At 40.8% G+C, this 72,089-nt stretch overlaps 1 protein-coding gene across 2 annotated transcripts; it reads left to right on the forward strand.

Annotated features, from left to right (window-relative positions):
- Positions 1–8,228: 8,228 nt before the first annotated feature.
- On the forward strand, positions 8,229–47,181 carry RBM27 (RNA binding motif protein 27). Of its 2 annotated transcripts, none has more exons than XM_084636916.1 (21): positions 8,229–8,423; positions 12,090–12,208; positions 14,311–14,435; positions 17,002–17,093; positions 17,588–17,781; positions 18,586–18,846; positions 19,496–19,747; positions 22,406–22,540; positions 24,999–25,148; positions 26,890–27,037; positions 27,375–27,525; positions 28,873–29,148; positions 29,285–29,425; positions 30,599–30,721; positions 32,605–32,679; positions 32,801–32,965; positions 34,073–34,177; positions 34,289–34,480; positions 40,954–41,040; positions 42,602–42,712; positions 43,925–47,181. In XM_084636916.1, exons 1-21 carry the CDS (start codon positions 8,365–8,367, stop codon positions 44,009–44,011), a joined length of 3,048 nt encoding a protein of 1,015 aa, XP_084493042.1. In that variant the 5' UTR covers positions 8,229–8,364; the 3' UTR covers positions 44,012–47,181. The 2 variants fall into 2 exon arrangements, with proteins under 2 accessions (XP_084493042.1, XP_084493043.1); XM_084636917.1 differs by having other exon boundaries at positions 28,873–29,127.
- The last annotated feature ends 24,908 nt before the right edge of the window (positions 47,182–72,089 follow it).

Consider the following 72,089-nt stretch of genomic DNA (forward strand, 5'->3'; position numbering starts at 1 on the left):
CAGTCGGGAATCAATTTGGAGTGGGCAAATCTACTGTGGGGGTTCTTGTGATGCAAGTAGCCAATGCAAGCAAAGATCTGCTGATATCAAGGGTAGTGACCCTGGGAAATGTGCAGGTCATAATGGATAGCTTTGCTGCAATGGGATTCTCTAACTGTGGTGGAGCCATAGACGGAACCCATATCCCTATCTTGGCACCGGAGCACCAAGCCGCCGAGTACATAAACCGCAAGGGGTACTTTTCAATAGTGCTGCAAGCACTGGTGGATCACAAGGGACGTTTCACCAACATCAACGTGGGATGGCCGGGAAAGGTACATGACGCTCGCATCTTCAGGAACTCTGGTCTATTTCAAAAGCTGCAGGAAGGGACTTTATTCCCAGATCAGAGAATAACCGCTGAGGATATTGAAATGCCTATAGTTATCCTTGGGGACCCAGCCTACCCCTTAATGCCATGGCTCGTGAACCCATACAGAGGCAGCCTGGACAATAGTCAGGAGCTGTTCAACTACAGGCTGAGCACGTGCAGAATGGTGGTAGAATGTGCATTTGGACATTTAAAAGCGCGCTGGCACAATTTACTGACTCGGTTAGACCTCGGCGAAACCAATATTCCCACTGTTATTACTGCTTGCTGTGCGCTCCACAATATCTGTGAGAGTAAGGGGGAGACGTTTATGGCGGGGTGGGAGGTTGAGGCGAATCGCCTGGCCGCTGGTTATGTGCAGCTAGACACAAGGGCGGTTAGAAGAGCACAGGAGGGCGCGGTGCGCATCAGAGAAGCTTTGAAAAACAGTTTCATGACTGGCCAGGCTACGGTGTGAAAGTTCTGTTTGGTTCTCCTTGATGAAACCCCCTGCCCCTTGGTTCACTCTACTTCCCTGTAAGCTAACCACCCTCCACTCCTCTCTTCGATCACCACTTGCAGAGGCAATAAAGTCATTGTTGCTTCACATTCATGCATTTTGTATTAATTCATCACACAAATAGGGGATAAGTGCCAACGTAGCCTGGGAGGGGTGGTGGAGGAGAGAAGCACTGGGAGGGGTGGTGAAGGAGGGAAGGACAAGGCCACACAGCACTTTGAAAGTTTAAAACTTTAAAACTTATTGAATGCCAGCCTTCCGTTGCTTGGGCAATCCTCTGGGGTGGAGTGGCTGGGTGGCCGGAGGACCCCCACCGCATTCTTGGGTATCTGGGTGAGGAAGCTATGGAACTTGGGGAGGAGGGCGGTTGGTTACACAGGGGCTGTAGCGGCGGTCTGTGCTCCAGATGCCTTTCCTGCACCTCAACCATACGCTGGAGCATATTGGTTTGATCCTCCAGCAGCCTCAGCATTGAATCCTGCCTCCTCTCATCACGCTGCCGTCACCTTTCAGCTTCAGCCCTCTCTTCAGCCCGCCACTTACTCTCTTCAGCCCGCCACCTCTCCTCCCAGTCATTTTGTGCTTTCCTGCACTCTGACATTGTCTGCCTCCACACATTCGTCTGTGCTCTGTCAGTGTGGGAGGACAGCATGAGCTCAGAGAACATTTCATCGTGAGTGCGTTTTTTTCGCCTTCTAATCTTCGCTAGCTTCTGGGAAGGAGAAGATCCTGTGATCCTTGAAACACATGCAGCTAGTGGAGGAAAAAAAAGGGACAGTGGTATTTAAAAAGACACATTTTATAGAACAATGGCTACACTCTTTCATGGTAAACCTTGCTGTTAACATTACATACATAGCAAGTGTGCTTTCGTTCCAAGGTCACATTTTGCCTCCCCCTACCAAGTGGGTAGCCCCTCACCCATTCCCCCTCCCCGTGGCTAACAGTGGGGAACATTTCTGTTCAGCCACAGGCAAACAGCCCAGCAGGAACGGGCACCTCTGAATGTCCCCTTAAGAAAAGCACCCTATTTCAACCAGGTGACCATGAATGATATCACTCTCCTGAGGATAACACAGAGAGATAAAGAACGGATGTTGTTTGAATGCCAGCAAACATACACTGCAATGCTTTGTTCTACAATGATTCCCAAGTATGTGCTACTGGCCTGGAGTGGTAAAGTGTCCTACCATGGTGGATGGAATAAGGCTGCCCTCCCCAGAAACCTTTTGCAAAGGCTTTGGGAGTACATCCAGGAGAGCCGCAAATGCCAGGGCAAATTAATCATTAAACATGCTTACTTTTAAACCATATTTTAAACCATATTTTAAAAGGTACACTCACTAGAGGTCCCTTCTCCGCCTGGCGGGTCCGGGAGGCAGCCTTGGGTGGGTTCGGGGAGTACCGGTTCCAGGTCCAGGGTGAGAAACAGTTCCTGGCTGTCAGGAAAAATGGTTTCTCCGCTTGCTTGCTGTGAGCTACAACTTCATCATCATCATCTTCCTCATCCCCAAAACCTGCTTCTGTGTTGCCTCCATCTCCATTGAAGGAGTCAAACAACTCGGCTGGGGTAGTGGTGGCTGAACCCCCTAAAATGGCAAGCAGCTCATCATAGAAGCAGCATGTTTGGGGCTCTGACCCGGAGCGGCCGTTTGCCTCTCTGGTTTTCTGGTAGGCTTGCCTCAGCTCCGTAAGTTTCACGCGGCATTGCTTTGGGTCCCTGTTATGGCCTCTGTCCTTCATGCCCTGGGAGATTTTGACCAATATTTTGGCATTTCGAAAACTGGAACGTAGTTCTGATAGCATGGATTCCTCTCCCCATACAGCGATCAGATCCCTTACCTCCCGTTCGGTCAATGCTGGAGCTCTTTTGCGATTCTGGGACTCCATCATGGTCACCTTTGCTTATGAGCTCTGCATGGTCACCTGCAGCTTGCCATGCTGGCCAAACAGGAAATTGAAATTCAAAAGTTCGCGGGCTTTTCCTGTCTACCTGGCCAGTGCATCTGAGTTCAGAGTGCTGTCCAGAGCGGTCACAATGGAGCACTGTGGCATAGCTCCCGGAGGCCAATACTGTCTAATTGCGTCCACAGTACCCCAAATTTGACCCGGCAAGGCCTATTTCAGCGCTAATCCCCTTGTCGGGGGTGGAGTAAGGAAATTTATTTTAAGAGCCCTTTAAGTCAAAAAAAAGGGCTTCATCGTGTTGACGGGTGCAGGGTTAAATCGATTTAACGCTGCTAAATTCGACCTCAACTCCTAGTGTAGACCAAGGATAAGAATCAAGTTTGCTAACTCAAAGACATAAATCATAAGACTGTAAGACGGTGGTTCTCAAACTTTTGTACTGGTGACCCCTTTCACAAAGTAAGCCTCTGAATGCGACCCGCTCTTATAAATTAAAAACACTTTTTTATATATTTAACACCATTATAAATGCTGGAGGCAAAGCGGGGTTTGGAGTGGAGGCTGACACCTTGCGACTCCTCATGTAATAACCTCACGAACCCCTGAGGGGTCCTGACCCCCAGTTTGAGAACCCCTGCTGTAAGATAAGATAAATTCATACACCATTGATTAGTTTTGCTTAGTGAAACTCTCTCAAGTCTGAAAGATCCAAACCTGAAGGGAATTGCATGACGAGATATACAATTGTTGCTGAAGTTAATACATCCAGTGTCGGTTTATATGCCTGGTTTCCCCAAGATAATGGGGGAAATGGATATTATATGTGTCCATTTGGGGTTTACTGTCTTTTTGAGACTGACAAAGTCACCAGAAAAATTATTGGCTGCAAGTTTAGTCACAGACTAGCAGCATAAAATTAAAGTATTAAAATCTTAAAAATTTAAAAAACCAAGAAGTCAGCTTGACAAGAAAAATAAGATACTGTAGTATAACTTTGGAAGAAAAGGACAGCACAAATAAGCCTCACATTCTATAGCCAGCCTCTGAATAAGAAATAATACAACTTAGCACTTATGTTACACTTGAAATGTTCAAAGTTCTGCTCAAACAAAATCTAAAAGGACAAAAAAGTTGTTTGTAGACAGACTTGAACATTTAAAATGCAACATAAGGACTAAATTTTATTTTTTAGTATTTCTGATTCAAAGGCAGTTTCTGCTTCTCTTTTCTTCCACAGTTATACGTATTTTTTCTTTCTTGTTTGTTTAGCTAGAAGTCCTTTACTATAGCCAATAGTTTGAGGAAACACAATATCTTTGTGGTACTACTTTATATTTTGTAAGGTGAAGTAGAAAACAGCTTTTATTTTCAATGACTTCGCCAGCACGCCCTTTACAAAGTCAGGGCTCATTGGCGGTTGGCTGTTGTTTTGGGGATGATGCAAAATGTGAGGCTTTATCACGTGGCTTCTATTTCCAGGTTGCAATTATTAATTCTATGAACCAATTCTCTGTTTGTATAAATGGGTGCAGCTGCATCACCTTCAGCAGCAAAAAAAATTTAACTCTGTATTTGATAAGAATCTGCCTGTGTTTTTTGCTTTATTAATATTATTTATTATTTTAATTATCGTAGCATCTAGGAGTCCCAGTCCTGGATCAGGACCCCATTGTGCTAGGCATTATACAAACACAAAACAGACAGTCCTTGCGCTGAAGAATCTAGTATTTCTCTCCCCTTCTGGCTCCTACAAATAGTTAATACTGTAATTCTGTGTGAGTTGTATTGATAGGCTCCAATAATTAATTGTTATTACTTGTATCCATTAATGAGAGTTGGAATCTGATTCTCCACTGTCTGGTAGGGTGTCAACATTTAAATCTGTGCAAAAATGATATTTTAATTTAGTAACAGTTTACTTCCCATTTACATAGGTGTAACAGACTATACAAGGTGCAAGGCAGAGGAGACTCTGGACTTTGGTATTTTTAAAGCTACTGTGCCAGTAGCTTTATTATATTAAGCTTTACAATTTTCAATTCTTCTAACCGCTGTTCTTATTTTAAAAGTGATCTCCAAAGGACTTTAAAACAACTGGGCTTGTTCTTTTTATGTTTCTTTATGATGTATAATTTTCATTTTTCCTGCTAGTATTTTTTTAATCTTAGAAATATCAGGAATATAACATCTGATCTTCCCTGGTTTTGTTGGAGAACTAGTAAGAAGCATAAGGGATGTACACTGAAAGCTCCTAACGTCTTAATTGAAGGTATGAGGTTATTGCATCTCTAACAAACGCTTCTTTTATTCAAACTGTTAATTAGTCACTAAAGTTGAAAAAGTGTTTTGTCTGACTAATTCCTTGCCTAACTCCTCAACCTTCTCTTGTTTAGTGCTAGTGAAATCATCATTTTACCAGGTGTCCAGTCATCACAGAGACTTCCAGACTAAAGAGGATCTGAATTTCTAATGTAAAAGAACTGTCAGACCTTCTTTATTAATCATAAGTGCAGGGAGCACAAACCGAATATTTTCTTCCTCTAAATGTCATTTTTGATAGGGTTTAAGTACTCAGAGGACAAATAGAACATGGGGTGACATTAAGAATTGGTCATTTGATGAACTGAAATGCATCACACCCTGGATATGTGTCTCCAACAGCTTAGTTGCATCTTAAAATGTTTTAATACCTTTTAAAACATAGTTTTGAAGCTGCATCAAACAACTGACATTTTAGTCTCTCCTTCACCAAACAGAGAGAGAATTTTAAATCTTCCCTGACATTAAATTGTTCATTTAAAAAGCTAAATTTATAGAAAAATATGGCAAGAGCAGTTCTGTATTCACTTATTTACTGTTTCAAGAGTATACACTGAAAACCTAGTAGAGCTTAGCTGTGACATTTGAAAAATATTTCTATCTTGCTGAGCATGAATACCCAGCGAAAACAAGCCTAACGATCTTTTCGACAAAGATGCAACATGCATATTCATGTAGTCTTACTATTTACCATTTTCCCTGTTTCTCTTTCTCAGAATCTCCCTTAGTCCAGGGTATTTCAGTGATGTTAAGGTGTAGTAGTGTCCCTATTCATCTCCTCGCATTTATATTTCAGACATTGTCAGCTAGTATGCCCACAGACAAACAAGTGAATGAAAACACTGTAGACTAATGAAAATGATAGAAGATGTAACTATTCCATTGCCACCCTGGATTTCACAGTCACTATTTGTATTGTAGACTTCATAGCTGTCAGCAAGGATTAAAACTCAGGACCTTTCTTCCTACAATTAAGGTCATTACCACCAGAGTAACTATTTCTATTGCTTGTTCGATCCAGGACTTCACTGAGTGATGTTCAGATGCCTATTTGATAACATTGGTTGTGCTCTAACCCATAATAGGACAAACCATGAGAAGGTGATCCTCATCTGCCCCAGCATTTCATCTAATCAATCGAAAGGGTAGGGTGAAGCTGCTCATGGACTTTTGTGGCCAGCAGGTAAGAAACAATCCCATCCTGAAATATGTTAGTGTGACATTAGACCTAAACCTCACATATCAACAGCCCCTGAAAAATATACATGACAAAATAAAGATGTGGTTAAATCTCATCCAGAAACTGGCAAGAATCACCTGGGGAGCTAATGTGAAAACTCTATGGACCTCTTTACACACCCTTGTCCACTCTACCACAGAATACTGTTCACCCATCGGGACGGGTGAACCGTCCCATACATCACTTTTCAATTCTCAATTTAACACTATCATGCGGATCATTATGGGTACAGTAAAATCAATTCCAAAATTGTGGCTTCCTGTACTGGTGCAAATCTGTCCACCTTAAGTTCGTCACAAAATGAGAATCCTGTGAGAGTTCCATTGTATTAAAGGGAACAAATATCTTCCAATACACGAAGACCTAAATAATAAACAGATTATGATTTAAATCCAGAAAACCTTTTTGGCTTGCAGTGCAAGTATTCAAAGACGCAGGGTTCTCCCCCAAAGATCAATGGCGAACAATGTGGAAGGATGTGAATATCCCAAAGAAACATCTCATCGAGGATCAACCAAAGAACTCAGTAGCTTTTCACTCCCATAAAAATATGGTCTACTCTGAACCACCTCTGCAAATCACATGGCCGTTGCATCTACCTTCTCCATTATTGGGGACTGAGACACAATTGTATTTGTGACTGTGGAAACTGACTTCGGATTATAGCACCCCTCATCAATCAATATCCCAAACAGTCATATCCCTGTAATATTTCTTCCATCCACTCCACGTCATCTGAAGCAATCAACTGGATTGCCAATTTAGACTTAGACATCTAATACTGCTGAAAGAGATCAGCACTAGAGCTGCAAGAAAATCTGCAGTATATATATTTTATTATGGTTTGTAATCATGTTTTGGGGCACCCACTACAGGGCAATATAATCACAAATATTTGAGAGGGCCTCTACGTAGTCACACTTCTAAGACAAACATATTTATTTGGACTGTGCAATTCAGTAAGACAAATGTGATTCATAAAGATCAGCCAGGTCATACAAAGTCCTCTTAAATATAGCATCAGAGTATGATTCTTTGTTTTATGCCTTAATTAATTGAAGATAACACAGTCATTCATAAAAGGATGGACTTGTGGGGATTCCTTCCAGAGAAAACTGAAGTGAAGTATTTTAAACTATAAGTGGCTTCGTGACCTAGTTGCAAGTGTACTTGCTGGTTTTATAAGTTTAACTTCCCCCTGGAGGCCACTAGCTGAGGAATCAATCCCAGCCCCCTGCAGGCCCTACCCTGAACACCATGTGTATGACTGGTGACAGTAGCGGCCTGTTAAAAATAAGATCGTGAAAGCCATTTTGTGCAGAGGATTCGCAGTAGAGCAGTGTGCACAGGATTGCAGTGCACCAGTGTGAAGATGCATTGTAAGGTGCTCAGTCCCAAGGGCTCTGGCAGTGACAATAGGGAGCTCTCACTCCAATGGGGGGCGGGGGGGCTGGGAGGAATGTGGAATGCTTTTCCCATAAGGTGCTCCCCAGTGTGGGGTTGGCTGGAAGGTGGGACGCCCACCCCATAGGCAAGGGGTTGAGGAATGGGGAGGTTTGTCCCTCAATGAGCCGGGGTGCTCGGCTAGGAAGGGGGGGCTCACCCCAGGGGGCAGGGCTGGGTGGGGGCACTATGGCTGTGGTTCACCCATTTAGAACGGGGGAGAGTGGGAAATAGAAGTGCCTGCCCCTTTAAGAGCGCCCCCCCCTACCGTGTTGCACCAAGAGTTCACGTGCTAGCTCGACCTAACCTGCTGCCTGCCTAGTGACCCCCGGGCCGAGAAGCTTTGCGCGGCTACGATTGGCTGGCTTCGCGCATGCCCGGCCATGTGATTGGTGGCCGTGAGCGAGGTCCCGCCCCCGCCGGCAACCAGCAGGTTACGTTGTGTGCGAGTGGTTAGTTCCTGTACTAGGCCCGGGCGGGGGCTGCTGGCGAGTAACTGCCCTGGGGGAGGCGGGGTCCGAACCGGCGCTGGGGGCCTGGGGCCATGGTGTAGCGGAGGCGCCGGGCGGAGCAGCGGGGGGCACCATGATCATTGAGAACGTGGACGCCCTCAAGACCTGGCTGGCCAAGTTACTGGAGCCGATGTGAGTGAGGAGAGGGGGCGGCGGCGGCCCGGGAGGGCAGGGAGCGGTGGGCGCTGGCGGCGGGCGCTGGCAAGGCTGTGGGCGCGTGCGTGGGCCGGAGGCCGCAGGGTGCAGGCGGGTTGTGTGGAGATGGGAGGGTGGGGGCTGCCTTGTTGCTGGCCCTGGAGACAATAGGGGAGGGGGGGTGCCGTGGGGGGGAGGGTGCTCATGGGGGGCGGGAAACTCGGAGGGGGTGTGTGTGTGAAATGTGTGGCCCGCTGTCTCTAAAACTGATAATCTACCACTGGCCCCCAATCGGGGTCGCAAATAAACTTCTGGGCTCGGCCGGCGAGTTCCCTGGCACCCCAAGCCTCTGCGAGCTCAGGTCCTTATTCCCGCTGTCCGAAAGGTGCCCTGGGCTGTGCCCCTGGCATGCGGGCTGTGGGGGAGGCCAAGGGGGCAGAGGCGTGAATGTCCACGTACTGGGTTAGTGGCAGGGCCTGGTAGCTAAGAAGTTCATGCGGGTTTCAGAGTAGCAGCCGTGTTAGTCTGTATTCGCAAAAAGAAAAGGAGTACTTGTGGCACCTTAGAGACTAACCAATTTATTTGAGCATAAGCTTTCGTGAGCTACAGCTCACTTCATCGGATGCAAGTTCATGCGGTAGCTTCTGTATCGTAACACTCCTATGCTGGCTCATACTTTTCCGTAAGCAGAGCTTCTCCTAGAGACTGTCCTTTGTCAGTGGTCTGAGCGCAGGACTGGGACCAGGGACCTTCTGTGTTCTAATCATAGCTTTGCTACTGATGCCCTCTTTGGCCTTGGGGAAGTTAAATAAATCTCCCTGGCCCTCTTGTAAAATGGGGATAATTGTTTTCCTACTTCACAGGAGTGTGAAAGATTAATTATTTAACGCTTGCACAGGGCTTTGCGGACAGAATATGTGGTACTTGCACCATATTTTGACGGCTTGGGAGTTTTTGGTTTCAGTATGCATTTAATCTTCAACTGTGCAACATGAGTTCAATTCCTCCTCCCCTGCCTCGCAAACACACAATGTAAAATAGTTCATAAAATAAATCTTCAGTCACATTGAAAAGGTGGCAAAAGTTTACACTCAAAATCCACTCTTGAGGATCTTCAGGAAACTTCCCAGGCAAACTTCTGAAGGATTTTGATAGTGTGCCATTTTTCTGTAATTACAAAGAGATGTAGTTCTAAAAGAGTCCCTGATGTACTGGGTAAATATTTGTAAAATATGTATAAATGCACACTCCCTTCATAAAATGTTTCCCAATAACAGGGCTTTCCTGTAATGAAAGCTGTGGGACAGGCTTGTTGGGGGATGGAACTATCTGAATTTTCAGTTTTTATACAGAGGAAAATAGAGGCCTATTCCACAGTTGTGGAATTTATAAGCTATTCGTAATCTACTTTTTATCACTGAATATATTCTGTATTTGTGTTTGTCCATTTGAAAATTTGGGTAGGCCCTATGACGACTCTAGCTACAATCTGTTAAATAGCACAGTTTTGTAAAATAATTGTCTGTATACGGATACGTTATAAAAACTGTTGCAGACTCGTTTCGTTACATATTTACACGAGTTGTTACAGACTTTACTAACTCGTATGTAGTTATTAAAAGACGTAAACATTGATATTACGCTCCCCTTTGCCATAATGATATTAGGGGTCTGTCCTAAACCTATAACAGCAAGGAAATAGAGACTGGCTGAAACTTTTCCCCATTTCCTATTACCAATGGATGTTTGAAAATTTAAAGTATAATGTTTGTGATTACAGTGTGGTTCTTTTCCTCTGAATATTTTCACTTTTCACTTGCATTAATTTTGATAAAATAACTTAAATTGAGAATTACAGTATCATGTCTTTATAAACAAAAAAAGCCTTCAGATGTTTATCTAGCATATTACTGTCTACCATCTTTATTAGATCATCTGTCTTATTATTGATTCTGATCGTCCTTCTAACCTGAGCACTTTCAGACTTCTGGTAGCAAAGCTATACTCTGAATGAATTTCAGTTGGAGACCAGGGTTCTTGGCAAACAGTGTTAGAATTTCTTTGTGGTGCTGGTTGTACATTTGAGATCAATGAGGAGTGACTGTGAGGCACAGATCCTTTCCGGGGTATAATAAACACTTTATGCAAATTTCTGTTATGTAATAAGCAAGTACTAGAATATCACAGTGGGTCATCCTGAGAGAAATTGGGATGCTAAAGAGAGAGGGATAAAATTTAAAACAAAAAAACATGTTTGGAAGAGATGGAAGCTCTCCCTTTTTTTTTTTTTTTTTTTTGCTACTCCTGAAGCTTTTTTTTTTTTTTTTTTTCATTAAATTGTACATGGGGACTGGCATGGAACATATCAACCCCATTTTTACAAGCCTTATAACCTTCCACTTTTTTTTTGGATTAACCCTTTTCATTACTGTATTTCTATACGTCCTTTTGAAACATAAAATGTTTTTTCCTGCAACCGTCAAACACTGGAAATAAGTGAGCGAATTAATAGGGTGTAGAGGTGATTGAATATTTAATTGTGAAGTTTTGCATTTTTCAACAAATAATTTGTTACAAGCAAAAGAACATTTGAGACCTCTAAACTGTTTGCTATTTCTAGTGTGCTTTATATTGACAATTCCAAAAGCAAGCAAATGTTGACAGTCAAAGGTCATTTAAAAAAAAAAAAGATTTCTAAAATAGTGAACTTAGAATATATACAAATACATACCCCTGGCATTTTGGGGTCCTCTGCATCTATTCACCTAGCTGTTACGTTTGTTGTGTTGTATAATGCTTCGCTATTGGTAAGTAGGTTCTCATTTTTGAACGTTTTCTGATGGCTGAACAGTGTAAGATAAAGCAACCTTCAGTTTAACCAGTGGTACCAGAACATTGTAGTACAAAGGGAGGATGTGTTTCTAGTGGTCTTCACATAGCCAAATAAGGGCTGTTGGGCTGAGAGTGTAATATAATTAGTTTGTGATAATAAAGGCACTTTTAGATAGTGAAATCTCTACCTTGAGAGTACTGTGGAAGAAAAGAAAGAAGGTTTGCATGTTGGCTTCATTCTTTTCACTTGTGCTCCTTTGTGATGAAACTGTGTACGTAATACACATTTTTCAGATCTCTTCCTGGTGAGATGTGCTTGGTTAGTCTATTCTGGTTGTTAAGACATCATACAACATTTCCACTGTGGAACAGTCTTCCACGTCATTTTTCTGTAAGTTTCTCTCATTAATGGTGGGGCATAGTTGTTTTGGGTGTGCTGTGGTAAGGGGGAGTTGGCCGGAAAGGATAGCACCTGCTTGATTGACCTAAGAATTGTATTGTGGTGGTTTTCACAAGCAAAGCCAAAGAATAAGCACAAGACATGGAAGCTTTTTCTGACATTGTTAGTGGAGCACAAAATAAAATCGAAACATCTCACTGGTGTGCAACAATGGCAGAAGCTGCTCTGTGGCACTGGAGCTAGGTGCAACTGTGGTGTTACTGGATTGCACGACATTATCCTAAAGGTCCAACAACGTGCATTGCCAGAAGACTGTCTTGATGATGCCTCTATAACTACCATGATTGTCCAGAATGTAATTTCTACTGATTTTCAACATTGTTTAACAAAATCAATTTGTATGTTGCAAACTTTTTTCCTCTTCTCTTCAGATGTGATGCAGATCCTTCAGCCTTAGCTAACTACGTCGTGGCATTAGTCAAGAAAGACAAACCAGAGAAAGAGCTGAAGGCTTTCTGTGCCGATCAGCTAGACGTCTTTCTGCAGAAAGGTACTTTTTCTGCTTTCTTTGTAATTACGTACTTTAATATTCAACATAATTTATAAAATTTAAATGCAATTATTAAATTGTGATTAGTGGTTTACAGTTGGAAGGTGGTTGTTCTGCAGCATAATAGTTAAAGTTTAGAAAGGATTGTATAAAGTTTTGTCATGTTGGGGCCTACTCTTCTCTTCCTATGTATAAATATGTTGCATTCATAATGAGATTTAGCAGGGAAATGAAGGATCAAAGGTTCCAAGATCTGTTTTTTAAACAATTTCAATTGAGTTAAAGCCTGTTAAGCAAAAATTAACACTTAATTTCCTTAAACAGTAGTGGCCAGGTTTGCAAAACAAAATTGGGCCATAAATTTCACAACAGGAGCTATCAAGTGTAGAGTACTTCTGAAAATCTGGCCCTTATTTAGATGTCAAAATGGAAGCTCAGTTCCGATTGAAAATCTGGCCCCAAATATGGGTGCTGAGAACTTGGAAATCTGACCCTTAGTGGCCAAATTAGTGGGTATGGTGGGATGTGTTTGCTCTTAAACATGAGTAATGAAGATGACTAACTTTCACAACACCATGTTTGGAGGATTTGAGGTATTTCCCAGGTGTCTTTCTCACCAGTTCCTCAACAGGATGGAGCCATTTTATTATAATAGATGGAAACTTCAGGACTCAAAAGGTGCCACGTCACTCCTGTGCCTAACTAAATCCTCCTCCTAATTGCTGGTAGTGAACCCATGCCATCTTTGTAATGTCAGATCAGAGACTTGATATTCTGGGACAAATTTATCCCAGGTGTAACTCCATTGATTTCAGCAGAGTTATACCAAGACTGATATTGTCCTTTAAAGTACAACTGCCCACTTGCAAATGTCTCTAAAATAATTAGGGTTGAGTGTGGTAGGAGGTGAAATTCAAGCAGCCTTTGAATTTTGACTAAAAAGGGGCTCTTCTTATAGAAAAGTCATTTTGTAAGAACCTCCTTTTTGTTGAAAATGGAAGAGCTGTTTGATCTCCCTCCTCCATTTCTGATTTTTTGTGAGGAGCCCTTCCTATTCATGAAGCCGGAATTGAAATGCCATTAAAACCCTTATCTCTTGTCTATGCTTTGAATTTTAAGCAAGTTGAGCACAAGCACAGCTCCTCCTGTGTTAACAATGGTGAAAGCTGCAGCGTAGACAGCACACCATTATTTTTGTCATCATCTAGATGTGCTTTGAGCATCTTTCAATGATGTGATGATAAAAATGTCAGTGTGTCTACACTGTTGCTTCCACTCTGAAAGCTGTACTGTATCTAGACCACAAATTGCCTAAAACTCTCCATGTAAGCATGGACTCTGTTTACTATAAGTGTTTTAATTAACTAGGTTAAAGAAAACTGACTCTCAAGCTAGGCCTGCTAGATATCTCAGTGAATTCAGCAGTTGAAGTTGGATGATCCTATGAGGGTTATCACTTGTGCACACAATGTGAAAAGTTAATATATCACACACCACTTGCTAATAAATGTAGATTGGTGGATTATATTTTTGCTTTTTTTTTTTAAAGCCTATTTTTAATGGACTGCATTGTCTAGGGCATGGAAATGGAGATACGGAGCCTCTCATTTCTAGGCCACTGGTTCAAGTGCAGACCAATTTAATAGAGACTGTAACTTAGTACTTCTCAATGGCCTTTTGGGATCCAGTGTGAAATTTTGTCTTGTTTCCTGTGGATGAGTGTCTAAGTCACAAAAATTGCTGCAGTCGGCAGTCTTATTACAGAGACGAAAAATTGAATGAACAATTGAGATAATTGTGTATTCAGTCCTAAAAGCGGTCCCTTAACCACATATTGAGATGTGTTAGCAGGACTATGTGGCGTTGTCCATGCTGCTTCCTATTGTTTTCCTATGTCTATAGCTGTATAGAGAACATCATTTTTTAGGGCTGTTATTCCAGTACCTAGCACCACTAAAATTCACACAAATTTAAGATAAGGATTTTTTTAAAGTAATGATATTTTGTGGTTGGATTTTGGGGAATTGTCTTACCAACATAGTCCTGACAATAGACTTAAGTCAAGATGTATAATCAAGTTTTGTGTGTATCTTTCTCCTCAGAAACTTCAGGTTTTGTAGATAAACTATTTGAAAGTCTGTACACAAAGAACTACCTTCCTTCCCTTGAACCAGCAAAACTAGAACCGAAGCCTGCAGGTCAGGAAAAAGAAGAAATCAAAGAGGAGGTAATGTTAATTTCCCATCCACCTGCTGCTGTGAGCTTCTCACACCAGTCCCTCCACCATCCACTTTTGTAGGAAGTTTTTATAAAAACAAAACATGCTCTGAACAGGCTCTTTTGTGGCTAATGGTCTGTGCTACCATCTCTGAGCTTTCAGGAATGCTGTAAAGGTGGTGTGTTCTGTCCATTGGGTAAGGGAGCATTTTGTCTCTTTTTGCAGACACCTCCCTTTGATCAATGTGGGAGTAGCATTCCGAACTCTCATTCAGCCCTCCTTGGCAGTGAGGAATGACACTACAATGGACAGATTTAAGGAATGGGGAATGATGTAAAGGCCTTGATAGCTACCTCAAAAGATGCATGTAGATTTCCAAAAGACCACTACTCTAGGTGTAGCTATTGTGTATGCAGTATTAAATGCATAACAAATGGAGTTGTTGTGTTTTTAGAAAAAAGAAAAGGAGTACTTGTGGCACCTTAGAGACTAACCAATTTACTTGAGCATGAGCTTTCGTGAGCTACAGCTCACTTCATCGGATAGTCTCTAAGGTGCCACAAGTACTCCTTTTCTTTTAGCGAATACAGACTAACACGGCTGTTACTCTGAAACCTGTGTTTTTAGAAAAGTTGTTACCAATGAAACATGTTAGCAAGCTTTTTATTTTTTTAAAGGAATTATCCTGGTTATAATATAGCTTTCTTTCCACAACAGCTGCTTTTTATACTCCTATTCATTGTTGCTCAGAATAATAAAAATAAAATGGAGGCGGCCAAGGTGTGTGCCCATCATCAGCCTTGTGCACTTCATTTGTATATTGTACCCCTTTCCACTACCTTTTTTTAATTATATTTATCTTTTTAGGTTGTGTATTCCCCAGGACAGGGAACCTCTTCCTACAAGTTTGTAAAACACCTAGCATAGTGGTGCTCTGATCCTGATTGGAGTTTTTGGTAGAGAATGCAATAGAAATAATTCTCTGTTCTCTGGATGTACTGTCGTCATGGTTCAGTGAAATTCACAAGCCTGATTTAAGTGATGTAGTTATTACAGAAAAGAGCTGGCTATATTTAGATAAGGTCAAATGGGATATATGATATTCTGACCCCCTTCTCTTGCTTTATGTGCATGTATATCATGTACTCTTAGAACAACTAGAAGTTTTCCTTCTAAAATCTCTCCTTGATAAGTGAACAATTGGGAAACAAGGCTTAAGACAAATGCCTCTAAATGGATTTTTCATATATCTGCTGTTGTCTGAGAGTCTACATACAAATATTGGAAATATCTTGCTATACTTTCGTAGTCCCGTCTGCAATGTAAGCAATTAGCCAAAGGTCATGGAGGCAGTAAATGATCACGCGTTGCGAACTGTCAGTTGGGCCTCCAAAGAATAGTCATGTAATGTTGGGTTTTGGAAAGAGAGACATTTCTCTGCTAAAAGTGTAACATAGTGTAGATGTAAATCTACACAGTTCAATCTAGCTATTTCTAGATTGCCCTTCATTGTATCTAAGGACCATCTCTTAATACCAAAATTCTAATTCTGAAATACCGTTTGATCCTGAGTGAAAGTTTATCATACTGCATCCTTATAAGTCTATCACTTCCTTTAATGCCATAACACTTGTATTTAGCTATAATAGTTCATGTTAGAACAGATCTTAAAACTGCCATTGTTCTCTTGTTTCTAGAATTGAGTATTTGGGTTTCTTATGTGGGATTGCAAGGGATCAGGACATGATACAGCCAGTCCTAGACCAGAATGTCTTTTAAACTCATTGTGAAACATTGTTTGCTGTACATCTAGAGATGTTTTGGGATTCCTGTAAATGGAATGACATAAGCTAAAATAATGCAGACAAAGGAAGAATCTTAAACTAAAATATAGTTATCTTGAAGGTTTTATAAAAGGTCATTGCTATCTCCGCTGTTGCCATCAAAATTATTAATAATTTATAAGTGATTCACTGTTTGGGACAAAATGGCTGCCAATAAACTTAGAAATACTACAAGGGATCTTTTTCAAACAGACAAAGTTATGATGGAGCTGAGTAAAAGCACCAGTGAAATTGTTTTTGACTTTTGTTAATGTTTGTGAGAAGTATGACCTGTACAGTACTATCCAAATATATAAATAATTTACCACACCCAGAATTCGTATTAATGATGCAACTACATATGAAAGAAGGCCTGCAAAACTGCATAGTTTTAAGTTCCTGTTGTCTAGGAAATCTTATGTAGAAGATCCTATTTGCTTACAGTAAGGAACCCTGCAACCAATTAGAGGATGACACACTGTTTTTCTTTAACTTCAACACCTCCTATATAATATAAATTTAACCCAAAAATAGTCTTCTAATTTTGGAAAGCTTTACTGACAAAGGGAAACTGAAATCTTTTAAAAAGAAAGACATGAACATTTACAACCCTGCTGCTTTGTTACATACAACATTAAGACAACAGGACCCCTATGCTAAAACAGCTGCTAGCTGTGGTTTGAACTAAATCTAGGTTTATTTCTTTGTATTTTTTAAAGCTGTTTATGTTTAATGATGTGTTTGTTAAATAGATATTTCAAGAGTCGTTTGAGGAAGAACGAGATGGCAGGAAAAAGAAGTATCCTAGCCCACAGAGAAACCGTTTAGATTCTAATGAACAAAGGTTAGTATTGCTGTTTAATCACAAGATGTTAATCTCTTTCCCTTTCCTTGCTGGCCAGAGTCTTTAACTCTGGATTTTCACCTCTTGAGCCAGTAATTTTACCACAATGCCTACGTGCTCCTCCCTCCCCTTCTGCCATCAACCTCCAGTAGCTCTTTGATAGAACATAGTCTCCTCTGAGAACACCGCAAAGTGTCCCACGGGCTGATGCTTAGGGATATTTAAGAGTTCCATCTATTCACCCACATTTCAGAAAGGAGAGAGAGTGGAAGAACATTGGGGGTTTTTTATGCACAGTATTAACAGCAGCTGATGGTGTTGGCCATTCCAGGAACCTGTTCTTTCTTGTGAGACAGCATGGCAATAGAAGCACATGTTGGTGCCACTGTCTGAGTAGAGTGAGGAGTGAAGAACATTTACCATTTGTGACTCCAGACTTGTTCCGTGGCTTTGTTTCTCTCAATGTATGTGGCCCATACGTACATGTCTTTCAGAACCAGAGAGAAAAAGAGAGATGATGGCAAATGGAGAGACTATGACAGATACTATGATCGGAATGATTTATATAGAGACAAATACGACTGGCGAAGAGGCAGGAGTAAAAGTCGTAGTAAAAGCAGAGGGTTAAGCCGAAGTCGTAGCCGCAGCGGGGGTAGAAGCAAAGACCGGGATCTGAACAGAAATATTGGTGAGTAGCCAAAATGTTGCACTGGAAGAACATCTGACTCATTGTAGTGATTAATGCAAAATGTATTAAACAAACCAAAGTTGGATGCCTGTGAGTTGTTTAAGAACTCTGGCTATGGAACTGGCTTGGAGAAGTACATGCTGCTGACATAATTAAGGCGCTGTTCTGTAGTGTAGCATAGTCAAGGGAATTAGGTTTTTTTTAAACTCCATTTTAATTTATTCATAAGTGTATTCCAGGGGATGTATGCTTCTGGTATTGTGCTGTCTGTTGATAAAACATACTGTTGTTCCAAAATGCTGATATCTTTTTGTGCAGAAGTTGATTTATTCCTATAAAATTGTTTCAATTTTAGGAGATGTGGTTTTTTAATACTTAAGTAGAACCATGGCACCATGTTCCATTGGCCTTGTATAGGGAATCCAGGAACTGAAGCGATTGGCAGAATAAAATGTTGTGGATTTAAGGGTATGTTAAGGAGTGTTTGTCATTCATTCCACATTGGAGGGAAAAGTTGCTTTCATTTTCAAGAATGGTTGGATGAATGTGAGCTTTGTGAGAGCAATGATCAGTTTCTGAGGTGGAAACTTCTTCGATGCCTTGGGTCTACAGTGCTAGCATTTTAAGAAAAGTAATTTTACACAAACTGTGTAAACACTCTATGTTCTGCATGGTGAATAAATGAGTTTGTATTACTGTGTAATGTCCACTAACCATCTATGCATTTCATTTCTCCAGGACTTCGATATACCTAACAAAAGCATGAAAACTTACCTGGTTTATTTTGCTAATTTTTTTTTAAAGCTGAACACAAGGAGAGAGCAAAATTCAAGAGTGAAAGGAATGACATGGAGAGCTCATATAACACAGTGTCTTTGTCATCCAGTAATTCTACTGAACAGTATTCCTCTGCGCAGTCTATTCCCAGTGCTGTTACTGTGATTGCACCTGCTCACCATCCTGAGAACACAACAGAGAGCTGGTCAAATTATTATAACAATCATAGTGTTCCCAATTCATTTGGCAGAAACCCTCCACCTAAAAGACGATGTCGAGATTATGATGGTAAGAAAGCTATCGGTTTCTCTCCAACTTCTTCCCTAGTGCCTCTTATTTCTTACCTCTCATAAATTCTTTTATTTTTAAATATATCTACTAAATTCTTCACTAAATGCAAGCAGTAAATGAAGATTAAGTGGTAGGTAGATTATTTTTAATGTAAGGATGCATTATTTTTAATGAGCCTGCAATTTGCTTGAATAAGATTTAATCTTGCTGGAAGTGATTTACTTGAAATCTGACAATTCTTGGCACTGGCAGGAATGTATTTAGTTGATAATTCTACAGCTGTGCCTTAGCAAATACTGAGGACTGCTACTGGGTGAAGTAAGATTATAGGGTTTGACATAAACCGGGTGATTTTTCTCTCTGTCTTCCCTACCTACCCATCCCCCATGTTGCTGTTGAAGTTTGTACACTGTTGTGGAAACAGTTCAGATTCTTTGACGCTAAACTAATATTCCAACTTGAATTCTAGTTTGAAATTTTATTTAATTGTGTAAAATGTTAGATCAGAAAATGCTGGACTTCTTAAATGCATCTATTTGTTCTTTAGTGAGAAATCACAGAAATAGTGATAGTTGATTAAATCTTATAGTCATCACTTTTGAAGTTCTTGACAAATAGTAATGAAATTGTCTGTCTGTCTTTGCAGAGCGAGGATTTTGTGTACTTGGCGACCTTTGCCAATTTGATCATGGAAATGACCCTTTAGTAGTAGATGAAGTTTCATTGCCAAGCATGATTCCTTTTCCACCACCACCCCCAGGACTCCCCCCTCCTCCTCCTCCTCCCCCTCCTCCTGGAATGCTAATGCCTCCCATGCCAGGCCCAGCTCACAATATGAGAATGCCAGGCCCACAAATACATCCTCGGCCACCACCTCCTGTTGTGCTTCCTGTATCAAGTAAGTTAAAATATTGCAGTAGGTTATTTTGTAGTCCTAATATGAATTACTTGGCTCCTGTTAAAAGAAATACTTATATTTACCCAAAGTAATAGATTGTTCTAGCTTCTTAGCTATCTGTGTACTGTACAAAACATTACTAAAATGAAACTTGGAAGGCAGTTTTAAAAATGTAGTGTTCACAGCACTATAAATGACTAATATAGAAACCAGAGACACGGTGGGGAATCTAACCATTCCCCATTCATCAGTGTAGGATTGAGCATTTAGATTCATGTTCTTAGCACTTCAGTCTCCAATAAGTCACACTATAGACTCAGTATAATATATCCCTTTGATTAGTAGATACTCACAACTCAAAGCATGTTTAATACAAAGGAATAGATGCAGCTGTTCATATACATGGGGCTGATTATTGCTGACAGTTAGATGACCTCTTTAGGTTAGTCTAGTCAAAAGATTCTCACATTTAGTTTGAAACTCCTTACCAATCATATAATATTCAAATAACTATTTTAAGGCAAATGTATGCGGTCATCAAAACTGAACTAGCTTACAGGCAGAGGTTTCAAGTTCTGTAGTTGTCCTACTAGACTTGGTAATAAAACATATCTTAATATTTTTCAAAATTTCATCTCTTAGCTGTAGAACGTCCAAAATAAAGAGGATGCATTCTAGCACATCGAACACTTCTGGTTGATTATGGTTTTTAGGCTTGTCAGTGGTGGCTGAGTTTCCCTACCCACTTCTCCACTTTGTGTCAATGTATTTTGCTGCTTTTGAGAAACGTTGGGGCATAGATTGTGCCTGTGAGAAGAATTTTGCAGAATACTGGAAACATAGACGCTGTGTTCCAGCACTATTTTACTCATTACATCAACACAGTACATGTGACATTCTGTGGACTAATCAGCCAGCTGCTGTTGGAATAGGAATAGTCATACTCCATCAGAACTCTCCAAGCATTCAGCATTTGGGCCTCCTGTAAATTTTTCAGATAAGTGATATTCAGAAAATTGTATGAATGATTAAACCTCAATCTTTTTTTGAGGATTGAGTTTGCTAGCCTTCCCTCCCCCCCCCCCCCCCCAATAGTGCTATTGGTCAACTTGTGTGCAAAACTCAAAGACTTCTGAAAAGACTTCAGGATTCAAGAACTGTGTGGGGATACATTTAACTTATATTTTTAATACAAATATAAAAGGAAATGAAATTAAAATTGTCTGGATATGGAAAAACATACTCCCCCCCTCTAACCACCTACGACGAGTACATCTGATCAGCAGAAAAACTACTTGGAGCTGCTTACCACTTTTTTTTTTTTTTTGCTCAATAGAAACCAGACACTAGTGCGGTCTGATCATGGTTGAAACCTTTTTAATTGGATGCATTGCATGATTCAGCCACTTTCTGTGGTCCCTTAAAATATGAATAAAAAAAATCAAAGCTGTTCTCAGTTTTTGTACTGGACTTAAGTAGAAAAGAACATAATAAAATAACTCTGAGCTTGAACACACAAATGCTTCTGTCCACAAAAGGGTTAATTCTTATCCTTGCAGTTCTTCTTTTAGACCTGTAGTCTAAACCCGAGGTTCTCACAACAAAATTTTTGGTGGCCTCAGAGTGTGGCCGCCAACTCTTGCTGGTGGCCACTGACAGTTTTTCCTAAAATAGTTTTCCCTGAAGTTAAGAAATATGTATACACATATACATGTCCAAATCATAGTAATTTATTTATGCAAGGGTTTTTTTTTTTGCAAGCTCAACAATAAAAATACCATATGGTTGTCTCTATCCTTTACTGGATCTAAACAGAATAGAAACACAAATAAGGTGCTTTGCATGCACTTGTCTTTTTGTTTTGTTTTGTGTTGTTAAGCTAGCTGGGAGGCCATGAAAAGTGATATTAACAAACATACAAATACCACTTTTCACAGCAGACTTACTCAGTGCTGGCAAGCCGGAAGACAAATTAAGCCTTGGGTGGGGAGGTGGGTAGGGAGTCAGCAGGGGCTGGAGGTGATGTAGTATATGGGTGGGTGGCTGGAGGCTCCAGCGAGGACTGGGGGTGGTGCATGAGGTGCTGGGGGCCAGAGCCCATGGCCAGAGCCCACTGCCGCGTGGCTGGAACCTGCCACCCACCACCCCAGGGGTGAAGCTGGAAGTCTGAGCCCCACTGCCATGAGCAAGATGGTGAACTCACACCAGCTGTCTGCTCCTGTGGTGTTTGTGGCTCCAGGGGAGGGTCACTGCTTTGCGGCCCCTCCCCTCCCCATCACCACCCAGGAGGCTGATGCTGGCTAAACAGCGCTATTGTGATCTTGCTCTCAATGAGATTTTATTCCCCTGGTGGAAGTGAGGGAGGATCTGTTCTAGCAAATGTAAGCCCTAACAATAACAGTTATTGTCTCCAGGGGAAGAGAGAGTGCCTTTTAGTTTAAAGCTTTATTCTTTCTGATAAAATATCATTGAGTAAATGACCCAAATGGCGTTTCATGTACAGAAAGTTTTTATTGCTCTCAGACTAGAAAATATAGCAATCTCAAGAAACTTGGTTATAGTAAAGGTTGAATATAAATGTACAAACAGTTCAGTCCAAACTTGTTCAGTGTCAGTAGGGCTGTGAAGTCACTGATCTATTTAATGTTGTCATTATAGGACCACCTTTAACACAGTCAGGTTTGATGAATAACCGTGACCAGCCTCGGACAAGTTCAGTGCCCAATCTTGCACAAGTGGGAGCAAGACTACCTCCTCCTTTACCCCAGAACCTACTGTATACAGTATCGGAACGTAAGCAAATGTCTCTTAATCTGCCTGGGATAAAGTAAAGTTAAAACGTCTTCTGTTAATGTTGTATAATATAAATGGTGATTACTTTTACTTTCTTGCAGTGCATAAAAATCTAAAAACATTCAGTCTGGTGGCTCTCCCCCCCAGCACACTGAGCACTAACCAAGGGAAAGAGTTTTAGACCAGACTAATAAATCTAGTTCACCCCAGGATCCTCCACATTCCCTGAGGATGCAGAGATCCTATGCCACGGTCACACTGCTTTAAGGAGACGATGCCTGGATGAAATTCCATTTGAATGATGATCCCTCAGCTAGTAATGTGAAACTATTGGCATAAACCCTCAGTATTTACACTGCAACTTGTAACCTAGTGTCACACTTAAACCTCTAAATAACGGGGGGTGTTTTTCCCTCTGTCATTCTCTCAGCCTTATTTTTATTTTTGGCCAGTTTTAAGGCTTCTATTCTTGATTATGGTAACATCTTTTAATTTTCTATTAAAATAAATATATGCAGCTACCAAAATAGACTGCACCTCCAAGTATGTTGGAACCAGAAAAGCAAGCTAGAAAGATAAGACTTCGTTTATATTGTGACTTCATTGTAATTATCCAAAAGATGAATATGTCCCTCTTTAATATGGAAAATAAAGAGTTTTATATAAAACATAATATATTCAGTTACTGCTTTCATCTGTCTGGTCACTGGATAACCTTAAATGGTTAACTTAAATCCAACAATATCTTTAGTGCTACACTACTTGTTGCCTGTAATGAAGAGTCGATTGGCATTTCTGTTTTCCTTGTTCTGAAGGGCAGTGTTGCTTTAGCTTACTCAGTTACCTTGCTGAAATCCTTGTTCATTTATCTCCAAATACTTCCAGTCCATGTTGTCCCCACATGATTCAATTGCAGGGTTTTTCTTCATGATTGATTAATCAGTCTTAATTCTTCAGATGTTACTGATGCTTTGACACTACATAAATTCTCTTAAATTCTCACTATTGCCATCGGAACACTCGCTGACTGTGCCCTTGAAATCAGATGGGATACAACAAAGGAGCAACTAGAGGGCAATTTACATATGCTTAACAGAAGTCCTCAGCAGAATCCAGATCTAAACCGCTTTTAAAAAATATCGAAGATCAAGCATTTGTCACTCTTGCTTTTTCTGAAAGAATACATTTTAAAACTTACAGTATGTATTGGGGAAACTTCAATGGCCTCTTGACAATGTGGAAGGCTGGTTTGGTGGATTTTTGATACTTGGTGTCAGATGAATCTCTCTAGTCAGTCATTCCGTTTCCAGGCCATGCAGTATTTACTTGGTAAAATTTCTGGAAACCCTCCAACTCCTGGTTTTGTGTGGGATTTTTTCCTTACACTTTTGACAGAATGAGACATCCATGATGTGGCATTTGAAAGGACCCACACTTGCTCTGTTTCTCAAACCTAGCTTCTCTTGTGTTCTCGGGTCTTAATTGCGATCAGCCCTAAGATAAATCGCCCTGCTAAACAATAATAGAATACCATTTATTTAAATATTTTTGGATGTTTTCTACATTTTCAAATATATTGATTTCAATAACAACACAAAGTGTACAGTGCTCACTTTATATTTATTTTTGATTACAAGTATTTGCACTGTAAAAAAACAAGACGTATTTTTCAGTTCACCTAATATAAGTACTGTAGTGCAATCTCTTTATCATGAAAGTTGAACTTACAAATGTAGAATTATGTAAAAAAAACAAACCTGCATTCGAAAATTAAACTAAAATTTTAGAGTCTGCAAGTCCACTCAGTCCTACTTCTTGTTCAGACTATTGCTCAGACAAACAAGTTTGTTTATATTTGCAGGAAATAATGCTGCCTGCTTCTGGTTTACAATGTCCCCTGAAAGTGAGAACAGGTGTTCTCATGGCACAGTTGTAGCCAGTGTTGCAAGATAATTATGTTATTATCTTGCAACACTGCAAACCCTACTGCCTGGCTTATTTATTAAAAATAACCCACATGGCTTAAATCTTCTTTCATTTCTGAATTGAGGAGCAGCATGAAAAAGGTTGAAGTATTAACACACCTCAAACTAGCAACAGTGACAAACTAGAACACGGGTTTACTACAGAGTTCAGTAATATTACTCAATTGTTTTAGATTGCAGGCTCTGTGTATTTTCTATGCCCTATTTTATTCCCATTTCTTCTCCCCATCCAAACCAGGCTCTAATTCTTGGACCTCAGCATGGTTTTGCAGGTCATGGTGGGTAGGGAGATGACCTTCAGGGTGATATAGCTGAATGCTATTTTGCAGTCTCTTTTCCTTGAGACAAGGGCTATGTGCTCAGTGTAGTACATCAGACGTGTTACATTCAAATCCATCTTCCTCAAGGCAACTAACCTGGAATTTTGGAATTATTTAGAAATCCCTCCTATTTTTTTTTCTGTCTCTTGATAGATACGTATGAGCCAGATGGTTATAACCCAGAAGCACCTAGTATTACCAGTGCTGGTAGATCTCAATACCGACAGTTCTTTACTAGAACACAGACACAGCGTCCAAATCTGATTGGCCTAACATCTGGGGAGATGGATACAAATCCAAGAGGTAAGAAAAGTATCTTGACACTGCTCTAACTGTTCTTACGAGCAGAGTTGAGTCTGTCATCACTTGGTTTTTCTTTGTTCCAGGCTGAAACTAATAGAGCCTTTGAACTAATGTTCGGGCATAACTTTCACACACTTTAAATGTCAAAGTTCTTATTAAAGTAGAAGATAATTTTGAATGCTAACTTGATCATCTAAAAGTTTTTAAAAAAACCCGACTTATTACTTAAAACTGATTTGCTAGCGTGCAGACTAGTGCATAATACAAATCACTTTCCCTCTAATTTTCAAATGCACACAAGCTCTTAGTGCAAAAAGCTTTAAGCTACCTAATCCTGAACTCGTACCCATTATAACATAAGCAGCCTGAACGCTGCTTTAATGTAACAAAGGTTCATTCTGGCAACGGGGCACAAGAATGTCCGTCCACACCATCTTCTCTCCATATACTCCCTGTGTCAGCTGAAGTGAGGGTGGTGGCAAAGGAGCTGCTGTGGCAGGTCTTAGCCACAGGAGGATCTGGCTTATTTTAAACAAGGTATCTTAATTTAAACAGACTATCATACATGGAAATCTTATGTCTTTGCATGTGGAACTATTGCATTTATTCAGTTGAGATGGAGTAGTCTAAATGAAGGGTTAATTCTCATGGGTAAAAAACTTCAGCTTGCACATAACACATGTAAGGCTTTTTTAAAAAAAAAAAAAAAAAAAAACTGAGGCCCAGAACAGCATTAAAGAAGCTCCCGGAGGTGGAGGAGGGTAGGGCAGGGAATCTAGTAGTAAAGTATTGTTGTGGAATCTGATATGCCATTTCCATAGCATAGGATTGTGATGCCATAAACACGTCACAAGCTCTAAGAGACTGCTCTCTGAGAATGCATTTCAGTAATGGGGAAAATCCAGAACATTACAGGCAAATTTGTTTCAATCCCTTCTATTCAAATTTTCCAAGGCGAAGAGAGGTGCACTTACTTTGGAAGTTGTTTTTATATATTTAAAATGAAAAAATCTGTGCATCCTGTGCCCTTCATTCTCACCAGCGTAACTAGGTGTTACCGAAGTCTCCGGTACTTGTACAAACCATATAAAATGATGTACAGTTCCACAAGCTTCTTTTCGGGGGAATGAATATTTGGCATGTGGGAAGAGAGAGACAATGGCAATAGCCGCATCTAAGCAGGATGCAAGCAAGCAGTAAGCAAATATTCCTAACTTCCCTAGTTCTCTTAATTGCATCCAGTTCTGATCTGCAGTTCCCCAGCACTTCTGCAGCCTCTTACCTCTGTCTTGATCTTCAGCCCAAGAAATCAAGTCATGCTAAACAATGTGAATTGTGGTCTGAACAGATATCCACAAATATAGACTGAAGCACCATACTTTAAGTGAGTTAAATAGGTTGATGCTTACTTCGGAAGTTAAAGTGTGAAGTTTAATTTGAGGGTTTTTCTCTAATTTTAATATGGTGCTTGTCCAAAGTCATTTTTAAGAGAGATTCTTACCCTCCACTACTTATCTTATTGTTAAGCTACTTACTTCCATTCCCTGAAGTAATTCCATAAACAAGATTGAGCAGCTTGTCAAAACCTTTGATTTTTAGTATTAACAGCTGAACATACCCATCTGTAGTATGTATACTTGTGCTTTTCTTTAAACAAAAACCTGCTTTTTAAACTTTAAATGCTAATTTTGGGGATGTCTCTGTTAGAGCACTTTAAATAATATGCTGCTTTTTCCTCCAGCGGCCAACATTATCATCCAGACTGAAACTCCCATTTCCATTGCAAATAACAGCAGCAATGTAACCAGAGTGGTGCTTGAGCCAGACAACAGGAAAAGACCTCCAAGTAGCATGGAAGGGCCATCTGTAAAGAAACCCTGGATGGGAAAGTAAGAACTAACAAGTCAGAGTATAAAGCCATAAGGGATGATGAGATTATCTAAATGCAGCTGACTAATCAGTAATGTAAAATGGATTTCTTTCAGTGTTCTGAATATAATTGTCTGAGCCAGAGGCTCTCAAAAGACTCGGGGGCCGAGTGAACAGGCTCCTGCCATTTGAGAATACAGATGTTAAATGCTACATATACTACAGTCTCATTAAATCTTGAGGTTGTCATCTACCCTTCTTATAGAAAGATAAACCTAAGTAATGAACAGTAGGCTATTAAGTAGTTAGTATGCAATATGTTTCCCATAAATGTTATCTCACTCTTGCTTTTTCTAGGCAAGCCAATAACCAGAATAAACCAGGATTTCTGAAAAAGAATCAGTATACTAACACCAAGCTGGAAGTTCGAAAAATCCCACCTGAGTTGAATAATATTACACAACTCAATGAACACTTCAGCAAATTTGGAACTATTGTTAACATTCAGGTAAAATCAAGATTATTTTTTTCTGATGTGTCTCTCCAATAAGTTTGTCAAAAAAAACATACTGTATCATTTGGGAAATCAGGATAGGTAAAGGACTAAATCAGAAGCCTCTTGTGCCTGGTCCACTCTGCATTACTGTCTCGACTCTGTTAAAAATATTACAGTACCTTCTAGTTGCACAGACGCATTTTAAACTCCCAAAGCTGGGGGTGAAGCAAGGGGGTTAAGCATCGGGTCTGAAAGCCCAACATTCACTGAGCACCCTACACTTGATTTTTGGAAGAGACCTGGTAAACAAAAATCCTTCCTGTTTTTTGTATGGGAATTGAAGATCCCATAGTATTTCTTATAAGGTCAGGGCTTTATCCATGCATCTTTCACCAAAAGTCTCTGCATATCAATTTACTGCCATTTTCCACCACAGAAGTGACTGCAATTCAGGTGATGGTGCTTGGGATTATCTGGAATGAAGAACACTATATAAACAAAATATTTATAGTTGTATGGCTAAAATCTTATTCAGCTGTTTCCCACTGTTTGGCTGGGAGAGTAGCCTGGCTTCCTTTAGGCCTTTGATAGGAAAACTGAATAAAAAGTAGGACCTATGAAAATCTACCTACGTTTTGAGTTTGATATGAGAAAAGACACTTTTAGTCCAAAAATATCTAGCTATCTCTATTAAGAATGACTTGCTCTATTGGTAGTAATCTACCTTCCTCCAAAAAATAGTGTATTTAAAAAATGTAATTATCTTTTTCATACTGAAAAATAAAATTGGTCTTTGATATTGTCATTGAATAAAACATTTTTTTCCCTCAAATGTATCACATGGAATTAGGAGGCATTTCTCCTAAAAATGGAGTAAACCTTTGTGGCTTGCATTGTAGTGACTTTGTTTGGCCTTTTGGGCAGAATTCTCCTTGCTTCTGTAACCCAAATGCCTAATACAGTGGATATTTAGTCTTGTATGGATTCAAACTCTGCCCTTCCACAGGAGCTTAAAAGGAAGAACTGGGGTTGCAGAGTGCAGCTGTGATAGGAGCAGCAATGGTTGTTCCTGTTTCACTTCATAGTGAATATTTAATAGTGATGATAGCAGATAGCACAATGGTAGGTTTTATGTATGTAGTAAAATACACTATCGTCTTTGCTGCGTAAAGTACGTGAGAGGACATTTGACTTTGACTTGATCAGTGTCATCTTTGTGTAATCGATACTTGAAAAATACAACTCCCTCCTTTCTGGTGTAAAACTGTATTTGACAAATGTTTGTGACGTTTCAGGTGCTGTTTCCTGTGAAATATGGATCAGTGACAATTGTTTATATATGCTGAACTTCTGTTTTAGGTTGCTTTCAAGAATGATCCTGAAGCTGCCCTAATTCAATATTTAACTAACGATGAGGCCAGAAAGGCCATTTCCAGCACAGAGGCAGTTTTAAACAATCGATTTATAAGGGTGCTGTGGCATAGGGAAAATGAGCAGCAACCACCACTGCTGCAGCAACACCTGCACCATCACCAGCAGCAACCACCACAATCTCTGCATCACCAGCTTCATCTTCAACAACAAACGCTGACTGCCCAACCTCCAGCTGCAACGGTACATAGCAATGTGTCAAAGGTATACTGCCTTCATGCAAAATGTGGCTGCTTTGTCAGACTGGTCAGAGCATTGAAGATCAGTGATGCTTCAAAGTGGATAGTGCTTTAAAAATGCAACTATATAATCTTTCCTTTTTATATGTACTCGTACGCAGGTGATAACTAAACCACTGGCATCGGGTGCCTATGTCCTTAATAAGGTTTCAGTTAAACGTCGCCTTGGAGCAGCAGGTGGAAACCAGACAGATGCAGCACATTTGTTAAATCAGTCCAGCGCTACTGCAGAGGATTCTCAGGTATGTTTGACAAAGATTATGCCTGTGAATCTCAAAATTTAATACTTTCACTATTGGTTAGATGAGAGGATGACTAAATAGGACTTGTGGGTTCTATTTGTGGTTGTTCCATTAACGTTCTGTGTGACCTCCAGCCAGTCATTTAATCTCTGTAGCTCCAATATCCTATCTGCAAAATTGGAGTAATGTCTGTGGAAAATAATTCTTGAATCTTGGTTTAAAATATAGGTATGATTAGAAAAATAAATAGTCAAAAGATATTGCTTAGCTAACAAATCTGATCCCTCAGTATAGTCAGTCAGATCTCTAGTGACAAGATTTCACTTCTTATTCCTGTAAATTTCATGTGCACTGATCTGCATGGGTAGGTACTTTTTTATATGGTTCTATAGCAATCTTCATACAGTTCAGGGTAATGCGGATTGAGTTGCACTGATGCTGTGGTGCAAAACAGCCCTGGTAACAAAAGGATATGCTTGTAGTGGGAGAGGAAGAATCGTGCAAGGTTTAGGCTGAACAACTATTGTTCTTTTAATGGGAATCATGTTTCTAAAATTCTGAGCAGAAGGCATAATATTGTTGGCATGGGAATGCTAACCTGTATATAATGCAGAAGTAATACACTTAGTCTCCATAGTGGTTAGCAGAGAAAAATTTGATCCTGCTGTGGTTTGTGTAACTGGCAGCATCACCTTGTTATGGCTTCTCTGGCTCTTATCTTTCCCTGTATTATTCTCCAAATAAGAACTTTGGATGAGGGAAGGGAGAGGTTTTTTTTTGTCTTTTGCCTTTGACAAGCATTCAGGTGTTACTCTTCTGGGAAGAATTATGCTGTTGATTCCTCTATGCATGCGTGTATATTAAGTTTGCAGTGTAGTTGTAGTTTGTTGCTCCCAGGATATTAGAGGCAAGGTGGGTGAAGTAGTATCTTTTATTGGACCAACTTGTGTTGGTAAGAGACAAGTTTTTGAGCTTGTCCAATAAAAGATATTACCTCACCCACCTTGTCTCTGTATATTAAATTGTCATGCGTCACCTAAATACCGAATGTCTAAAAAGAAAGCATGTTATCTTGGTTGTAAACTGGGTGCATTACTCTTAAAGCTTGTTCACGTGCTTATAACTATGTTCCGGCATAATAACCTCGTTCATTTTAGTGTTCTATTATTTCAGACATTTTCTACTTCTACAAGCCATACAAAAATGGTGTATAATTCCCCAAACTTAAAGACCTCTGTGAAATCTGGCACAGGATCTAAATCCCATGATGTTCAAGAGGCCCTTAAAAAGAAACAGGTACTTGTATATACTTTGTTTGATGGATATTCTAAAAGTCAAGATCCTTGTAAAGAAATGACCTCTTATGTCAGCGTGCCCCCTGCAGTGTGCCTGCAGTTTTTTCTCATGTTCTCTACTCACAGTGCCCACTGTCAGGCACTGTGCTTGTCAGGCGGGTCTCCAGTGACTCAGCTCTCTGGCCAAGTCACGCACAGTGTGTACGCGAAAACCCGCGCGCGCACACCTTCTGGGGTGTACAGTTTTACAGAGCCTATCTCAAAGCCCTCAACCTTCTCTGGCTCAGTCCTTAGCCCTTCCAACAGGGCCCATCATGGTACCCTCAACTGGGGCAAAGATTCCTGCTCTGGAGTGGAGCAGTGCCACTGGGGCTTCCTCCCTGGTGACTTTTGCCTTCCCTTGAGTCCGCAGTGACCCCAGCTCTCCAACTCAGCCACTTTTCTTGAACTCGGTTCACTGACTCCAGCTCTCCAGCAGAATCAGTCTCAGTTTAGCCCCCCTTCTGGTGATGGTAACATTGTTCTAGATGCAGCCCTTCCCTGGGCTTCTTTCAGCTTAGGGCTTAACCACTTGCCCAGTGGCTGTTTGGGGGTGACCCAGGCTCGCCCACTACTCCAGGTCCCAACCCAAGGACCCTCTAAGTAGCAGCCACGTGCCATGTCACTTTAACTACTGTGTTTTCCTCTGGCCCTTATCTTACTCATGTCCGAGCAGCCAGCCAGGAGCACTTTTCCTGTTCCCCGAGTCCCTGCCAGTAACTGCTCACTTTGGCCCTTGCACCTCCTGCAGCCAGCCAGGAGCACTTTCCTGGCTCCCCCAGACCCTGCCAGCAGACTGAACTCACTCTGGCTCTGTAGCTCCTTTTATAGGAGTCTGCTGGGCCCTGGTTGGCTGATCCTTGCAGCCTCTCTAGGTAGCTTGGAGGACTCTCCTCTACTATTCTTTTTTTTTTTTTTTTTGGATAGGTTGTGGTAGGACTGTGAGGCCTCCAGCAGGGGGCCTCCAAGCCTGACACCCCATCACTTAGCTTTAACTCCAACTTTTCCTATAGAGCAGTGAGCAGTTCTGGGGCAAGCTGACTCTTACAGTGATCCCACTTTTTCTTTTTTTTAAGTACAGCCTGTGGGCTGTCTGGATATCTTGCGGAGAGGCAGTGTGGCTAAGCAGGATCAGGAGCAGCCCTTTTGGCCACTTTCCTCTTCTAGGTGGGCCAAATGGCTTTCAGTAGTTGTTCCCCCTTGCAGTAAAGAGAGCATATGGTGTTAAGTGTATTATCTCTTTTGTCTTTACTGGAAATGCTCTTGTTGTAAGGCTGATGTGTTCTGTATCCGAGATTGTTTCCTCTATCTCTAAAGTTCTCAGGCACTTAAATTACCCTACTTGACCGAGAAAGTTGTTTGTAAAAAGATGAAGGGGAATTGGGAGAGACACCTGTTTTCATTTAAGTGGTCTGTGCTATCCCTTTTTTTTGTGTGCATGTTGCAGCATTAGCTTGGGGCATTTAGGTGTTACTGTGATACAGTAAATGAGGATCAGAGGCTCTTTATGTTTGTGCAGCACACACACTTTTAATCTTCATTAGAGCTTAAAGAAAAAGTATAACAGCTGAGCAGTTGGCAGGAGGAGTGTTAGAAAAGCTGCTGCTATTGACCTTTCTTGGCTATATATGGGATAATCAGAAACTTATCAATGAAAGACTTACTGAATCCATCCCCCATCCAGTGTAGCATTGTGTGTCACTGCAGGACAAATCTAGTACTAAATGGATGTTACTCTAGATCTCAGCCAAGAAAAAGTGGTTCTAGTTCTGGTTTAATCTGGTTCTTCCTAATCATAGAAACTTGTATATGCCCAATAACTGAAAATATGTCCTTCTCACTTAGGAGGCAATGAAGCTTCAACAAGATATGAGAAAAAAGAAGCAGGAGATGTTAGAAAAACAAATAGAATGCCAAAAGGTAAGTCTGGAATGTATTCTAGCTGTTGCATTCTGATTCCAGTGGGCACTAAATTTATTCCATTTGGTTGCTGTCTAAATTGTATCTTCTTGCTCAGTTGTCCTTTTTTTAACATACATAGATGTTGATATCTAAGCTGGAGAAAAATAAGGCCACGAAACCAGAGGAGAGGGCAGAAATAATGAAGACCTTGAAAGAACTAACAGGAAAAATCTCTCAATTAAAGGATGAATTGAAAACTTCATCTGTAGCCTCCACACCGTCAAAACTGAAGTCCAAGACAGAGGTGTGTGCGTACGTGCATACATACATACTTTTGAAATAAATCATTACTATGATTTTTAGCAAGTGGGTAATAGCTGTCTTCAGGTTTACTTTCTCACCTCATCTTTCAGAGTGGACAGTGAAGCATGGGGATAGAATAAAGCGGAAAGCTAATACACTTTAGGACACTGGTACACAGGGAACTGGTATACCTAGTTGTTATAGTAATCTGAGCATATCTCAGACCTTAAGTTGATTACAGACATTGCTTGAATGTCAGCTTTCTGAAGTAAAATGTATCACACTAGTTCTGAGAAGAAATCAAACTGACTAATTTAATCATTAGTTTTTCTTGCCAATCCTGTTCTTTGGGTCCTGAATGTGAACTATGTCACGTTACCCAGTACATGCTGGTTTGTACTGCATGAATGAGACAGTTAGGTATTGATTACTTTTCTAATTCAGTAACTTGTAACACAATGTTTACAATAATACAGATATTTTAAAAGCATTAGGGATACTGTTTTTAATTGCTAAGAATTGTTTGAACTTTCCATATTGGAAAGGTATAAGCAAAAGCCTTAGGTGCAAGGACAAAGCAAGTTCTACTAGCATTTAAATGCCAAGATAGATTAGTGGGGAATATAAATGACTACTAACTGGCACTCCCACAAGGAGTAAAATTGTCCTCCTGCAGTGTTTAGTATAAAATAAAATCCTTTCATACCTGTGAAAACATCAAAAATTGCTTCACTGTGATCTTTATAACAAAATACCTACTGATAAGTATAAGCATGGGCAAATGCATCAACTCCAATAGAAAATAGCTTTTTGAAAGTTACTCTTGATCCATATAGTTCAATGATCAACTGAGAAGAGATCACTGAAATCATAGTTTGCTTTTCCAAAGGAACTTTACCAGTTTTGAATTCCTGTGTTGAAATACATACAATGCCAATGTCTTCTCTTCAGGGTTGAACATTTTCTTCTACTGGGCATGAACACTGGGCTTAGAGAGGAATATGGATACTGAGGGATTCTTCTAAAGTTTGTGGCTAAACAAAATGGAATAAGGTGTTAAGAGGATAAGTACTAATACCCCCTTTTTTTTATTTTTTTTTTTTTAAAGGCACAAAAAGAGCTTTTAGATGCAGAACTGGACTTTCATAAAAGATTATCTTCTGGAGAAGATACAACAGAGTTGAGGAAAAAGCTCAGTCAACTACAGGTTGAAGTGAGTTTGTAAGGAGTGCTGCCCCAGTGCTTCATGTCTGTTACGTGAAGCTTTCAACTCCCCTGAAAGCTGAAGATAGCTTTGCCCACTATGTGCCTTTCTTTTTAACAGGCTGCCCGTTTAGGTATCTTGCCTGTAGGTCGAGGAAAGGTGATATCTGCTCCGGGCAGAGGAAGAGGACGAGGTCGTGGTGGGAGAGGAAGGGGCACATTGAATCATATGGTGGTAGATCACCGCCCCAAAGCTCTAACCGTCGGTGGCTTCGTAGAAGAGGAGAAAGATGAATTATTACAACACTTCTCTGTAAGTCAGCTCTGGATAGTTAACTTAAACTGGAAAAAAAAATGTAGTCATGATTCCGTACTGCAGATTAAAGACTTGGTGTTTCTTTAGTGTCTTCCAATGGAGGAACTCAAAGTAACTTCATGCACAAGCCTCCCCCCCCACCCCCTTGCATCTTGAAGATGTGAGTGTCTTTATTCATATTTCCATAATACAGATAAGTCGTATCACTATCCCAAAATCATAGAACAAGTTAAGTATATAATTTTGCTTTCCAAAACTGGGATTTGGATTACTAAATGTAACTAGGCTTGGCAAAATTAAATTTTTATTTTTTATAATTTCAGTGGATATCTACTTTTAAGTTGGGGTTTTTTGTTTGCTTTTTATCAATTTTTAATTTTCACAGTTGCAGGAAATTATGGAGGGGCAGACAGTTAATGACACTAAAGGTTGACATTCTGTTTTAATGGTTTATAAATTTTTGAAATTGTCAACATCCCATGTCAAAATATACAAAGTGAATGTCCTTAAATCAACAAATCATACCTACTTTTATTCATTTGCTAGTCCATTTGGAACAAGCCTAATTCAGAAGTATACATCACTAGATTTTTACTCTTAAAAAGTTCTCAAGCAGCATTTTTCTTAATTGTCGATCTGTAAAATTTTTTTGAGGAAAATATTTTTTTTGTCGGGTTGTGTGTATGGTGAAATTGACATTTACTGATTTTAAAAATGTAATCCTTGCAAGCCCAAATATAATACTTGCCATATGTGGTATATCTGCACTGCAGTCTCTATGGATGTCCAGGTGCATAGATTTGTCCAACCCCCCATATTGTCTCAACTCAAACACTTGAAATTCACATATTGTGGTAAATAGATCCCTAGCTAGCTAGTCTGTGGAGTGTGGGTATGTGCATATGGGAGCAGGCCACTGCTCCCCTATCTGCCCATTGTGTAATGTGGATGTAGCAGTCAGTACAATTCTGACAATTAAGATTCCTGAACTAAAGTTAACGTCTTTGGTATAGTGAAATGCATGCATTAAAACAAATGCATATTACACTTCACACGTGTGTGCTTTCATACCTTCAGCACACAGTTTACTTCAAAATAGTATATTACCAGGGGTATTGCTTTCATGTTTTAGGAGCATAAGTGTGTATGTAGACCAAAAACAAAACAGAAAACCATGTGGCAAAATGAATCTTTTTCCCTTGTTCTGTCATGTTATGTATGTTACTGTCTACATTGCTTTAAAGTCTTTTGAAATGTGGACTTTAGAAGTATGAAAAATACTTAACAGCCTTTTACAGTCTGTCGGAAACATGTATGTGTATTTATCTACCCACCAAAGGCATTTCCTAGCCGACCCTTTCTCTCTGTGTAGCTTAAAAAGTAAAGCACTGCTGCTTCAAGTTCTTGCTCATGTCCATTCCATATTAGGGGTGTGTGCTCGCCACATGCACCAGTGCCGGAAGTTTTTCCCGCAGCAGGATCTATAGGGGTCCGGCTCTGGCATCCTCTGGAGTGGCGCCCATATGGCACGGTATAAGGGGCGCCACTGGTTTCCCCAACCCTCAGTTCCTTCTTGCCACCAGGGATGGTGCTGGAATGTCTGCTGCTTCGGCTGGCAGTGTTTTGTTCTCCATTCTTTTACATTATAAAACCTGTAATATAGTTGTATATAGTTGAATTAGTTACCCTTAGTAGTAGTTTTCATTAGTCCCAAACAGGACTCAGCCTTGGGATGGGGCATGCCCCGGTCCCTAGACTTTAAGCCCTGCAATAGTTGCAAATGGCCTTCGCCAATCAGCGATCCACATAGTAGCTGCCTAAGGTGCTTGGCCAAAGGGCACATAAGCGACAAGTGTCGTCTTCGTAAGTTCTTCAAACCCAGGTCAAAAAAGAAGCAGGACAACTGCCTGCAAACACTCCTGGGGGAGTCGGCACTCAGTGTGGCATGGGAATAATGGTCCGAGGCGGCACCGAGCACTGCGGTGTCGGTGCACAGTGCCTGCCAGCACCGTCCATGAGCCGGCACCAAACCCCCTCCAGAGCTCCGGCCAAGAAGCAGAAGAAGACAGTGAAAGAGAAAGGAAAGGCCTCGGGGCAAGCCAAGACCTGCGCTGGGCAACTCAGCGCCCCCTTCAGGAAGTCAGGCCCCAGTTCAAGTCGAGTGGTGCAGCCCATCCCATACCTTGCCTGTGAGTCTGGATAGCAGTACAGGCCTCCGTCAGCTTCAGGTGCCATCGATGCCCAAAGCCCTACAGGCAGATCAGGAGATCCTGACGCTTCTAATGCTGTCCACACCAGCTCCAGCGGTACCCCAGTCTCAGGGTAAACCCACCTTGGGACCTCAGCAGCACCGTTCCCCATCACATGGGACATCCCGCCACTGCTTGCCCACCCGAAGCCGTCGTACCTCAGAGCTAAAGAGGCAGGCTCAGTGGAGCCCTCTTTAGTCCCTGGACCTTGGGCACTGACAGCGGGATTCGAGGCATATTTCGTTGGTAGCCTGGCACAGACTCACTGAGGCTTCCCCCTCGCCCCCCCACAGGAGCACCAAGACCAATCCCTCACATCACTAAGAGCTTGGTACAGATCCTGGGACTGATCAAGGGACCGAAGTCACCAGCCTGCTGTCATTGGTCTCCAAGATAGGGATCACCATATTTGGGAAGATCCTCCCAGCAACCCCTCGGCATGGATGCTGCGTAGCTGAACTCTGTTTGGAGGAGGTCCAACAGGTTCTCCTGGGGAGTAGGAAGCCCTCAACCAGACTGATTTACCTGGCCAAGTGGACGTTTTCCCACTGGGCATCCGAGCAAGGCATCTCTCCCTCATGTTCTTCCATACAGTCTCTGTCTTGGACTACCTGCTTCATTTGAGGAACCAGGGCCTGGCACACTTTTTTCCATTAGAGTGCATCTCGCGGCCATCTCTGCTTTTCACCTGCCGATCCAGGGCCAGATGGTGTTTTCTTATGACATGACAGTCAGATTCTTGAGAGGTCTCGAGACTTCCCATGGGTAGGGACCCCTGTTCTGCAGTGGGATCTTAACTTGGTCCTCTTTAGGCTCACGGGCCCGCTCTTTGAGCCGCTGGGCTCCTGATCCCTTTCCCACCTGTCATGTAAGGTCGCTTTCCTGGTGGCGGTGACATCTGCGAGACTAGTCTCTGAGATTAAAGCCCTGACCTCAGAATGCTGTACACTGTCTTCTACAAAGACAAGGTTCAGCTGTGGCCCCACTCAGCCTTCATGCCGAAGGTGGTATCTACCTTCCATATGAACCAGGACATCTTCCTCCCAGTGTTCTGTCCCAAACTGCACAACACCAGCAAAGAGCGGTGTCTTCACATGCTGGACATCTGAAGGGCCTTGGCTTTTGTTACCCAAAATTGAGCCAGCTAGTAAGCATAGGGAGGACTAATGACCCAGAAAGTTTGGCAGAAAGCCGCGCGTTTATTATACTGATAGCTAAGCTGAAAAGAAGGCGGGGGGGGGGGGGTGTCACACTCACACTCGCAGGACAGGCAAAGCACTGGAGATGTCAGGATTCTTCAAGGTAAGTGTCCCACAGCGCAGCAATGGATGGTGCGATGAAGGTAAGTCTTCCCGAGGCACGATAGAATGCAACGTGGTGAACCACTGGCCAGGCAGTCTGGGCAAAGGGCCTTCACGGGAGATACACGCTTGTGAGTGCACTCCTGAGCACATGGCCCCTTCCCCTTTTAAGGACCTGCTCCTCATGGCCTGCAACTACAGATGACTTAGGCCAGGTCTGGTTGGTCACACTTCACCTCGGGAAGTGTCCATGCATAGGGTGTGTGAGCGCTGCCTAATTAGAATCCCAGACACCTTGTCTACCTGGGAGTTCTTCTGATCTTCCAGCTGTTCAACCAACCCATTCATCCCACAAGTATTCCAGGAGGGAGGTGGAGGGGGAAAGCCACTTCACAGGTATTCAAAGAGGGAGAGGAGACAAAATGGGGGGGGGAAGTGGAGGGGGAAAGTGTAACAGACCTTTTGAGCATACAGGTTATACATAGCATAATCATACAGAGCATACATGCTGCTCCTACAACAGCTTTTTACCTAGAACGCACCAAGCCTTTCCATAAATCAACTCAGCTCTTTATCACTACAGTGGATAGGATGAAGGGCCTTCTGGTGTCCTCACAGAGGATTTCCAACTAACTCTTGCATAAGGACCTGTTATGACCGGGCGGGGTCTCACCACCACCAATTGTCAGACCCCACTCGACTACAGCTCAAGTGTCCTTGGCGGCCTTCCTGCTGCACATCCCTCTCCAGGACATCTGTAACATCGCAGTGTGGTCCTCTGTTCACATGCTCACAGCGCATTGTGCCATCATTCAGCAGGCCAGAGGCCATGCTGGGTTCGGCAGAGCTGTGTTGCTATCTACATGTCCGTGAACTCCTACCCGCCTCCAATGGTACTGCTTGGGAGTCACCTAATGTGGAATGGACCTGAGCAATCACTCAAGGGAGAAAAGACAGTTACCTTTTCTGTAACTGGTGTTCTTCTAGATGTGGTGTTCATATCCGTTCATGACCCACCCTCCTTCCCCACTGTCGGAGTTTTGGGTAAGAAGGAACTCAGGGTGGGGGGAACCGGCAGCACCCCTTATACCACGCCATACAGGCTCCGCGATAGAGGGTGCCAGAGCCGGTCCCCTATGGATACTGCTGAGGGGAAAGCTTCCAGTACCGGTGCATGTGGTGAGCATGCTCACCTAATATGGAATGGACGTAAGCAACACATCTCAAAGAACACCAGTTATGGAAGAGGTAACTGTCTTTTTTTCCAAGCAAAGCAGGAATTTCACAAATTTAACTTTTTAGGAAGTTCATATTGCAGTTTTCAGGTCCCTTTTGTAACAGTTCACAACCCAGCATCCAGTGTCAGTATGGGACACAACTAAAATTAATATCAAGTTTTTGATAAATTTTCCTAAACATCTTCTGGCAATTCTTAGTTGAGACGCCTATTAACTTTTTGGGTAATCCATAAATTATAATCGGAGCAATCGAAACAAATGCCGTGTTTGTGAAACGTGACATTGAATCTTACCAAGTTAATGCAAAGAATACCTAAACTTTTGCAAAGAGAAAGCGGTCATATGGCAAACCTGGGTAATATTAAGAACCGTTTATTAGAGTTGAGTAGAGAAAGAGAGTTCATTTCACAGAGAATTTTCATAGTTCAGAAATTGGTTTTCATTCCACACTGGAACTAAAACCAAAAATTTCAAAGTTCTCTGTAGAAGGGAATGGAATCCTGGCTGTGCCCCATATGGTGGGTTAAACCAGAGCTGCAAACCCTAGGGTTCAGGACTCTGAGGCAGTCCTGCCAACTCGCCTGCCTGCCATGTGACCAGAGAGGGTTCTCTTGGACTCCTGAAATAAGATATAAGGATTATATCTGCCAAACACTGTAGATTTCAATGGATTGGTCAATTCCGATGAAAAACGTTTTGTTGGAAATTTTTTCGACCTGCTCTAGTGTTTTTTTAGCTGAACATGAAGTACTGCACTATAGTGCCCATCCTCTTGGAATTCTTCCAGTTTTCTGAGTGACTTACATTGTTGTGAAAATATTCCCTGCTAGTTCAGCAGCATCAGCTGTTAAATCTGCAGTAAGAGATCTGGCATACCATCATTTCTATTACCTAAGTTAATAAATTGCTTCCAAGAAGCTTACTAGTTTTTTACATAAAATGAAGGTAGAAGACAAAAATAATTTTCATTCTCGTACTCAGACTAAGATTCAAGAAATGCTTTCCCTGACAAATCCTTTTTGTATTGAAGACAAATACAGTATGAAAGTTTGTAAATTGCTTTCATTTCAGCGAGATGGAACACTAAAGCCAATCTGGTTCTCCAGTATTGTGGTCCAGTGTTATTGCCACCCTAATACTCAGATTAAAGGGAGTTGGTTAGTTGTAAAATGCAAACATCTGATTGATCTAGTGATAGTGGATTGATCAAGCTTCTGTTTTCTGGCAGAGTGCTGTGGTTCTCTTGCTGAACAGCTTCCCTTTTGCAAATTAATGAGCTCCAAAAGGAACTACTTCATGGGACTAGAGAAGTTATGTGATGAGGAAGGGTGTGTATGTGTGTGGAGGAGAGGATTAACGGGCGGTGGGAGATGAGAATTCTTAACACGCTGGTAAGTTAAGGCCCTTTTTTGTGGGGAGAGTGTGTGTGTTACTAGTTGAGCAGTGAATTTTAATTGCAAGTAATTTAAATCTGTTTCTTGGGAGACAGGCTTGAGGCTATACACCACTGCTGGAATGGTACAAGCTGTGACACCTTTCTAGCCTCAGGCTATCTCTTCCTTCCACCAAAAAAGCCATATTTAAATTTCAGCTTTGAATAGGCCCAGGTTACGATATGATGGTTTGTCCAACTAGCACACCTGTTTAATGATGCTTTTTCTTGTTGTACATCTGTTTCACAGAAATTTGGAGATATTGAAGACCTCCAAGAAGAGGATTCTCCTTTAAGTGTCGTTCTAACTTTTAAGTCCCGCTCAGAAGCTGAAAATGTAAGTTTAGTAAGAGAACTCTTCCTGTGGTTTTAGGGTCAGAATCTTACTCTTTCATACAATGTACTAGTTGAACTTTCTTTGGGGTGCTTTGTTCCATACTGGTCTGGAATGGACAGTGAGGATATATGTTGCCATTAGTTAAATGGTAGGTGAACTCAGTATAGACAAAAAGAAAAGGAGTACTTGTGGCACCTTAGAGACTAACCAATTTATTAGAGCATAAGCCTTCGTGAGCTACAGCTCACTTCATCAGATGCATATCGTGGAAACTGCAGCAGACTTTATATATACACAGAGAATATGAAACATATCTATTCAGGGGACACCATCACAGGACCTAATAACATCAGCCACACTATCAGAGGCTCGTTCACCTGCACATCCACCAATGTGATATATGCCATCATGTGCCAGCAATGCCCCTCTGCCATGTACATTGGTCAAACTGGACAGTCTCTACGTAAAAGAATAAATGGACACAAATCAGATGTCAAGAATTATAACATTCATAAACCAGTCGGAGAACACTTCAATCTCTCTGGTCACGCAATCACAGACATGAAGGTCGCTATCTTAAAACAAAAAACTTCAAATCCAGACTCCAGCGAGAAACTGCTGAATTGGAATTCATTTGCAAATTGGATACTATTAATTTAGGCTTAAATAGAGACTGGGAGTGGCTAAGTCATTATGCAAGGTAGCCTGTTTCCTCTTGTTTTTTCCTCCCCCCCCCCCCCCCAGATGTTCTGGTTTAACTTGGATTTAAACTTGAAGACTGGTCAGTTTGGATGAACTATTACCAGCAGGAGAGTGAGTTTGTGTGTGTATGGGGGTGGGAGGGATGGGAGAAAACCTGGATTTGTGCAGGAAATAGCCCAACTTGATTGTCATGCACATTGTGTAAAGAGTTGTCACTTTGGATGGGCTATCACCAGCAGGAGAGTGACTTTGTGTGGGGGGGTGGAGGGTGAGAAAACCTGGATTTGTGCTGGAAATGGCCCACCTGATCACTTTAGATAAGCTATTACCAGCAGGACAGTGGGGTGGGTGGAGGTATTGTTTCATATTCTCTGTGTATATATAAAGTCTGCTGCAGTTTCCACGATATGCATCTGATGAAGTGAGCTGTAGCTCACAAAAGCTTATGCTCTAATAAATTGGTTAGTCTATAAGGTGCGACAAGTACTCCTTTTCTTTTTGCGAATACAGACTAACACGGCTGTTACTCTGAAACCTGTCAGTATAGACAGAGCTTCAATGCTGGAGTCTTCCAACCAAGCAATCTTTGAGCCCTATTGCGATTCCCAGAATGCCAATGTGCATACAGTGAAATCAGCCAGTTAGGAGCTGTGTTGAAGTTGCTGCTCAGAAATACCCTTGTGGGAGTTGGGGGAGGTAGTTGTGTAGCATAGATTTGGGAAGTGTACGCTGACACTTCTTAAGGGGATAACCTCTTCCGATTAAAGTACCTAGCTCACTATTGGTTACCTTGTTTCTTTACTCTTATGAACCATATGTTTTTAATTCCCTTTAAAAACACATCTAAAATAAAACCTAGGCTGCTAACCAGGGATCAAGATTCAAAGACCGAAGACTACAGATATCGTGGCACAAACCTAAGGTACCTTCTGTGTCCACAGAAATTGAGGAAGAGGAGTCCAAGGAAGAGGTACTGTAGTACATTGGAATAGTGGCTTATCTGTTTTCACAGAATTCCTAGTAGTGTAGGGATTTTTGGTTGTGTAGAATATTTTCTCTGTTTGCTGTGGAAGTTGTCCGAAGATATTGTGGCAAAGTTCACGGTAATTCTTACAAGATAGAAATGTTGAAACCTTACTTGGATATTGTACCTGCACATGTATCCTTAAGAGAGAAATGTGTATTTTTGAGTAAAATATGCATACCTGTATAAACTATCAGGACCAAACATTTGAGTTCTCTGTGTGCTGATTGTTAAAGGTACACGTCAGCCGTTCTGATATAGGGTAAATTGCTTCATTTCTAGTACCTGATTTTTTTTAACCTCTCCCCCCCCCCCCCGGATTTGGGCTCTTATAAATGATTGATGGATAAACAAACTTGCCTTAGCCTGGTCTGCAAAGGAAAATACTCATTTCTGAGAACCAACTACAGTTAATAAAGACTGCTCAGAAGCAGCATAGTATTTGATTTGTGGATTGGTGGTTGTTTCCTTCCTACCATTTTTCCTTCTTTATGATGGGGGCAAGATAGTATTCTTTTATAAATTTTGGTAGAAATAATTATTCACATCTCAGGATAAGATTATCCCTTTGACTTGTAAACTACTAGATATTTGCAAGAGACTATAATTCAACATTAACAATCCCATATTTACTAGAATCAATGTAGTAAGACGGTGAAATTAGTAGTTGATAAATTTTGTATTAATCCTGGCCAGATGGTGCAAAACACCTTTAGAACAACAAAAATGTGCAAAGTATATAAGTTTAAACTATATATTGCTTCCTCAGATCACATGCCATCCTGAACCAAGCAGTGTTTAAGTTGGGTAATTGTTCCTGTCCCTTGACATGGAGGGATAGTGACATATTAACCTGAACTTAATAGGAATGTTGCAAATTATTCTCCCCTTAGTAAAGAATTTTTTAGTTCACTTAAATAAAAAAGATGCTACTATTTTTCCAACATGCTGGTGCCATTGAGGAGGGGACACAGCTCCTTCTTTTAGAGCCAACGCATTGTGTATGCACATTGTATGGTGAACCCTTTCAAGTAGTATCTAGAATCCATTGTGTAAACCCAACCCTAAAATAAAATGCTGCTGCTTTATATAGTATGTTGCCTCTTGCATATAGAAGTGTCATCTCTAAAACCAGACTACAATTTTGTCTTCATCCAGGAGACTGAAACCTCAGATTTATTTTTGCACGAAGATGATGACGATGATGATGAAGATGAAGACGAATCCCGTTCTTGGAGAAGATAAAACTTTATTTGGAATTGTATAGTTTTAGGAATATAGTTTGAACTACAACTTTTAAAAATTTATTTAAGAAAGTTGATGAGCCAAAAAATTATTTTACTTTCTTTTCAAAACACACAGTAGATTTCAAGTGAGAACAAGTTTGTGATATGAACGTGTCAGATACTTAGCTGTGCTACTAGATCAGCCAAAGCTTTGCCCAGTGACTTTTTACAGAGTTAAAAAGATCATCAGTGGTGGTAGTCCTCCTATAAAGAAGAAACTTATCAATATTGTCAAGCCCTTTTTTCACGTCACCTGTATTATCTTGTTTTTTAATGCTTTGATTTATTAGATATAAAAGAAAAGATGTTACAGGTTTTATTTAGTAAATCTTATATAGATTGCAGGAGAGAGCTGCAGACACGTTTTCATTAAATGTCAGTTGCTTCATGTTTGCTAACTCAAAAAGGGTAGCATTTTATTACATGCAAAGTCAACTATTATAGGAAATATTTGTGTCTGAATTCATTTTTTTGCTTCAAGACCTGTCTTGAGAGTCACACACAACTTCAGTGTAGAAGACCCCAACTTTTCTTCATTTAAGTGTTTTGTTTTCTGTTTCCTCTTGCATACTTTAACAGTGTATTAGTATGATACTGCCTGATACTAGTTCACTGTAAATTGCTTTAAATCCTGTTTCACTGTGAAACATTAGCAGTGACACTGATATCTGGGTCATTAGCATATTGTTTCCATTCTTTCACTGTCAGTGTCAATTTCTTCGTATGGTTTGGATACAAGGTTCAAGCTTAATCTAGGCTGTTGATTTATTGCATTGTCAGTATTGATAAATGTCAATCCTGTTAAACTGTATAGAGTTCTAAAACAATCAACCATGAGAACCCTCTTCTCCCACCTCTGCAATGTGACCAGGTCTGTCACTTTTATTAATATTCAGGCCAAACCCATACAGTGTTCAGAGCAAGTTTTGTCGTTTTTTGGCCCATGGAAGGTCAATATCCTACTATACTAAACCAGCACTTTAAGTGATACGATTCTTAAGACTAGTGTTTAAAACTCACTTTAGGAAAACTATTTGTATCTTAAAGTGCAGTTTAGTTTAAAAGCAGGTAAAACAGACACTATGAAATTTTCAATTGCCTTTGTCTTTAGACCACTTTAAAACAAAAAAAAAACCACCAAAAAAGAAATGATGGTGATTGTGGTAGAAATGGGGCTAATAAGTTTAGACCCTCGAGAGCTATAGATCTTCATAACTCTGTTATGTGGGTCTTGCTGTTCGTGAGCATAACTACATTATCCAGTAGGCTTTTTCCTTCACTCTGTATGCATCTGTACTGTACACTTTGTACAGTAGGAGTTATCTGTTATGTAAGTACCCATGTAAAATAGTATCTTTGCAGTCTGGATGTCAGTTTGAAGGAGCAGAGCAAACATACTCTTACCAACTGCTGGGATACTAAACAGCTTTGTTATATACATGTACCAAATGCATACATTCTTGGCTTTAGAAATCATATTGCTTTCAGATATTTAGCACACCAGAGTATTTGGCAATTGGTTCCTGATTCAAAATAAATACAGCAAGTACCAGAAATTTTAATTTAGGCTGAACATAGCTAGTTACTTGAAGTCACGTTCCTTCAGGTTGCCCCGTGTACTCTTCCTCTCCATTTGAGTATCCTTTTGCTGTGGTAATATGTAAAAGAAACCAAAACTTTATCGTTTTAAGTTTCAGTATCAGTTGGAGGGAATATGTCCTTCAATATTTTCCCCCTTCATATTAAGACTTCCATTTTGTAGTTAAATACTGCGTTCCTACTAATGCTGAGTTTAAATTAAATGTATGAAGGAATGATGAAAAAAACATTAATACTTTGAACCTAGAAGAATAATCCTTGCTCTTCTCCCACCATCTCTAATATTTTCTTAATGTCTGTGGCTCAGTGTATATTTTGAAAGATCCATTACAGGAAATGTTTGAGTCCTGACAGTTTAAAAAAATGATAGAGGGAACAAAGGATTTATATATTTTTTTTGTACAGAGTTTTTTCTTAAACTGTATAATTTTGTAAATATTTTTCTTTTTGTGTACTAAAACTACCAGCGTATAGATTTCAATAAGAATTGTTGTATTTTTGTATTTGGAAACTGAAGATTACAGTGAATGAATGAAGCTGTAAGAGAAATTTCAGTAGCCTTTGACACAGTTAAACAGAATGGGGTTTCCTTTTCATATGGTTTTAGCTCCAAAAGGACACACCTTATTGGCACACTTTGTTGAGAGACACTTTTGCCCTTGCTCATATGTATTGGCTTTTTTAGTTAGGTGAGATAGGCGAGAGGCAAGGGTGGAAGATTTATTTAATGGGCCTTGGAGAGATTTATATAACATTTTCTTTGGTATGCACATTGGTAGCCTTACATACATCCTCAAGTGACATCCCAAACATGATTTTTAAGCATTGAAGCACAAAAGTGAGTTGTGCCTCTGAACTTAGCTTGTGTATTAAAAACATGCTATTATATTATTGGGAGTATAAATGATAGGCAGCATAACTGTAATTGATTAAATTCTGGTATTTAAGGAGTGGGAAAGCTGTTTGAAAGTGACCTTCATTTTGCCAAAGCTAGAGGATCTCCCTGTGTTGTATTTTACGGCTTAGTAGGTAATACTAAATTGTTTATTTTTAAGTAGGTAACTGAGAATGCACATTTTACTTTTTTACGGTAACATTTTATTTTTATTATGAAATTATAATGTACACCTTCAAAAAGTACAGTTGACTTAATTCATAATCAGTACTATATCTGTATATGCATACCAAGCAACTTATGTATAGGAAATTTAAAATAAAATGTTACCAAACTAAAGCCTAGTTTACAGACCATACAGCTGTATATGCTAAACATTAAACTTTGGAATGAAGAATTATTCTTCATTTCTTTATTATCAAATTAAGTTCTTGAGCATAACAAAGCCCATGAGCTGTAAAGATTCATTTGAAAACACTTGCCCATTTATGATGAAAACGTTTCAGCAGTTTTTAACAAAATCATGTGAAAAGGAATATAAGTTCCTCTTGATGTATAGTAAACTTGTACTATAGTTTTTACAAAATTGTGAACTTGTGTAATAGTATAATAGGAGATATTGTTGAATTTCTAACTGTTTATACATTTAAATTCATATATGTAATGTTTGTTTTATTGATTACAATCTGAATTTCTAAGATGCATGTTGACTTTTTGCAATAAAGATATAATATGGAATGGTTCAAGATTTAAAAAAAGAAAAAATAAAAAGCTACAAATAACTCTAACTTAAAAAATTGGAAAACTGAAGAACCATTCCAAAAAATTACAACCATCACAAAAAGAGCTATATCACTTTTCTTCTGAAAAATGTGTGTGTGTGTGTCTCTGTATGTATGTGCAGGCTTTTGCTTGCCTTATAGTTAAGAAATATTGCTGAAGCAGCTGGAGAGAAGATAGTTTCTCTGTGGAGAGCATTACAGTTCTGTAAGAGCCAGTATGAAGTAATGTGGTCAGCAAACTGTGAGTATATTTGTGTTTTGCAGAAAACTGCAAAGCATTTCACATCTTTTTATTTAAAGGGTAAACTAATTATTTTAATGCACCTGTGCCAGTGTACTGAACAAAATGAATTCAAATCCATCGATCTTTTGAAACCATTGAAAATATAGCAAGCCTATAAAACTACAGTGTGCCAATTGTAAAACCAAGTTAAGAGTGATCTAATACAAAGTGAGAACCATTGTTGGTCCTATATTTATATTAATCTTTAGAGTTTCTCTTTCCTTCCTAAAGTTCAATTTAAAAGTAGGAACCAGTGGAGAATTATTTTAGACTAGGAGTGAGTTACACACCCTACAGCCCATTAGAGCATATGCATATCACCTGATGATCTCTAAGATGGGGTGGTATCAGAGTACAAATATGGTATAAATAAAAACAGTGTAGCCTCACCCTATTGATCCAATCTGTTAATCAGAACTTCTACCTCCGCCTCTGTTCCTAGCCTTTAATGCCCACCAATCGGCTTCCTTAAATGCCTCTGCATTTTCTCCCATGTTGTACCTTATGCATGTGGGGGTGGGGAAATTATCCAATCTCATCCTTCTTATTCTTCAGATTACTCCTTAGAATTTGCTCTGTCATGATGCCTACAAAACCTTGCTTACCGAACATGGCCAGGCAGGTGACAAGCTGTGACTTTTTCTCTTCCCCTTTTTTACTTCTAGTCTCAATTTAAAAAAAAAAAAAAAAAAAAAAAAGCCATGCTACATGTAACAGTAGTGTCATTTCTTCACCACGCTCATTCACTGGTGTGTTGTATCCCTATTACCCTACCCTTCATCTATCATTAGATTGTAAGTGCTTCAAGGCAGGAATTGGCTTTTCTGTATTTTTACAGTATTCTGCACAATGGGTCCCAACCCCAATTGAGGCCTTAGGCAGTACCATAAGGGAAATTTTAAAAAGTCTTTCATTTTTGGAGCTTGTTTCCTTTGCCTAAAATATAAAGTCTTGGAGCAGTTCTCAATATCTGTCTTATGAGATAAGGGCTTTTGAAGGAAAGAGGCCTTGAAATGGGGATGTTTAGGGCGTGTGATTTGGAATAGGGAATAAATAGTTGCCCAAAACCTACTAATTGAACATGTTTTTTTAAGCAAGAAAAGGTAACAGAAATCATCCTGTGTGTATTTTAGGGCTCTTATTTTTTCTCATGTTTTTGCAGATCTTTTGTATGGGAATATAGCTGTCTTGCCCCTGAATTTTAGAAATGCCATTTTACTGGTATGTGGCAGTTACACTTATGGTGGAAAGTATTCTTTAAAACCTTTATGGTAAAAACAATGTATTAAGGAGTCTATTAACAGAACAAATGTGAAGGTAAATGCATTTAACTCAAAGATTTTTACATTATACTTCAACCATTGCTAATTAGGAGACCAACATGCCTGTCCTATATGCAGGACTCCTGTGGAGTTGATTGGCATTTCTATGCATAGAATTTCTTCAGAGGTGGAACTAGAACTTGCTAATAACCGATTTTCCTTTTTTTTTTATTTTTGAAATATACAAGATCGGATTGTACCTTGTGTAATTAATGAAATGTGTACTAAGAAATACTTGTCAGATTCTTGATACTTCTTACCCATATAAACATTGTTGACCCAGGGATGTGATGTGATAACATGAAGCTCCTTAAACTAAAATTATGTTCTTAAAGTCGTCTTCTCCACCCTTTTAAAAAAATTTTTTTAGAAATGTATTGATTCACTCAGTTGGGTAGGCTTGTATTTGTCTAGCCAACAAGATGTTAGGATAGATAAAGAATGGGGTGGAGAACAGGAAGAATATTGTGCCGTCATATAACTCACGGGTGAGGCCTTGTCTAGATCATAGGACTGGTTGCCCCACCTTTTTTTATGACAAGTTTGGTTGCTAACAGTAATGGCTGCTGTAATATATTGCAACTTCTTTAAGGCATTTGACTTGGTACTGCATGATGTTTTGATTTAAAAAAACCTAGGATATAAAATTAACATGCTACATATTAAATGGATTAAAAGCAGGCTAACTGCTCGATCCCAAAATATAATTGTAAATGAGGAATCATCATAAAGCAGGTTGTTTCGTGTCATGTCCCACAGGGATTTGTTCTTGGCCCCATGTTGTTTAACATTATCAGTGACCTGGAAGAAAACATAAAATCATCACTGAAGCTCACAAAATTGAAGAGTGGCAAATAATGAAGTGGACAGGGCATTGATACAGAGTAATCTGGCTGACTTGGGTATCTGTGCGCAAGCACACAATATGCATTTTAACACAGCCAAATGTAAGGTCATTCATTTAGGAACAAAGAATGTAGGCCATATACTCTGTCCTTGGAAGCACTGACTCTTAAGAAGATTTGAAGGGTCATCTGAGATAATCCAGTTGAACGTGAGCTCCCAGTGCAAAGCTGTGGCCAAAAAAGCCAAATGTGACCTTGGATGCATAATTGGGAATCTCAAGTAGGAGTAGGGTGGTTATTTTACCTCCTGTATTTGGCACTGGTATGACCACTGCTGGACTACTGTGTCCAGTTCTGGTGTCCGCAATTCAAGAAGTATGTTGAAAAATTGGAGAGGGTTCAGAGAAGAGCCACAACAATAATTAGAGGATTAAAAAAGTCTTATAGTGATAGACTTAAGGAGGTCAATCTGTTTAGCTTAACAAAGAGAAGGATAAGGGGCGATTTAATTGCAGTCTGTAACTATCTACATGGGTAACAAATATTTGATAATGAGCTCTTCAATCTGGCAGAGAAAGGTACAACACAGTCAAATGGCTAGAAGTTGAAACTAGACAAATTCAGATTGGAAATAAGACTTACATTAACAGTGAGAGCGATTAATCATTGGAACAGTTTACCAAGGGTCATGGTGGATTGTCCATCACTGACCATTTTAAAATCATGATTGAATGCTTTTCTAAAAGATCTGCTCTAGGAATTATTCTGTGAAAATTCTGTGATCTGTATTATATAAGAGGTGAGCCAACATGATAACAATGGTCCCTTCTGGTCTTGGAATCAATCTTAAAAAGGCTATTTCAGAATTTAGGGGGTGGTCAGAGAAGGGAGATGAAAATGATTAGCTGCTTCAGAAAACCGTTGTATGAGGGGATTGAAAGGATTGGGATTTACCTTGGAAAAGACTAGATAAAAGGAGGCATGAGAGAAGTACACCTCTACCTCAATATAACGCGGTCCTCGGGAGTCAAAAAATCTTACCGCATTATAGATGAAACCGAGTTATATCGAACTTGCTTTTGGCCTCAAGCATTTCCATTCTTAATAGTCACTTCCTGCCCCCTGAGTACCCCCTCCAGAGACCCCCCGCCCCAACCACCCTCCCAAGACCTGATCCCCCCACCCCCATCCCTAATCATCCCCAGGACCCCAGCCCCTTGACTGGCCCCCTGGGACTCCCACGCCCTATCCAATTTCCCCTGACCACCCTGTCCCCAGAACCTCTGAACCATCCAACCCCCCCGTCCCCTGACCGCTCCCCAAGACCCTCTGCCCCTTATCCAACCCCTCAGCCCCAGCCCGGCACCCTTAACACACCGCTCAGAGACACGTGTCGGAGGCTGACACGCTGATCTGCTGGAGCACGCAGCCCCACCCCCCAGAGCGCCACTTTACTGCGTTGTATCCGAATTCATGTTATATCAGGTCGCGTTATATCGGGGTAGAGGTATATATAAAAAAGAATGGTATTAGATGCTAGATCAGGAGCTTCTGCTTTATTTCATAGAAGCAAAGAGACTGTCAGGGCAATTAAAATGTGGTAAATTCAAAACCTATAGAAGGAAATGCTCTTCACACAACGTATAATTAGACTGTGGAACTCATTGCCACAGGATGCCATTGACAAAAAAAGTAGCAAGATTCAAAAAGGGATTAGATATTAATGGACAAGAATATCCAAAGTTTTCATGGATAACACTATCAAATTTTGTAAGAGATGTTAAGCTTCATGCTTCAGAATTTAAACCAATCTTGAACTACTAGCTATTAGGAAGGTGGTTTTTTGCACCTTCCTCTGAAGCATCTAGTGTTGGCCCCTGTCTGAGCTAGGATGTTACACTTAATGCATGATGGGTCTGATCTGGTATGACAATTCCTTTTGTAGTTAAAAACACATCCCGGTATATCAAATAAGGGAGGAGGATTTCAGCCTGTCCTTCAAATTGACATAAAAGTGGCATCTAACTGAAGGTCTTGTCAGTTGTAAGATTTTCATAATGGGGGGCCGGAGTGGGGAGTGGAAGCCAGCTGAACAGTGCATGTCAGTTGTATTTAACTCACTAAAGCCTACATATACATTGCTGTACTACTATTTGCACAGTAAAGCTATAGCTGTGGAAAAATTCACTTGGGACAAAATGCAAATGGGTTAATTGTAGGGTTTTTTTTCTTTTTCTTTCTACAGGATCTGCCATTGACACACATTTCTGCAGTCCACTGAAGGTTAACCAACCAGTCCAGGTCTTGGAGTTAGGCTACTTGATACAGGTACGACGTGGTAAATAATTGTTAGACATCTATTGTGGTCTTGCGTGTAGCACAGCCTGGTATTTTGATAGTAACCATTTATCTGTAGCTATTTTATGAAAGATTAAAACGATTAAATACTGAAGATAAAAAGTAAGTTGGTGGCTGACAAGTTGAGTTTTTTCAAATGAGCATAATAAAGCATAGGGTTGAACTAGAAAACAAGTGATAAAAGGTATTTCACTGAGACCAACATCTGCTGAAGGAGCCTTTTGTAGAAGTGTTGCTAGCAGAGGCAACGCATCGGGGGGGGGCACGTGTGGGGTGTCATGCCCCCCAAATTTGCTGCTTGTCTACACTGCTGAAGCCAACTGCCCTCACTCTGCCCCTCCTCCCCCACTGTCAGCAGGCCTGGGTCATCTCTGATTGCTAGGTCAGTGCTTTCTCACAATACATCTTGGTTCTCTTGTCTGTCTTCTCCTACACCACCACCTTTTTTGCCCGTTCCCAGCTTTAAAAATCTGTATTTAAAGAAAATATCTGTATAGAAAATGAATTGTGCTAACTATTCAAATAATTGTAGTATGCTTATTTGGAAAGTGCTTAGCAAGTTTTAGGTGCTACCACAATTGAAATAGTTACTATTAAACTATAAAGTTTAAGATGGGTGAAGCAATATCTTTTACTGGACCGACTTCTGTTGTTAAGAGAGACAAGCTTTCGAGCTATACAGAGCTTTTCTTCAAATCTGGGAACTGTAGAGTATCACAGCTAAATACAAGGTGGAAGAATTTGTTTAGCATAAATAGTTAACCCATATTCTAAGGGCTAGTCTATGCTACCACGCAACATCAGCACGGCTGCACTGATGCCGACAGGAGAGTGCTCTCCTGTCAGCATAATTACTCCAGCTCAACGAGAGGCGGAAGCTATGCTGGCGGGAGAGTGTCTCCCACCGACATAGCACAGTGTAGACACTGCTTGAAGTCAGTGTAACTTGCGTCGCTTGGGGGTGGCTTTTTCACACCCCTGAGCGACATAAGTTACATCGACGTAGGGCTTGTCCACACTACTGCTTAGGAGACCATTCAAGGTGAAGTGGTCTGTTAACGCCTCTGCAGTCATAGGAAAAAAAGGAGGGTTAGTGGCTTACAGATTGGAGTAATAAGCCATAAATCCAGTGTCTCTACTGAGACCATAAGACCTCAACAGAAACCTGCACAACACCTTCAAAAGGTGAGCCTGGGAGCTTAAATTCGTTACTGGACACTATAAGACATAAGGCAAAGTGCTCAAACCTCTTGGCAAGTGGGTGGTTATACCTGATCTTCTGAAACTTGCTACGTTTTGATGCATTTTTTTGGTTACAATTATATTGGCATCTGTAACTTGTAGTAGTGCTTTATTTCTCATGTTTCCATTTGATTAAGTTTTGCACGCTGAAAACCTTGTGGTTGAAATAAGAATTGGTGAAAAATTTAGGCTCTTGGAGGTTTATCCTGTAGAGGGCACAAGAATACAGAGATCTTGCACTTGCACCGCGAACTCTGACTATGACTATCTGCGCTTAAACCCACTTTCATACATCTGTGGCATCACAAGTTGCTTAAGCTTGTCAGAAGAATACTTTTGTATTTGCTGCCAGTATTTTAAAGGTGTTTAGGTGCCTAAAGATGTAAATAGGTGGAGAATCAGACATGTAAGTGCTTTTGAAGATCACACTGGGCACCTATTTACTTACAAAATCTGGTTCTTAGTGCCTATCTAAGAATGTTAGTCTAGAATGTTAAGTCCCACGACATCCATTTTGAAGTTAGAGTGTGATAAGTTTGTCATTCAGGATAAAGCACTCTACACCTAAAGCTTGTCATTTCCAGAGCCAAAGTTATACAAATTGCCTCTCTGTGGCAGCCAACATCACAACTCTTCATTGTAATTAAGGCTTTGTTTAAATGAGCACTTTTGTCAGTAAAACTTCTGTTGCTCAGGGGTATGAAAAAGCGCACAGCCCCCGACGGACAAAAGTGCTGGTGTGGACAGCGCTGTGTCAGTGGGAGATGTTCTCCTGCTGACATAGCTACCGCTGCTCATTTGGGGTGGTTTAATTATGCCTGCAGGAGAGCTCTCTCCCACTACCACAGAGTGGCTACACGGGAGACCTTACAGCGGCACAGCTGCGGTGGTACTGCTGTGCCGCTGTAAGGTCCGAAGTGTAGATGTAGCCTCAGTAAAGAAATTCCTGCTCCATAGGTTTGTACGGACCTTTATCCATGGCAGTTCATTGTTCAGAAATAAATTGGCATTTTAAGCTGGATACCAGTCTAAACATTCACACTCCAGTACCTCTAACGCTTTCTTTTTTGTAAGGGAAAAGGCAAGTTTGAATAGCTTTGATTTCCAGAGGAAAGATTTCTAGCTTCAGGTATTTAGGGTGACCATATTTCCCAAAGGGAAATTGGGGCACCGCATGGGGCTAGCCCAAGCCCTCTCCCTTGCTTCCCCCATCATGGGTGTGGCCCGAGCCCTCCCCCACTGCGCAGGGCTGGCCCGAGCCACTCACCTGAGCCACCTTCCCGTGCGGGGCTGGTGTCCAGAGCCCTCACTACACCCTTTGCGAGGCTGGGGTGACATCGCTGCTTGCTTGAGCCCTGCCTGCCTTCTCCCCCCCCCCCCCCCCCGAGCCCTGCCTCCCTCAACTCAGGGCTGGCGTCGCTGCTTACACTCCGCCGCCCCGCCCCGCCCCGCCCGTTCCTCCACACACCGGTGTTGGGTTTTTTTTTTGGTGTGTGTTTTGTGTAAAAAAAAAAAAAAAAAAAAAAAAAAAAAGTGGGCAATTGTCCCATTTGCCAAAAAAGTCAGGCCACCTGGGACAGGGCTTAAAAAAGTGATTGTCCTTGCCAAACGGGACATATGGTCACACTAAGTATTAAGAGTCCAAGAAAATAGCCATCAGGGCCCAACAGATAGGGTGCTTGCAGGCTTTTCCATCAGTTTTAATAGGACACGCTAATAATACAAGGTGAAATACTGGTGGAAGGGATGTTGGAGAATAAAAGATAGTGAATATTCATCATAAAAACCTACTGGAGTCACCTGTCTCTGCATCTAGAAAATATTTCTGGTAACACCCCACCATACTTGATGTGTGGCTAGTCCTTTGAGGATGTTTATTTGGGGGTAAAATAGATGAGAAATGAATATCAGTACAAAATATTTGCCAGGTCAGATCAATAATTCATCTAGTCAGTATCCTGTGTTCAACAGTGGCTAGTACTACATGCTTCAGAGGAAGGGGTGTGAATTCCCATAAAAAACAAACTTTTTTGAACAGTCTCAATAGAAACGAGATTTTAGCAAAGCATAATAAAGCTCAGTTCCCTGCCCAACCTGACAGACATAGAAACTTCTGCACTCAAGCTGCTTTCTTGGACAGTTTGAACAAAGGAAATGCTAAGAGTATGAGTTTTCAAAAGCGCTTAGCATTATCCTAATTTTACTTCCGTGAAAATCAATGGTAAAACTCCCATTTACTTCAGCTGAAGCAGTGATAGGCCAACACTAAGCACTTTTAAAAATCTGGCATTAAACGTTTTGTTGAAATAACCAACACAAACTTCTTTGGAAAAAACCTTTTCAGGGATCATGTGAAAATTGTGTCTCTTGTGACTTTAAAAGTTTCTCAGCAATTTTTGCTGCATTGTAATTTAAAAAAAAATTAGAATTTTAACACTTCCTTTTGCAAAAGTAAACCAATGTGCCAGAGCCCAATACGCCAGATCCGTTTTGGGGCTTGTAAACATTGCCATGTTTGAACACCACTGTGAAGAATCAAGTTAGCTGACACGATGCCAACCACAACTCGATTAATCAAAATCTTTTTCAAATACGAAACTTTATGTAGACAAGTCCTTGTAGAAAACCTGTCTCCAGCAAAAGGCGATTGATAGCACCTAAACCTGAACACAAATAACAGTAATAGGGAAATTTCCTCTCCTTCCCTCTTCATATCAAGGAAGTGTGACCTTTAAAGCCTACATGTGTTTGAATGCTAACGTTATTAAGCAAAGGCGGGTCCTTTTTTCTGAAAGGAAGTTAAAGGTAAAAATCTTTACTGTGGCAATATGAATTTAAGCATACCGATCAGGCAATGAAAAATGAGGTCATCAATGTCAGTGAGTTCATCATGTTTTCATTTCCTGACTTCTGGTTAAACTTCTAACCTGCAATTAAGCTTTGCATTTATTAGTACCACTTTACATTTATATAGAACTCTCCATCTCCAAAGCATTTTACACACTGTAGCAAATCTTGTAATAAGGGAGGCAAGCACTATTCTCATTGTGCACAGGGGCTCATCTGTCTCGTCTGAAATGGCTGTTTGGATTGTGGCTCTCAAAATGCCCATTAGAGTTGACCATGTGTACAGGTTAGGAAAGGAACAGTGGTGCTTGACTTTTACCAGGAACTAGCTGGAGCCCCTTTTCCCCATTAGCAAGAAAGGAGGGGCAGAGTAGTCATGATTCCTTAACACCTATTCACAACACTTAGACTGAAAAAGCCATGCTGTCATGCTGAGTGATTTAGCTGTGTGTTACCTTATTTAAAATAAGGTACTATGGATTATCTGGGAGGCCTCCTCAGGAATTGGATTGTTTATCAGCTGTGGTTGTCAAGTTGTCTGGAGCGACTCAAGAGCATGAGTACCAACCTCAGGGCAGACTGTTAAGAAGCAGGGCACAAACTCCAAACTGGTTGTGAGTTCTGTACTTAGATTTCACCAACCAAGTATCAAGTGTAAATTCATCAGGCATTATAACAGCATAACCATGGAGTCACGGACAGTCTCCTTGGGTGCTCCAGTCTATCTTGCCACTGAGGCAAGCTTGCCTTTGTGGTTGATGGCCCCTTACATCAAAAATCACAACAATATTCAGGTTATTTCCAGTCTCAAAGGAGCAGTCACTTACTCCAGGTCAATTGCAATTTAGGTTTTACACCATAGACGAGGCTTGTAGTCAATCCTATAATAAATTAACTAAAGATGTATTAACTAAGAAAAGGAAACGAGTTATTTACAAGATTAAAGCAGATAAACATACAAATGAGTTACTTAGGTTTCAAAAGATGATAGAAGCGGTGATATGCAAGCTTTATATGTCCTAGGGTTAATTCAGGCTAAGCAGCTGGGGATCCCTTGCTTGTGCTTAAAAATCTTTCCCTCCCAAAGTCAAAGCAGCATAGAGGTAGTTCCTTCTTGTCAGGAATTTTTATTCTCTTCCTCCAGAGTTCAAGCATCTACTCATCATGGGTGGGGAAGAACAATTAACAAAGCCTTTGTTCTTTGATGTTTCAGAATGGCTTATTTGGTTTCAATGGGCCTTTTTGTTGACAGGAGGTAACATCTTCTGTAGCAAGCCAGCATTTCACATTAGTTAATGCTTCTTTCCTGTTTGAGTTAGGGCAGTGGTTCTAGGCAAATCAGACTCCTGAAAGGGGTACAACAGTACCCTTTTGAGGAGTCTGATTTGCCTAGCACATCCCAAGTTTCACCCTCCTTAAAAACTACTTGCTTACACAATCAGACATAAAAATACAAGTGTCACAGCACACTATTACTGAAAAATTGTTTACTTTCTCATTTTTACCATATAATTATAAAATAAATCAATTGGAATGTAAATATTGTACTTACATTTCAGTGTGATACTTGAGCCTGTTTTTCACTTGTGAGCCTTGTCATTCTGGGAAGCAGTGAAGCAACAGCAGCAGTTACTTTTTTCTCCACATTGAGTCTATTCCTACTCTTCGTCTTGATGGCAGTCTTAGAAAATGAGATGTCACAAAGATATGTTGACCCAAAAGCCAAAACATCATTCCTAAAGTTAGTGTATTCTCTATGTACTCAGGGCCAGCTTTACAGGTTTGCAAGCAGGGCAATTGCCGTAGGCTCCGCAAAGCTACACTACTCAGGCTTCAGCTCCATGAAGCAGCTCTCGGACTTTGGCTTCAGCTTCAGCCCCAGGGGGTGGCGCTCTAGCTTCAGTTTCTGTCCTGGGCCACAGAGAGTCTAACACTGGCCCTGGCACCCCATTAAAATAAACTCACAACCCACTTTAGGGTCTCAACCCACAGTTTATGAACCGCTGATTATAGTATATAGAGCAATATAAACAAGTCATTGTCAGTATGAAATTTTAGTTTGTACTGACTTCGCTAGTGCTCTTTATGTAGCCTATTGTAAAACTAGGCAAATATCTAGATGAGTTGATGTACCCCTTGGAACACCTATCAGTTTGAGCCCCACTTGGGATGCATAGCATAGAGCCACCCAGCCTTCCTTGTCCATTTCAGGGCTGCTGCCAGTCTCAGAGCCAGGGGCTCACAACTGAAGCTGTGAAATTGACAAGAAAGGCTGGTAGGCTCCTCCTGTGAAATTGAGCCCAGCACAGGGCTTGCAGCTGGGGCTGTCACCCCCGGGGTGGGGGATGAGGGCTCCAGCTATGAGCCCCGCACCAAGCTGACAGCTGTGGGGAGAGGGGGCAGCTGTCAGCCTGGTGCCTGGCTCAATTTCATAGTAGGGAGCCTACCAGCCTTCTTGTCAATTTCATGGCTCCAACTGTGAGCCCCCTGCTACACAGCACAGAGGAGCTATAAAATTGGTAAGAATTTCAGCCAACAGCTGATGTAAGTAACCCATGTCTACATGGACACTGCGTCATCCTAATTACACCAACATACGTGCTACAGCTCTCGTGGAGGTGCAGTTATGTCGGTGTAGTAGGGCCCTTACATCAACAGGAGCAAGGCTGAAGTGTAGACAGAACATAATTAGGTCTACGTAAGCTGCTTTACATTGACCTAACTTTGCAGCATGGACCAGGCAATGCAAACGGTCAGTATTACCTTATCACATAGGGTACAGAGTTGTAAGTGAGATTACTACATGCAGCATCCTGTAAGCATTTCATAAAACCTTAACACTAAACACATTTGTATAAACTTAACATCTATTTTAACCATATTAACACACAGGTGAGCCATACTGGTTTCCAGCTATGTATTGGTCATAATGGTATTAAATCAGACTGTGTAAATGTCTCCCTTGTAATGTGTGTTTTATGTTAATGTATTGACCCATCACACAACACTGCATGAGCATGTCTTAGAAAATGAGCATAGCTGCATTTGACTTTTCCCTCCATTTGGCTTATTTTGCAGGCTTATGTATAGGGAAGTATAGTAACACTGTCAGCAGGCCATTTTATTTGTGTCTGTCAAGTGTCGTTGTCCCAGCTTCATCTGTCCCCATCTGCAAGTTGTATTTGAGTATATTGTATCCCTTGGGAGAAGCAGCACAGAAAAGTTTATTGGAAACCGTATAGAACAGGGTTATGCTAATCTGTAGATAAACATATTTTAAAGCAATATCTTCTGTGACCCTAGCAATGTTCATCCAGGAAATATGAAGCACTTTGGCTGCTTATTTTATTTTCAATTTAATCTTAAATGTGCCTTTTCAGTAGCAAACTGGATTATGATGATCTTTCAGTTTTTCTATGGTGCCTCAGTATGTTTTTTTTCAATATTTTCATGAGTTTGATGCCTTTTCTTTTAGACTTAGCTTAAAATGAAAGTTTATAAACTTATTTAGTTGTGTTTTTTGCAGTTTTCAAGTCTTGTAAAATTGTATTGATAGAAAGAGCTGATGTAGTATTTTTAGTTTGTGATTGTGTGCATAAAGTAGGATCATCTTGTCAATGTACAAGACATTTTGACCCGCATTCTTCCAACAATGGTACATTCATTTTTATTATACTTTCGATCCTATGTTAAACTTTTTGGATTTTTCACTTTAATTCAGTAATGTCATGACCATAAAAGGCTTTAGCATTACATACCAGATGGATGGATGTGTGATATGCAGCTAACTGGAAAGAGTTTGAGATAACAATTACTCATGGCTTTGCCATTTGTATGTTCTGCAGATCATCTCAAAATGCCAATAAAAATGCAGTACATAAAAATATGGTGTGATATAGACATTTTGGAGTAGCCATGTTTTAATTTTGTTTTGTTTCTATTGCTCTATCACTCCCCTGTAAACTCTGATTGTTCTCTTCTGTATAATACAGTAACTCAAGTGTTACACTCACTACAGGATGGAAAAATTAGTACTAATTAGTTCCTGTATAGTCTAGAATTGGGACAAACCTATTAGGTCAGGGCAAAACAGGATTTTCTTTTATAGTTCTGAACAGCCAGGATTCCTAGAACACCTGTAATGTGAAACATTTGTGTTTAATGCTGACATCTCAAGAGATACTGAACTGTGTAAAGCTTGCAGTGCTCTGGAAAAGTAGCAGTGTTTTTACCAGCACCAGTTTAGGACTGGCCGTAACAGACCAATCTCACTGTAACTTTCAGTCCCTGCTCTTGCCTGATCCAGGTTGTGAGGCAGCACCCTTTGCTAGGTGTGGAGCCAGCGGGGATGATCTGTGCTTTCTTCAGTCAACTTCAGGCTGGGCATGCACACTTTCTAGAAAGAGAGGTGCGGGTCATGGAAGCTTTGCTTAGGTGCCGTGCCAGCCTGTAGTCTAAAGCAAGACACATGAGCACATCAAACTAATTCTTCCTGATCTGCACTGTTTCCCTGTCATATTGGATCCAATTCAATGTTATGACATTTCATCTAGACCTTTGGACTGCAGGCATGACTGTTGGTCTGCCTCTCTTCCAGAGGCTTGCTTCAACAGCTTCAGTCAGTAGCAACGCTCAAGCTAATAGCCGGCAGTGCAACTTTGGGGGCACACCTCCGTTGCCGAAGGCCATATCCATTGAGCTTCCTTACTCAGGACATCAGGATGAGCCAGACTTGCAAGACGCGTGTTTTCACAGATATTCACCCAACCACCACCAAATGAACTCTTCCCACTGAGTAGCAACCCTGCAGAAGCAGCTAAATCAGTGGTGGAATGGGAGTAGTATCTTTTCAGAGTGTTTTAAATTGTGTGTATGGTGATTAAAACCATGGAGTTACCTGTATCAAATGTATGTTAGGTAGATATGAAGGAAAAATGTGGTTATGTGATTTTTGTTTTAAAACATGATTGGGGAAAGAAATGACAGGATTAGAGTGATATAAACCATCCTAGTGAAGCTAGATTCATAGGGCATACAGCAGGTGAGAAGATCAAAAATGGCAAAAAATGAACGTTGCTTATTCCATGGTGGTCGTGACCACATCTAGGGTTATGTTTGTGTGTAAAATACATGAAATACATACTATACATGGGGGAATGTTTTTTACAGAACATTGTCTTCAGGTAATCTGTAACAGCATTCATATAGCACAAATCCTGTTGCCATAAAGGGATGAAATTGTTACATTAATAAAAATCCATTTTACCTCTTTAAAAGATATTTGAATTAAGTCCTACTTACTTTTGAGATGTAGTGTTCCAGGAGGAGATTGTTAATGTTTCCTCTGTAACAACTTTACATATCTCAAACTTTTTTAAATGTCAACATTTTGAAAACTGCACTTTAATGATTGACATTATTTTCTTAGGCCTGTTTTACCACCATGGAATCAAACGTTCCATCAAGATTTATCTAAAGTCCTTTAAGGTTTCTCTACACTATCCTTCATCCTATACTCCTGCCTTCCAGGTACCCCTTTTCTTTACCATTTCTCAGTTTCTTTGTGGCTTCTGGAGAAAGTACTTTTTTTTTTAAAGTAGCTTCTAGATTTTGATCTTATAAAGAAAAAAACAGTGTGTTACATGCTTTATTTACATTGTACATATGCTTAATCAGTAGCTGATGGAAATAATTGCAGAGATGTCTTCATTCTGAGTATCTGACTATATTGAAAGTGAGTAATAGGAACCTTGTCGAAATGGAATGACCCTAACACAATTTGTGGTGGCCTATTCATTGCGAGCTTTATTTATTGTATACGAGATTGAAACACTGCAGATGAAGCAATACACTGAATACTCATGATCTGTTAGAAGTTCCCCCTAAATAGGTTATTTTAGCTGTGCACTGTAAACTGGTTGGTTGCCAATTGATAGAAAACATGCTGTCTGTGGAAGCTGCACATATGTTCGTGCATGAGAGGAAAAATAATGTGTTGTAGACCCTAGGGAAAGTTACTGCCAGTGAAAGTGTCAGGAAGAGCAATGTATCCAAATGAACTGGACCAGTTCTGGCATTAGTTTTTTAACTAGTGCATTTTTTTTAAACCAGTACTGTATTTATCATTATTCAGTGTGTTTAAAAGACAGGTCCCCTCTTTTCTAGTCAATGTTTGTCTTGCCTTCTTCGTGTAAAATTATGACACAGTTGGGTCTATTGTACTTGATAACCTTTTTTGGTAATTATAATTTGGTATTCTGTGCATCTCACACTGATAACCTTAAAGCGCTTCTACTCCATGTGATTTATTTAAATGTTAATAAATTATACATTTCTGGCACTTTAGTAATTCATGTGAAAATTATTTGGAGTCAGCTCAATATAATGTACTTCTGTGTGGTCTCTTGTGGCCAAAAATATGTCAAACAATAATTTCATCCACTCTTCAGTTTCACATTTTAAAGTGACTTTGGCTTATCTGTAGGTCAGAAAAAATTGAGGAACACTTTTTAACTGAACATGTCTCAAACATTGAAATCCATTTTATTAAAGGAGGATAGAACTTGTTTTCATATCATTACATAGTATAGAAATACGATCTAAGCTGAATGTTATAGGTCTTGAAGGCTTTTTTGGCTTTATTTGTGTATTGTGTAACGGAAGTTTTAACAGGAGTGCAGGAGGATTGATCTAACAGAAACTTCTCCTTACCAAATCTTAATGCAATTTTGGTGAATAGTGGTGTTCTCCTAAGTATATTTACAAACATACGGTATTTGCCTCTTGGTACAAGGTACAGATCCTTGAAAAGGCATGCAACACTAATTTGGAACTGACGATTCATTTCATTGCTGTGAGTCACAGACAGACAAGCACTCATCAGTGGCAGTGAATGCGGTGATGCAGTGAATTATAGATTCTACCCTCTCTCTCTTCTCTCCTCTCGCCCCGTCCCTCCCCAAACACACACACACAGACTGAGTACAGATTGCTTTACCCTGGGCATAGCTATGCTGATTTCACTCTTAGTGACATGAAGCTTTATGCATCTCAAATAGCGTGTAACTTAAGTCCAAACTGACTTGCTGCAGTAATGAGCTTCAGTTCTTCATCTTGTGTTTTGTAGTCACCAGTGCTTATTACAGAATGCCTGCTTTGTGGCACTAAAAACAAAGGGTGATAGCAGATAATTAGGATCCTACCATCCTTCTCTATCAAGAGAAATTCCGAGTAAATGGAGGATAGCTTCAATAGCAGTGCTCTTTTCCTGCAAGCAGAAGACCTAATCCTGTCACTCGTGGCCACAGAATTGAGGGGGAGCTTTGTTTGCCCTGTGTAAAGAACTGTTGCTGCTTCCTGCCCATTGCCAGCAAAACTGGCACCCTCTAACCTTACCAGATCATCTAAACATATCGCTATTCAGTGGTATCAATGGACACCATGTGTCGCTGGAGATAAATGCTGTTCCCTGGAACACATCCTAGTTAAACAGGCTTCTTAAGGAAATCCAGTTTCAGTAGTATGTGCTGTATGGCTACCGGGACACCGTCCTACATGTATTCAACTTGTTGCTAGCCAGGGAAAGTAGCCCCTCACCTGAGTTCCTTTTAGTCCCCCTTTGAGCAGAAGAGGGGAAAATTGCACGAGTAGTGATGTGGAAGACCAATGTCAGTGCTGCCACTTAATTGCTTGTAGTTAATCTGCTTTCAAACAGGAGTCCTCTGCCCCTCTCCCCCAGTGTTTTACAAACAATATTGTTTTAAAATAAAATGCTGCACACTGCCCCAGGCATGCTTCTTACTCGGTTCAGTGAGCTGAAGTGCTGTTAAAGGTTCACTTAGTTGCCTGAGTGTGTAGTAGGCTGGAGAAGGGCTGATATTTTCTGAGAGTTCCATAACTAGCATGCATCTGCCAGGACCCAAATACAAAGAGCCTAAAATGAGTGCATGAAGCTTAACAATTTTCCTATCAGATGACATGGTAGCTCCAGGCAACCAGGAGTCTGTCTGTTTCAAAGCATAAAAAACAGTCCTTTATACTTCTGATTGCCAGTGGGGACTGGAAGTCTCATAGTACCGCACAGTTGGCTATTTTATTTTTTTTTACGGGGGGGGTTGTATATTTTTTAAGGTGACATTGCAAAAATTGTGCCACTTAATTCAAGAGGCCTGCTCCTTGCATGTGTTCAGGTCCTGTGTTTTATTGCCACTGAGCCCATATAACTACATGAGCAAACAGGAGCCTGTTCTAACTTGTGCATCCCCAAACAAATTATTAGCATGTTCTAGTTTCAAAACCTAGTACTTCATGGTGGTTCAGAGGTCATCACAGAGACAGCTTTTATCTAGAGTCCAGGAGAGCTGATCGGAGGATGGCAATTCCATCTCTCAATAACTGTCAAAGCTTTGATGTTTTTCATTCCTCATTGGAACAAAACCAGAATCTCAAATGTTTTCGCAAAAACTGAATTGTCAAAATGGTCAGGTTTTTTATTCTCCCCTGGACGAAAGCTCCGTTGAGATGGATACGTCTCCACAAGACATTTAGGTTTTGAAACACCACAGTCCATCAAAAAGACATTTGGTCAAAAATGTTCCAGCCAGCTCTAGATTCCAGATAGCATTTGCAGACCTGACAGTAAAAACAGTTTTCTTGCAAGCAGGATATTCTGTCTGAAAGCCATTGACTCGATAAACATGAAAACCTCTGCTGTTTTTAGTCCTGTCTATATTCACAGCAGGAATCTCATTTTAAATATTGTTAAAGGGACACGGTCAACCTGTTGTATATCATGAGGAATGTGGCTTTATTCCCAAATCTTTGATCCCTGGATTCAGAGTACACTACTTTCAGACACTAGGGTAATCCATGGAGTCAAGGACAGTAGCTGTAAATATACCTGGCTGAATTCTGCTCTAACTTCACTGGGGTTACACAGGGTATAAATGGAGTATGATTTCATCCTATGTGTCTTTTTTAGGTTTTTGTTTTTCTTTTGGGGGATTTTTGTTTTGTTTTTTGTCTCTGGCTTTTACTTGCTGATCCTGGCTTTGTTAGAGCATTCCCTTGTCCACACCTTCTAGTTCAATTAGTGGACAAAACCATTCTGACTTGGCTCGAAAGAAAATGGCTTGCCAGTAGATCCAGTCAACTTTTCACGTTGGGATTGGGAGGGAAGGTAGAATTGAAAGGTAACTAACTTTCAAACTCTACCTGCTTATGATGCTTAGTACAAAATCAGAACAGCACCTGCTCTGATCTTTACCCAGGGCAATGTGGTTGCCAGTTCAGTTCTCGTAAAGATTCCCTTTTCAGCTGGACATGCATGAAGTAAGAACTGAATGGAAGTGAGCCCTCCTACCGAGGCAGCATTTGTATCTCCTCGCTGGAAAAAGTGTAAATGAAACCTAACGGGACACTTTAACCTGAGCTGGTTGTGCTATCTGTCGTTAACACACACTTTCCAGCGTAAGACTCTGGTTTCAGTTGCTTACAACTTTGCCAAACTTAAGTTATTCAGGCAGAAATTGTCCATGGTGGGTGTCTGCCTGTTCTGGGAAAAGTTAGAGGAAAAATACTATTTTGCACATGAGAAATCCTTAGCACAGTTTCATTGAAAAGTTCGTCTAGCACTTCCATGCTTCGGAGCAGGGACTTGAAATTTGTCAGGGCGGTCACCCTCGTGTTAGGGATGTGCCCTCTGCCATTCATGTAAAAATCCACCCAAGTTTGGCCAATTTATAAGCCTGTGAAAGTTGCAGTTCATACATGCTCAGAAGTTGGTTAGAATCCGGCAACTAAATTCTCCCAGAGATTGAATAACTGGGCATGCTCCCCATCCCCAAACATACTGACTGCATTGAGCATGCTCCATCCCAAGGCTGCTGCAGGGGCTGAACTGGACTTTCCCTGTAATGGCTCTTGCTGTCTGCTGGGGCTGTTGTGGTGCCAGGTACTGGAACTGAGAACAGGGAAAAAGAGGAGGAGGACTTGTGGCACCTTAGAGACTAACCAATTTATTTAGTCTCTAAGGTGCCACAAGTACTCCTTTTCTTTTTGCGAATACAGACTAACACGGCTGCTAGTCTGAAAGCTGAGAACAGGGAGACTCTCTCCGTGCTCCCCTTGCCAGTGGCTAGGTAGCAATCGACCTGACTCCTCCCTTCCTATCATCCCTCTGCATTTGAGAGGGGGCCAGGCAGGAGCCAGAGGTAAGGTGGGGAATAATAGGAGCAGGGAGAGGCACAGGACATAAAGGAACTGAGAGGGACAGGCTGAGAAGTGTTTAGTACCACTAGAGGGCACTCCCCTCTAGAACTTGAAATTGAACCCAGGGCACTCAAGTTTCAGCATTTCTGTGCTTTCAGCAAGCGACAGAAGTTCACTGGCAAAGTGTTTGGACTAGCCCCTTAGAGGGGGATAACTGCCTACTACTGCTGCCAGTTACTCCCATCAGCTCAAATGGTAGAAGTCTGTGCTATGGATCTAGAGGTTTCAGTCCTGGTGATGGTCCATGTTGCGGGGGTTTCAGTATGGTTTCACTTAATGGAATTTGTTTTGTTTGCTTTTTAAAAAAACAAATAAATTTAATGTTACGGTTGCAAAGTCCAGCAAAAATTAGGAAGTGCCAGAATTAATTCTGCTTGTGCAACTGTAATTTGCCATGCATTATGATGATCAGTTATGGTAGTTGATTATTTTACACTTTTTGCAACAGTAAGATTCTTTTAACATAGTATTTTTAATGTAATTATTTATAATCTGCCATAAGTGTGCATGGCTCCATGCAGACAAAATTCCTTGCAGCTTACAGTATCACAGATTGACTGTCACCTTCACTCTGCAATTTGATTTCAGCATGACTACTCTGAATAAACTACTACTCAATATGAGTAATGCGGTCAGAATCGGGACCGGTAGCTTTAGCTAGAACTCCAGTAATAGCAGCAAGGTGGGGGAAATGGGACAAGGATCATAGTAATAAGATCATATCACTGCTTTAGTTTACACAGTTTGAGGTTTCTGCATTGTTAATGTTTAAGGTTATAGTTCTGTTATTTTATGTGGGGAGTGAGGAAGATTAGCAAGACAGAAAGCTGTGCTGGCTGCCCTGCCCGCAGCCCCCATTGGCCTGGAGTGGTGAACCATGGCCAGTGGGAGCTGCAATCGGCCAAACCTGTGGACAAGGCAGATAAACAAACCAGCCCGGTCTGCCGGGGCTTTCCCTGAACAAGTGGCGCCCATAGTTTGAGAACCACTGAGCTAGAGGAATGCAAGTGAAGGTGTGTGTAAAGGTGGGGGCCAGGGGAGAAGTGCTGTCATCCTGGTACAGTATTCAACAGGAGGGAGAAGCTTGGGAGGCAGAAATGGGAGTGGGGGGAAGCCCTGCACTTTAATCTGTGGGCTGCACAAATGACAGCTCATAGATTGAAGAGGCGCTAGTCTCCCTGTATACAGCACTGGTACAACAAATCCAGGCTAACCGGTGCAATTGTGGGCACCTCCCCAACACAGGTTGACAACTGGAAGGATTGCATCAACCATGTGGAAAGTGCTGGAAGGGCTGGTCTATGAGGAGAGTTTTGTACTGAAGAGCAGCTCGGCTAAAGGATGACGGGGAAAGCAAGCACTAAAAGGCTGTATGTAAGTATATACTAGTGTATTGACAAGGCCAGCTTGAAACTCATTTGTGAACTTAAAGCCAAAATTTGAGTTTCTGGTTTGATGAAGGCAGGGAAGGAGTAGGCGTGTTCAGAGGTGGGGGTGGGAAGAGCAGGTAAACTGAGGTGAAAATAATCAAAGGAAAATAACGGGGACAGAAAGAGTGTATGACAGTGACATCTGGCTAAAATAGTCTCATGAGCGGTGCCAAAAGCCCTGTTGTCTGAACCTGACTGGGCAAAATGTTAGAGGGAACAAGGGGGAAGAGACCAAATAATTGTGGAGTGTGAGGTGGGATTTTTCTAAAGTGCCTAAGGGATTTAGGCGCACATGGCACATTGAAAATCATTAGATGTGAATGTCAATTGGACCTGTGCTCCTAAATTTCTTAGGTGCTTTGGAAAAACTCCTATCTGCTATTTATGAGCTATAAACCTTTGGCTGCTGTGGAAAATTCCATTGCATTAATGCAGCTCTGTACCCAATATAATGTCGTTTAAGACGGTTAGGCTTTCAGGGGGATTGTTGTGCTCAGGAAAGGAAAGGATAGGTGCGTTTGATGGGTGACCAACGGCGGTAAGAATCAGGGATGTTTTGACAGAAGAAGATACACGGAACTTCTAAAAACACTGTGTGATGCCTGTGACTTGGGAGTGTCTGCAGCGGCAAAGGGAATTCAGCTGGTGCGTGTTCAGCAGCCACTGCCGGCTACATGGCCTAGCAGATTCTGTTCCTTAATAAAACATAGTGAGTGATGCAGGAAGCTTTGGCTTGTCAGCACTGATACCATACATGGAATTTGCAACTAACGGTACACGCGCTTTGGCCAGCGACTACTTACGTTCCCCAGACTCTGACATAGCAGCCGGTGTGATTTATTTATTCATTTATTTTGGGGTAATTAAAAACCCTCAGAATGTAAATGTGGAAACGGTGAGTTTAATGTCAGGTGACAGGATTTCTCCCCTTCCTTCTTTGATTGTAACATTTTAATTTCAAATTTTAATGAAGATTTCAGTGAGCATTAATGTAAAAGGGATGTGAAGGCAACGCAAAGCTGAATAATTTTATAGAGCTACAGGGCAGGCATGCACCCAACAGCTTTAAAACATCCTTGTCCCTAGCGGCCCTCAGCCAGAGGGGCAGCGCTAACTTTTGGGTGGAGGCGGGGGGCAGGTGTTCCAAATCTTACTTTCTAGAAACAACCCATAAACCTTTATGCCGACTTCCAGAGTACCTCATATGCAGGGCCATCAGAACGAGTTCAAAGGGATCCACAGGGTACATAGGAGGGAGCATGGTCTGATGGTTACAGCATATGAGTAGAAGTCAGTTTTGGCTTCTGTCTTCAGTTCTGCCACCAACCTACTTAGGGACCTTGAGCAGGTCTCTCAATCTCTTGCAGATGCAGCTATGATGTAGGTCTAGTTTTAGGCAGCCTGACCTAGTCTTAGTGCTCTAGTTTTGAGACCCCTATGACTCTTACCAGGTTTAAAATCAGGTTAGACAGACAGACTAGTTAGAAAAATTTCCCAGTATAGACAAGCTCTGAAATTCCTCCTGTTCTGCAGGAACTCAGTGGAATTAACCCTGCAGCACAGGTGGAATTCCAGTGCTCCAGGATTGAATAAATGTTTGTAAAGTTCTTATAAGCTGTCTGAATGTAGAAGCCCAGAGCACCAAGCTATCAGCTCCTTGGTGAGGAAGGTCTGAAATCTCTACTTAAATCACCAAGGATAGCATTTTAATGAAGTGAAAAACCATTATCTCCTCTTGCTGGTCTACTGATTGTGAGACGTCTGAAATAAATGTGAATACGACTCTTTGGCATAAATATGTGACGATCTGAACTTGCTTTCTGCAATATTGTTAGAATGAATTTCGCTCTCAGCCTGGAAAAGCATTTAATCCCTGGAGGGTGTGAATGGAAGCATGTTCTCTTATTACATACTTTGTAGTGACCCCCTTCAGCTAATAGCTGGAACAGTATTGTCTAGCTCCACAAGGAGTTAGAGAGGGTTTTGAAGAGGCACAGTGTGCGTATGCGCGCTCAAGGGAAAAACTTCACTCATGATGTAGTCTTCATTATGATTGATTGCAGAATGCCTGGGTAAATTGCTTATCTCTGAAGTCTGGCAATATTTCAGCCTGTTGAAGTAAAAGACAAGATCACTTGTATTTATTTATTTATTTTTGTAGTGCTCCAAACTTTAGCCTTGACGTGTAACTCTTTGTCTAATACATTAATTATGCTTTGATTTCCCCCCATACACACACAGCCAAACCAGGCCACCAGTTTTTCAAGTGTATTCTGGTAGGCAAATGTCTAAATAGTAGCATTTGCAGGCTCAGTTTTAGAAGTAAAATTGTTTTCACCAAGATGGAGGCACAGTTTGAAAATCAGGCCCTAAAACTTGTTAAAGCATTAATTTTTCTTTGTTTTCTCTATGTACACTCTTTTCATTTGAAGACACAGCAGGGATCTTCAGATCTAGGATTGTGGTTCAACACACTAGAAGTGCAACTACAGGATTTATTCTTGTACTCAATCTTTGAGTTTGTATTTGAAGAACCAAAAGCTAAAGTTCTCCGTTTTCCCCTTATGTTTTCCTTTCCTATTTCCCATTTCTACAAAGGGATGAGCCAAAAACCCATGAACTCAATGAAAGACATCCATTGATTCCAGTGGGCTTTGGGTCAGGCCTGTACTACTTTCCAGCCTTTACCAGGTCATCAGCATAGAAACTGCAGAAGATAGCTCTGAAAATCCAGCTGGTTAAATGGAATGGAGAGGTGTGCCATTGGCTGGCTGCTGAGCCCGATTTGTAGGGAAAATCAGACATGCCCTCACAGATCTTCAGCATCTAAGGAAGACAGACCATCCTGGTTGGGCATTCTGTAGTAAAAAGAATGGGGAAGAACATTCTGTGAGGGAGAACAGACAGACAACAGGATGATGTGCTGTCTTCTGGTGCCATGAGATGCCACTCTAAGAGATGCTTCTGAAGTTGGCAAAGATCCCCTTGTGCTGGTGCACATTGGCACTAATGATACTGTCATGGGATATCTCACCCAATATGTGGAATTCAGAAGGGTGCTGAAGGAGAAGAATGTCCAAGTAATCATCTCTGAGATCCTTCCTGTTCTTGCAAGTGAAGGAAGAAAGAAGGCAGAAGATTCTGAAAATGAATCCCTAGCTAGGTAAGTGTGTAAAGTAGAGTGGTTTTGATTTTTGTGGAACATTCGTCCATCTTCTGTAGGGAGAAGGGGTTGTACGTTTTGGATGATGTCCATGTCAGTACTACCATCTTCTCAGGGACAGTTTGCCTAGACCAGTGGTTTTCAACCTTTTTTCATTTGCGGACCTCTAAAAAGATTTGAATGGAGGTGCAGACCCCTTTGGAAATTTTGGACATGGTCTGCAGACCCCCAAGGGTCCGCGGACCACAGGTTGAAAACCTCTGGGCTAGACGAGTCAGGAGGGCATTTGACCAATAACAAAAGGAGAGGATGAAAAGCGTGAACAAATAAGTACTCATTTAGCACAAAAATGTTAAGATCAAAATTAATCAAGGCACCATAGGATGTGGTTCAGCAATTAAACAACCAATGCTCGGAGCCTGGGTAATAAGAGAAATTGGATTTCTGAGCATAGATTTGACATATATGGTATAACTGACACCTGGTGGGATTATTTACATGATTGGAATGTTACAAACAATGATCAGGGAAAAATTGAGTGAGGAAAAGGGGTGAGGGAGTAGCACTCTGTCAAAAATGACATTGGTTCTTTGAGTCACTGACCTCTTTGAAGAAAATGATCTTGAATGCCTATGGATCAGTGTCCTAACAGGTAAAGCACAAGATGGGGGCATTAGCTGGTGTCCACTACACGCCACCAAATCACATTAGTGAATTGGCTCCTTAAGCACTTACCTATAATGTATAGGAAAATACCTTTGTGATCATGGGAGACTTTAACCTGATATGTACTCGAGGTCCCAGCCTGCCAGTACTAAAGATCCTTGGAATTTCTAAATATTGTAGATGATTTCCTAGCTCAAAACATGTTGCATCCAGCACAGGAGAATTCTGTATTAAACCTCATCTTGGTAGATAAAGAGAAATTAATCACAAACTGAAAATTAGTAATAGCTTAGGTACAAATGATCACGACTTGATCACATTTCTTAAGTGCAAACA

Source organism: Lepidochelys olivacea (genome assembly GCF_965140295.1).
Source record: "Lepidochelys olivacea isolate rLepOli2 genome assembly, chromosome: 8".
NCBI classification, from domain to species: domain Eukaryota; kingdom Metazoa; phylum Chordata; order Testudines; family Cheloniidae; genus Lepidochelys; species Lepidochelys olivacea.

Bases quoted from the DNA above. Each gene is read 5' to 3' on its own strand.
- RBM27 (XM_084636916.1), top strand. From the start codon at position 8,365: ATGATCATTGAGAACGTGGACGCCCTCAAGACCTGGCTGGCCAAGTTA. The intron at 12,209-14,310 runs GTACTTTTTCTG...CTTTCTCCTCAG, and splicing joins AGACGTCTTTCTGCAGAAAG to AAACTTCAGGTTTTGTAGAT. The intron at 30,722-32,604 runs GTACTTGTATAT...CTTCTCACTTAG, and splicing joins AGGCCCTTAAAAAGAAACAG to GAGGCAATGAAGCTTCAACA.